Below are 72,089 nucleotides of genomic sequence, written 5' to 3' on the forward strand. Positions count from 1 at the left end.
ACAATCATTCTTACAATAAATACAGAACTGCCAAACAGACCATTATCACAGTGGCTGAGACATAGGGGCAGAGGGGAGCTGCAGGTGACAGCTTCCCAAGAACCTGTCAGAAGACCTTCAGAGAGTTTAGTGAAGGGGAGAAGTATTTGAGGTCTGAATTTGAATTGAGATTAAATCGTCAATGCAGCAAAATCCTAGACTGTCTACTAGGAAACAGGTATACAGGTGTAAGTTTTTACTATTTTTACCAGATGATGCTAAAGAAAAGGAGCAAAGACAGTGGAGTTTTCCTGTTAATGAGAGGCAAAGGAAAGACCAGAAGCCAGAACCTTCCCTGTATCCCTCCCACAGCCTAAGCCTTGCTCTTGTTATCTCTACCTGCTGTGTGCCCAGAACAGGATGGGGCCCTCAGAGGTTGAGGGGTGAGTGTGGGGCACCAGGAATCATGCTACTGGATTTATTTAGTGGCCACTAATGTCAGTGGGATTAAGTGAGGACCTGAAGAAAAATCTCCCAGTTTCAAAGCTGGATACTCAGGAGTCCCATAAGGACTAGCAAGGAAGTAGACAGTGTTGATTCTTGGATCATTCTGTTTACCTCCCTGACTTTGTTTGGTCTCAGCCCTGGGGGCTGAGAGCCTGGCTACATTGAGGGGGACAGGGGCAAAAGAAATATCACTGTTTTCACCATCTAGTAAGTCTCCTTTTTTGTCAGTAGCCGTTGTGCCAGTTACAATGACCTCTCTGTTTTCTCACAAAACCTCTATTATAAAGTTGTAAAAGCCTTTCAAAGGATAGCTCCACTGCTCTGGAGATATTTATGTTGGTTTCTGATAGGCAAGTTTGGGCCAGAATCAAGAAAGCCTCATCTAAGTCACACTGCTCATTCATGAGGGCTATCCCTGTGTCATTTGAGCAGCACCAGGCGAGCCAGTGGTGAGGATGGGATGCCAGCCTGGGTTTGGGTGGCCGAGGTCTCATTGCCCACACATTTGAGTCCCCCTGGGTCACGTGTTACCCTGCCTAGCTATAGTGGGCTACAGAGACACAGGGCTGGCATGACTACAAAAAGTTGTGATCATGGAGAAGGAAGAGTCAGAGGGACAGTAGAAGAGTCAGAGTCAGAGGGACAGGAGAAGGAAAAAGATAAAGAAACCTATGCTTCAAGAGGACATTCCTTGCTGTCAAAATGAGACTATGAATCAGAAATCTCTGCACTAAGGTACTAGCCATGAGAGCCTGCAAGTGGGGGGGGCTCCCAGGGAACTAACTGTTTTCCATGGGGCTTTCTCATCCATGGGAGGAGAATTAAAAAGAAATTGGGTCTACTCAGAAACTGTCCTTGTGACCTGAGGGGAGGGGAGAAAACCAGGGAGAATCTTTGTAACATTCTATTATATTGGTCCCTAAATACCATGATGCCAGTCCCTGCACAGATAACTTTTATGGCTTGAAAATATATTTTAATTAAACAATAACTTGACATCCTCAAAGTCAGAGAAGTTAAATCCCAATTCTAGGTTAGCAATCGGGACATGGCAAAGGTGGCAGAAATAAACAGAGAAAGCCCTCTGAACATTGTGCTTCTGCCTGTTTCCTTGAGATTCAAAAGCAGTGTGGGTCGTCTCAGAACTCATGTGTACACTACAAGATAGGAACAGTATATTTTCAAGGAATAGTTGAGTTATTTATAAAAACTGTAAAATATAAAATATAACTGCCCCACTGACAGGAGGTTGTATTTGAGCTTAATATTCTATCCTTCTCATACTTATGGCATAACAACTTATGCTTCCAAAGTGAGACTCTTTCAAGACCTATATGTCTTCTCATTCTCTAAGGTCCATTCAGTGCTCTGACCCAAAGCACATGACTTGAAATGACTCTATTTTATGTCAACGTATAGCTCTTATTTTTTGAATAGCTTGATCCTTTGTGTATCAGTTCTTCCCTGCCACTGAGTCCCCAAGTTGTTAGGTCCAAGATTTTGTCATAGTAGAAGGAAATAAGAGGACAACAACAATCTCTTCCCTGAGAAAAGAAACTGAGTCTCAAAAGCAAAACTCAAGCCAAGAGTGCACATTCTGTTCTGAAAGCTTGGACAAGAAGCAGGATTTCCAGGACACTTAGAGTCATACTCAAGTCAACCGCTGGATGAAAATGTTTTCCAACCAATTACAACCCCCAGTGGGCAGGTTTGTTTATGTCCCCAAGACCCAAACCACTTAATAGTCCCATACAGATGAAGCAGACAACTCAGATCCCCACCTCCTGGGTGGAATCTTCCCATTCATGGGTTCTGGGGGCATGGTCATAGCTTCAGGCGCCCAGCTAAAGGCCCCCTGAAAGTCTGGGGTGTTTACAGGTTAAGCGCCAGAGAACACCTTTGGGTGTTACAAGTGTCCAGGGAGGCACGGTGTGTATGGTCCAAAGCATAATCCTTCCTTGGACACACCTAGAAGTGTTGGGACTTCAGGCATTGGTTTCAGTCTCTTTCCTGATGGCTGGTTTGTAAATGACTCCTTTGTTTTCACCTTTTTTGCTACTGGAACAGCAAGAACACACATGTTAGTCAAAGAAGAGAGCCAGAGAATAGCCAACTCAGTTATGGAATGAGGCAAGTTTTAAATTCCTTTCTTAGGGAACTTTCCCCCATTGTCTTAGTTTTAGGAGGGATTGCCCCCAAAAAAGGCATTAACCCAAATGGAACCTGTTCATTTTCTAACTGTACTCTTTTAACAGCTTATGATACTAGACCTATTTTGGAGATCATCTCATTACCACCCCCAAGTGGATTCAAACCTTAGATTCTGCAACTTTTTTTTTAATACTGGGAAAAATAGGTTTTAGGAAAACCCAAACATGAAATAAAAACATGAACAAAAAGCATTAATAGCTAATATAAGTGAGAAATCAGGTTTTCCCTCATTTCTTTTTGGATTCATCAGCAAAATATACATGTAAGAAAGAAGATAGCCTTCTGCTTGTACTTAGGCAAATAGGGGACAATACCTCCTCCCCCAAACTCAAGATACTTACCCAAGATTATTCAACTAATTGGCAGTGGCAGCAAGGCTGGCACACCTCCAACTCAGAGCCCCATGACCCTTGTCTCCAGCATTACATGTGACCAGGGGCAGTAGTGCTTGGAAACAGCACTTCGAGGCCCAATGTGGTACAGGTGATAGAAGCTGTATTTGTAGGCTGCCTTCTCAGACAGGTGAATCCTCACAGACACATGAGCCACCCATTCCTATTTTAAATCCAAACCAGCTCACCTCTTCTTCCTTCTGAAAAGCCAAATGGACACTGCTAGGACCACACAGACGCCGAGAATGCCAGCCAGGGCCACAGAAAGGATGATGCCTGGTGAAGAGGCAGTGAACATGCATTACCCTCCTCTCTTCCCCTTTGTCTCTTCCCACAGCACTTGGGCATGAAGTCAAGCGACAGCTGTGTAATCACACGCAGAGAAATTTAATTTCCCCATCTCTGCTCTCAGATTCTGGTCTTTGGCTCAGTGGATCTGATGTACTTAAAGTGGGCCTTTTGCAAATTGTAGTGATTCTCCAGCAGGGGTTCTCAAGTTTGCACCAGGATCATCTGAAGAGCTGATTTAACATGTAAATTATTTTTAAAAATCCAACTCTCAGAGACTTTGATTTAATCTGTTTGGAGTGGTGCACAGAAATAGACATTTTTACCAAACTCCTCTAGCTGGCACTGGTGCACCTGGTCCATGAGCCATACTCTGAGAAACCCTGGGTACAGAATTAGCACTCATTCCATATTTGCTTGCTAGATTTAAGGCCCATTGGGATGCCTTCTTATCAGTTTTGCCCCCAAATTCCATTGCAATCCTAAGCAGTCCAAAACAACCAAGAGCCCATTGGCAAGGTCAGCCAGCCAGTCACCCAACCTGCACACTGGGCTCAGGCATGGTTTTAGACAGTGGCCTCCTATCGTGGCCAACAGAAGGTCTTGGATAGGTTCAATATATACATGCAGTAGCGTGATTAGCTCATTCCATAGGGGAATATTTGATTGGCAGTTCAGCTTGGAATCAGATAGTCACTTAAGGGTAACAGTGAGAAGGGGGCCAGGAGCCACAGCGGTGGTACGGAGGAACAAAGAAGACAGATTGGAAGTACCATAGGCCCGGATCACACCAAGAATCACAGTGATTGCCCAGTGCAGCATGCACGGCCCAGTGGCCACATACCCAGACTGAATCCTGCGTAGGTAAGGTCTTGCACTTTATAGGAGAGGGGAAAAGATTGGAAATTAACTGAGTCAATGATGGTGGATTTGACTAGTGTGATGAGTGAAGCGCTATCTTTGGTTGGAGGTATGGGACATATACAGACCTTCTGGGGGTTGTTCACCCTTGGCTCTGGCGACTACCTGATAGGGTTGAAGAAGTTGCCCACCTAGGAAATTCATTTGGTGATCTGCCTTTCCAATGCTCCTTTATCACAGTAGTCTCCTTGCTAGGGCAAGGCTTCAGTTTGTAATACAGCAGAAGGCAAGGAAGGGTGAGGATCAGAGTCTATTTGAGCAAGTTGTTACCTGCTTCCTAGCAAGGAACCTGCCAGGTCCTGGCTGGCTGGGACTGGCAGAGCTTAACTGGAACCTGTCACCAGACTTCTCTTGCATAGCCTCCTAGTATTCTTGTTAGGATCTGGTTTTATTTTTGCTTTGTCCCCAGTGGATAAACTGGAAGAATTCCTTTATGATACCAGCCTTCCTTCTCTGCTACATGAAACCCAAGGATTGTGGCTTCTCCAGCAAGTTATTGTTGGGGATAAACAGGGTGAGTTAGGACTTTTCTCCCCAGCTCAGTGGAGCTGAAATAGTACCCGGTTATCAAAGGTGAAATCCCATAGTTAGTCTGCTAAGGACCTCTCTGGAGGAGGGTCATGTGTGAGTCCTTCTTGAGTAAGACAGGGGAGCCAGTCATGAAATCCCTGTGGGTCATGCTCAGCCTGCTTCCAGAGTCCAAGAGCTACTCCCCATTCTACCAATTGGGTCTTCCATCTAAAGAAAGTCTCTGTGTACACATACTCTAGTCTGGTGTTTTTCAATAGAAACTTTTAATTTGTGTGTGTGTGCAGGGTGGGGTGGGGTATGCTTGTTCCAGCTCACTTTGGAAGCCAGGGATATGCTTATGGTGGCTGAACAGCCCACACAGGAGAGCCACTGTGGTGGCTGAGACTCCAGGAGAAACCTGACCAAATGTGAGATGCCAGCAGAAGGCCAGGGATTCACCACTGAGGCACTTGACATGCCAGGGAACAAGATCTAAGAAATGCAGGGAGAGGTTTTGCTAACCCCTTTCTCTTCTCATATGTCCCAAGTCTGGCTGGCTCCCCTAGAACCGTCAGCCCTGTGTCCTTTCCCTATTGTCCTCTTCTGCCATCTCACATTGGTCCAAAAGCTGGACCCTGGTGGTTCCTGGTCTGGCCCCAGGCTGCTGTGAGGATATGCAGAACAAGTATGGAGAGGAGCTGTCCGCAACAGACAGGGTGGCCTGTTTTCTCTGCTCTTGCCAGGCAATTCTCTGGCTCTTGCCAGGAGTTGGCTCTCCTGGCCAATTCCCTGCCCTAGGCTGATTCTGTAACCTGAACACAAGGACTAGTGTGCAGCTTGGGGAGATGCTCAGGACATGAGACTTTCCCCTAAAGAGAACACTAAGTGTTTGTACAGCACATGCTCTGTTCCCTGCACAGCCTGCGGCCTCTGCACACTCTGATTGGTTGGTTTTTGTTGTTGTTGTTTAAGACCAGAGGTCTTGGTCATCAGGGTCTTAAAACAACAACAGGAAAAAACAAAACAAAACTATTCGTGATTTCTTTTCTACCCTTTTGATGAAATACACTTCTTCATTGTTCCTAAATTTCCAGATGCTCATGGTGCCATTCCAGTTCTTACCACATGAGACCTTATATAACTAGCATACCTAACCACTTCACTAGATCACCCCAAAAGCATAATTTCTAAAGTTGTCACTTTCATAGTCACCTCAGACATCCTGAGGGCCCTGCTCTGTGTCTGGAGGAGGTGCCCATCACCCTGTGGTCTTAGGGAGCTAAGCAAAACCTGTGGAGAACAAGGCCCCCTAGGAATGGAACTTTCTTAAGAGCATATGATCCAGTGTGGTGGCTTATCTAGGGGAGAGTCAGCTTTCCAGCTTCTCTGAGCTGTGCGCTCAGCTCTCTTAGACCCTGAAAACAACAGCCTAACTTAATTCAGGGCTCTTCACCTGGCTCCTTGATCCTAGACAACCACTTTGTCATCACCTAAATTGCCTCTTGGCAGTATTAAAATGCAACCAAGCAACCAGGAACACAAGGAAAGCCCCAGAGACCAGGAGAGATGCTTTACATACAAGACTTAGATGCAGAAAAACAAAGCAGCTTGGCTGAGCAAGCAAGAAGACCATGCATAAGGAAGTGGAACGGTGGCCAGGATGTCACTTCCTAAGAATCCGACCCCGCAGGAAGCCCAAGGCGGGAAGATGCTGATGGATGCCAGTCAAGATAGCACCAACCGGCACTGAAGTGGGGTTTCCCTGCAGAGCAGGACCCAGCCCACAGGGCTTGGGACCCACTAAGGCAGATGCTCAAGCACCTGGAACTAAAAGGGAAAAAAAAGGCAGGGATATTTCAGAGCCCAGGGTGCTGGCAGGACAACTGAAGAACTAGAGTTTGGAGAGAGAAGCCAAGCCTGCATCACAGCAGAGCCTCTGAGACACTGTAGAGAACAGGCATCAAAGATGGTGCAGAGATGGGTAGAGACAGAGAAGTTCATCTGTAGATTGAACAAAGAAATAGCTTGTTTCTGAATGGCGAATAAGACAAGCAGTTCCTACTGAACAACAATCCAACAGTCAGGAGAAACAGACAGGCTGGTTGACAGAGATGGTCCACAGAGCTGTGGGTGAGAATGTTATGAAGGGGCTCCTGAGCTGGTGGAAAGAGATGCACCCTATGCAGAAGTAGAGGGAGCTATTTTCTCTCCATAAAGTGCTCAAGTATACATCAATACGAGCAGAGGTAGAATAGATACAGATATACAGAACTCAGATATCACACACCTCACCTTCCTGGGTGAGACCTGCAGAGGAGGGGGGTGAGCTGCTTGTCACAGGTTATCGCTACCTGTTCTTGCTGAATCAGAAGCTGCATCTTCCTTCCACTGGCATCTTGCTGGACCGAGGGATGCTGGTTAACTGCTTTTGAGGTCTTCTGAAGCCTCAAGTGTAAACACAGCTTGCAGTTCCTGGAACAAGTCTAGCATTTTCTAGGTCTGTATGCAATTATGTTTATTCCAACAGAGTTTTTAATAAAAAGGAATATAATGCTTTTCCTTTCAAAGTATTATTTTAAAGTAAGGATTATTTTTGTAAGTGACATGTTACATAGTAATAGCATGTTTTTAACAGATTGTGGTCTTGTAAAGAGGGACAGAGGTTTTTATTTAGCAGGGATTTAATAGTTCAAGTACATAAAATCCAGTTTGGGGTGGTAAAAACTCTTATTATGCTTAATTCAAGTTACAGACTCAAGTAACTGAAATGCCAGTCCTCTCTTTGGATGATACTTTGGTAAAGAAAGCAGGAAAAATGCTCTCCACAACCACAGACCCTAATTATCTTTGGAGGACAGTAGGTAGTTTTCTTGATTAATATTGTGCAACTCAATGAAGAAATCATTTCTATAGATATGCCACTAGATTACTTGAGAGAACTAGGTTTCTACCACCAGTTCTTTGCCCTTCAGACTACAGGGATACAGGTCCAGAAGTGAAGGTCACCCTGCTGTGAGGGGCTCCATCCTGGGGCAGTTGGCAGGGACCAGTGCCAGCACTGGTGCCCTACTCTCAGCTCCCTCTGGCCAGGCTGGATGCGCTGGAGGGATGGTGGGTGGTGGGCCTGCAGTCTTTGATCCCTCAGGCCAGCACAACACAAAGCTCAGCAGCATCTCTAGGTAACTCTCTCCAGACCTTAAAAAGTTTTGATCTTTAATTTCTCTTAAACAAATGGATTGATGTAACACTGTTGGCAAACAAAGCAAAATGAGGCTTAATAAAAGTAAAATCTGATAACTGGCCAGGCTCATATTCAAATTATTCTGCAGGAAAGACACAGGTGAGCAGAGAGGAAGGGGGACAGGTCAGTTACATTCTTTCCACAAACTTGTAATGAGCACCAGGTACCATGCCAGGCACAAAAAGTGAGTAAGAGGCCAGTCATTCCTGTCCTCAAGGGGCTTATAATATCTGGATAATAAAGATATATTTTTCCCTTTATTTTTTTCTGTCTGGTGACAAATCATTGCCTTGTGGTATGCTCAGATTCATAACAGAAATGAGCAAGTTGTTTTGCTGCATCGGAGGAGATTGTAAGTCACCTCATGGCAATAGGAAAGCCGCCCAACAGGATGTCATTAGAGTTGGGGTCTTGAAAGAATTTTACTGGTGGAAGAGGGAGAGGGGGACCCCCTTCCCCAACAAAGGGGACAGTGTGTGCAAAAGCCAGCAGTATGCACACTTGAAAGTACCTGCTGTGTAAGGAGTGCTGGGCAGGGCACAGGTGGGTGCCATGGAGAGACGATGCCACCTTTCCATTGAGTGGTCCCAGCTTTCTACCTGAGGCCTTTTCCTGAACATAGTCTGCTCTGTGCCAACGGCTTGTTGTTAGGAACAAGATAACATCCACAATGGGGTTTTCTGTTCTTCATAGAGCCTGACCCAGGGTGCACTCAGGAAATATGGACTGTTGAGTTGTGGTCGAGAAAGGAACTTCACTTCTTAGCACATCTCACAATTGCTCTTGACTATTCAATCCCATGTCCAGGAGGAAATTAGAAGGTGGGAACTCCTCTTTCACTTGGGTACTTGGAAGAACTGATGATACTTTCCCATATAATAGAATTTATTTATAAAAAGAAACTTTTAGAAGTACAAAGTCAAGTACTACAAAGGATGCATTCTATTCTCAAAAAATAAGATAATTAGCCATCTTAGCTGTTGTAGGATTATTCTCTCTCTCTTTTTAAAAGGTTTTATAAAATAACCTAAGGTCACTCAGGGTCTAGCATATTCTAATCATGCACACCTCTGCCATGAGCAAGAGCCTATCATTCTATGGTAGGTCTATGCCCAGTGCTCTCAACTGAGTTCTCTGCTACAGGCTCTGCAGCCGATCACCAGCAGTTGCTCAGCTCAAGCTTTTGACTTCCTCTTGTACCCCAAGTTTCCCTTGCCCTGGCATGCTGGAAATAGGGTTAAATAACAGTGTTTAGGTTTGATGGGCTCTTAATTTCTTGCCTTATCAGCTTTTGGACCAAGTGTTGGCATTATTGGCTAGAGATTAACTATGAATTAGGCCCCTGGACTATAAATCTACCCCTGATGTATTTTTCCCTCCTCATGTGGAGCATCTGATTTCCTGTGAGAACTGAACTGGTCCCAGGAGTGTTCCCTCTCTCTGAGGTTCCATCTTGAGTACAATGAGTCTTGTTTTCTCTCTTTAGTTCAAATCTACTATCTATGCCACTTGGAAGGGGTACTTTTTTCATCTCCCCCTAAAAAGTAGGCTTTTTAACCAAGGGCAACAAGAAATATGCAAGAGAGAAAAACTTGTACAAAGGAAGGGGACAGTATGATGAGGGGACTCTGAAAAAAGTTGCTGCCTCACAGTCATGTGGTCCCTGATAAAAGTATATACTTTGCTGATCCAGATAGGTCTCTTAAAGGCAGATAGTTCTTGCTCATCTCTCTTAGCCTTGGATGTACTCAGTTTTACAAAAAATATAAACTGAAATTCTAAAGAAAGATAGGGTTTGTTTGTTCTACTTTAGTCACTTACTGTTTCAGGGGTAACCATCCCCAGACTGAAAATTTCATGTTGTAATAGAATAAAGACCAGGACATGTGATTTAAAATTCTAGAACTCCTTGACATAAGTGGGCCAAAGAATATCAGTGTACCATCCCTGGGACAGTGGCTCTCAACCTGGGGCAATTTTGCCCCTCCTCCCCTGGAGACAATTAGGTAGTATCTGGAGATATTTTGGGCTGTCACAGTGCAGGGATGCTCCCTAGCATCCAGTGGGTCGAGGCCAGGGATGGCACTAAACATCCGAGGTGCACAGGATAATCCCCAGATATCAATAGTACCAAAACTGAGACACTGTGCCTTAGGGTAAAGTTTAGCTGGATTATATACCCTTCAAGAATAGAAGGGTAGGGCCTCCCTGGTGGCACAGGCGGTTGAGCGCAGCGCTGTGAAGCCGTCCGCAGCCTCTGCAGTGGGGCAATCCACATGGCGCAGCAGACCTCTCCTGTCTCTCCTGCTGCTCCCCTCAGCAGTGTATTTCAGTCAGTCTGCCTGTTCTGTTCCCCACTCTGTCTCTGGTAAATCCTCTCACCCTCCCGCACATCTGGCCTATACCCCGGTTCTTGTATAAATAAAATAAGTCTTAAAAAAACAAGTGGAAGAAAAAAGAATAGAAGGGTATTCTATTCTAAAGAATTAGGTCCTTTTCTAAGCTCCATTGAGGAAAAGTAGGTTCAAATGAAACAATCTGGTCCTAATTGTCTAGATTTGGTTAAACCTCAGATTTTCCTATCAAAGTTCATGCATTTTCTCTTCTTAACATTAGAGGATTTCCTCAACATTACTTTTCTCCTGGCAGAATTTTCTGACTCCATAGTTCCTGTTAAGTTTTAGAGAAAACCCTCGATAAGCCAGGCCATAATTCCAAACATGCCTCAGTAGAAGACTACAAATAATCTAGTTCAAACTGCTCCAGGTTCAGGCTGATGGCAGGCCTCCCCTATCAACATGAAACAGCATGTTACAGCCTCAGGCCGGCTCCAGGTCTGTGTGGAGGGCCCTGTGGATGCAGGGGTGATGAGTCCATCTTATTGCTCCCTGAGAAACCACCCCATTTGCTGTCTATGAGGCAGTGAGAGGGGGGTGATAATTCTGGCCAAGTTTCTAGAATCAGCCTCCAAGTGAACACACTTGCCTTGGACTGCCATGGCTTCTCACTGGCAGGAAAGAGCTAGGTCCAACCTGGGCTCTTGGTAGCAGCAGTTCTGGGCAAGCTTCATAGGAGGGGCAGCGGCAAAGCTACACTTGGGCTTTGATCTTGATGTTTTAAGCCAGGGTCAGTCTGGAGGCTTCTGCTTAGAGGCCCAGCCCCCACCCCTCCCAGGTTCCCTGCCAGACTGGGAGGGTCTAGGAAGCGCTCTGCTGCAAGCCTAACTGCACTGCCCACTCTGTAAGCACCAACTTAGACCTCAGCAGGTCTAAGAAGATGGCTAATTATTCCGAATGCCACAGTCCATCATTACACGTGGGGGTTACTTTTAGATGTCAGAATCAAGTTCCTGCATGGTTTCTTCTGATCCTCTGTAACTGCCCTCAAACACTGTCCCTGCAATGTAAAGTCAGGATGGGCAGTTGTTAGTGTCCACTTAGATTCACAACAGGTTAGCACTGCAAGGCCGTTAGCTCGCCTAGTCCAATTTGTCATTTTATAGCTGAGGAAATCAAGACCAAAGGGGAACATGATTTGCTTACATCAGCCAGCCAGGAGAAAACAAAGTAAGACCTTGAACTTAGGTCTCCTGACCCAGAGAGAAAATTTGTCACCCTATCCTCTGTGGCTTGTATAGACTGGCTCAGAAAACAGGGCTGTTTATTATCCTTGAATCACAGGCAGAATTCTAGCTGATCTATCTGGATAAAGTCCCTTCCCTTATCTCTGGCAGAGTTAATTGTATTTAAGAGTTGTAGTATTTCCATTTAACCCTTGATGACTACATACTCCATTTGGAAGAGTGGGAAAAAAGAAAGTTATATTTAGAATAGATCACAGAAGGATAATCATGTCCATTGAAAGCGTTTCTCAATTTTTAGGAAAGGCCATTTTTCACAGATTCCATTTTCAGACTGGGAAACTGAGGAAAAGTTTGGTGTGCCAAGTGCTTAGCCAGTTCTTGATTAAATAACTGACGGAGAAGGACATCATTCCGACCACATGTGCAGGCCAGTTCAGAAGGGCATGTTTCTAAAGGTTTCTGGCAAGAGCCTTGAAATACAACCTCTATACATTCCACTAAGCTTAGTAAGTGATAGTTATAATCTCACATAGTAAGAAAGGGAGAGAAAAGGTGTGCCGGGTGAGAGGAAGAGAGTAGATTCTCTGACACATGGGGCATTGGGATCACTTTAACATGAACACCTGGACCAGCTGAGTCCACTAATGATATGAGGGAACGAAGTGGAACTCCCACAGATGTACCCTCCTTCTGACCACTCAAAATTCCCAACTTGAGAACAGCTCAAGAATCTACAGTGAAAACCTTTTGTCTCTGAAGAGACAAAAGGAGGGTATGGACACTTAAGGGTACCCCCTTACCACTTCTCCACCCCCTGCTCCAGCAGTGTCAGTGTAGGTACTGAAAAAAGTACAGATGTTAAATGTCCTTCTGTGGAAATATGGCAACAGATTTAAGAGTAGGAACTGAGCCTTCATAACATTAGGAACAAAGTAAACTATTAAGACTCATTCAATATAGGTCCTGTGTGCCTGTGCTCCTGCAGGTTCCAAAGAGGTTAGACAAAACACAATGATAAAGATGCTTTCTTGCTTGATGGGCCTTGCTACCTCACACCATAAACTGCTGTGGCCACGGACATGAATTATGCCCATTTTCTAAAGTCTCACAAGGAGTATCCCTGGATGTCTGTGGTGCTATCAATCACCTGGCAAGGCCTTAAGGCCTTGAGAGCCTAGAGAGCCTATTGAGAGAAACCTAGAGAAAGAGAAGTGAGAAGTTGGGTCTCATGAAGAGGGTCCTACCTATAATATGTCTTAGGAGGAGGGGTAGTTCTCCAGAACAGAGAGGTTCCCAGAACATCCTCTCTTCCCCATCTCTGGGATACTCCCAGACTTAATGAGGGTGCTGCTAATCCATGGACCTGGAAGCCCTGGCTTGTGCTTACTGGCAAAGGCCCAGAAAATTCAAGAACAGTGAAGAAGAATCCAAATAAGCTCCAACACAATGGCTCTTTACCTACCCTGTTCCCCTTAGCAGTCAGAGAGCTCTTAATTAATCTCCTAAGGACATCAGTGACAAAGACCAAGAGCAAGGTATCTGACTTTATGTGAAACAGGTCTCTTGACACCACACTTCCCACAAACATTACATTCCCTCACCTTGTTGGAAGGAGACGTACACCAGCCTCTCATCAAACTTCTGGACCCGCCGGAAGTTGTTGACCATTTCTCTGGGGGATGGGTCATCCATGTGTGTGCAGTACAGAGCTGTTTCCAAAGCCAGCAGCTGGAGGGTAGCAGAGAGGGAGACAGAAAACATATCTGGCAGGCAGAGTGATAATGCTCCCTTCCCTGGCCTCAAAGGGGAAGAGAGCTGCCAGCTCTTACTTCTCAGATTTGGGGAAAGCATCTGGAACCATCCTTTATGGTAGTTGGTGGGAGACACACCAGAAAGGAGTGGGAAAGCTCCCCTCTGCTATTGTTATCTGGGTGATTGGACACCCAAGCTGGGGCTGTCTTCCTACCTCTGCAGGCTCCTAGGAAGTTCAGCTCCTGACTATTCCTGAAAGATTTCTGCCTTACAAGGAAGGAAACCCGAGGTAGGGAGGGATCCTGAAACTCACAGAAACTGTGTCCCCCTCATGAGTCTCAATTGGATCCTAAGTCTAAATCAGAGAGACATGAGGGCTTGTTCTGCTGGTCCCATCAAAAGGAATAAAAGGAGGGAGTCAAGAGTTTCACAGATCATCTGACTAGTTCCATGGAATTTTCATACTCCCACATAAATTATATAATCTGTTTCCAAGGCAGTTTGTGGCTTAGGATGTTATTGCTTCCCCTCACATTTCATCTCTTGATTCATAAGTCTTTATTCCTGTCCGCCTACTTGCTGCCATATACCTAGATTACTCAGATCAGAATCTCATAGTGAAAAAGAAGGAGCGATAGTGAGGGAGGGCTATACTGGACTCATGAAGAGAAGTTGTTGGGTGGAGTCAGGCCTGAGTCACTGGCCCTGTCTCCTAACAGTCATTTTTCTTCTTGATAAATTTAGGCTGGGGAGTAGAGGCTGTGCCCTGCAATTCAGAAGACCTCACTTTGGGTCTTAGTTTTGTCATTAACCAGAGGGTGATCCTCAATTCATTTATCCTCACTTTCAACATCGGTAAAATGAGAGAGCTAGAGAGGATCACTAAGGATTTGGTTTCCCCACTTGTACATTAGACTGTGAGCTTCTTGTGGGCAGAGGCCCTCAGTCATAGCTGCAACTGCACCTTCCTGGTTTGTGAAACACTTTAACATGACCCTGTCTTTATTCTGCCCCTGTAAAGGAACCATGCTTTTCTGCCTGGGAGGTGAACAACAAGAGGGATAAATTAGGAAATTCAGCTTATCAATTCTTTTAAAAGACCCGTGGAGACAGGTTCATTTTCTTAGCCTGACTTGATAGCTCCACTTTTGAAATTCAGCACTGTAGAGTGCTTCCAGGCACCTATGATATTTGGAGAGGTTTTGAATTCTATGTGGGGAAATCAAGTCGTTGATTAGGATATGGGTGATGGTAGGGACCAGGGTACCACAAGGTCTCTGACTTAGATTATAAGACAGTTACCTGCTCCTGGGAAATTTGCACAGGATTCCTGAAGACTGTCCAGAGCACAGTGGGGTGGCAAGGAGGTGTGGTTAGGGACCCTTTGTAGCGGTAGTACTCATTAGGCCTCTCAGGAAGCAATTCTTCAATGCTGAAACCTGGAATGAACACTTCTTGGCCTGGAAAGATATGTTGGGAGATGGAGTCATCTTCATTCCCTGTGTCTAAGGTGCAGCTTAGCATGGTGATTGAATCTGGAAACATGAACTCGCCCTTTTCTGACCCAAGGACCTGCATGCTAGATTCAATTTTCTTCCGGTTACGTGAGGGTGACTGGAAACAGGGTAAATAAGCATTCTCACCTTTGTACTTTACATCTTGAAGGTAACGGAAGATCTTGTCATATGATGGATTGAAGAGGCCCATCTGCAACAAAGATGGGGTGGGTTGAACTCAATTCTATAGGCTGAGCCTGGATTGACAATTACTAATGGCAGGACTCAGCTGGGGGTATGCCAAAGTCCTCCTGAAGGATGCACTTTGCTGGGGCAATTGCAATTGATCACTAGGCTGGTAGAGGATTGGAGAGTCAAATAATGCCCACTTGACTCTCAGGACATCCTGTTTCTAGTTCAAGGCATTGGGCCTTGAGTGTTCCAGTTCTGAAAAATTACCCTCCACCCGCCACATCTTATCCCCTGGGAAGTTCCATGCAACAAGGCTGGAAACGGGCTCATTTCTTCAATGTCACATTTCTGGAGCCCAGCCACAGGAAGTGCTGCCTCCAAGCCAAGAGAGGGATCCTTATGGTGGATGACTTCCAGCTCCGGGAAGAAGGCAGAGTCAGTACAGGAACAGCTTATTACCAGAGCCTTGCACACCCAATAGACTGGTGTGCATGGAGCCAAATGCCAAGTTTGACCTCATCCTGGCTTCAAACTTCGTGTAAAATTGCTTTAACATCACTTACCTCTATGAGAACACCTAGGACAGCAAGGCCTTCTGACTTGTCACTGGCAGTACTGGCATTGTGGTACAGCTCCGAGTTATAATAGACAATATGCAGCTGCAGCGGGAGAGAAGTCACCAATCAGGGGATGGGTAACTCATGGAACCTTTTTGGAGATTTGATTGCAATGAGCAGGACAGACCCACCTGCCCAACCTGCAATGCTTCTGGATCAAGTGCCGAGTGGCTCAGCTGAGTCTGGGCAAGTCACATGCGATCATTTTGCCCCAGGCTTCAGAATAAGTAGGAGAAATTAGAAGGGGAACGTGCTTAAAAGTTCCCAAACATTTTCATGGGTAGTATAAAACTCATTTAATATCTATTTTGCCTGATAACATTCAAGCACTATCTCACACTGGGATACAGTGAATAAGAGCCTTCAGCTATAATTTAATCATATTGGTATCCAGTGCAGGAAACATGTTTCTCCCTCAGGTAGAGAAATTCACAACAGGGTTTTTATAAAGGCCTTATCAACAACATTATCAGATAGCATGAAATAAGAATGTAATCCCATGAATGTAGACATTTACATTTGCAAAATAAATTCTAAACTCATTTCCTTTAAAACAGAAACAATTTGTCATTGTGAAAGTGAGAAAAAGGGAAGATTTTGAGAAATCTTAGGTTTAGAAACTCTAGGGAAACCGAATTTAACATACACTAAAAGAATCATGATCAAGTGGGATTTATTCCACAGATACAAGGATGGTTCAACAATATGCAAATCAATAAATATGATATATCACACCAACAAAAGGAAGAACAAAAATCAAGTGATCATATCAATAGACACAGGAAATGCATTTGATAAGTTTCAACATCCTTGTATGATAGAAATATTCAACAAAATGGATACAGAAGGAATGTATAAACTCTACATAATAAAAGCCATATTTGAAAAATACATAGTTTATGTTATACTTAATGGCAAAAAAGCAAAGATTTTCCTCTAAGATCAGTAATTGGACAAGATATCCACACTCACCACTACTATACAGTATAGTGATAGAAATTCTAGCAAGAGCAATTGACAAGAAAAGGTCGTAAAATATTTCCCAATTGGAAAGGAAGAAGTAAAATCACTTTGCAGATGACATGAAAATATACATAGAAAAATCACACAGATTCTAGTAAGAAGCTATTAGAAATAATACAGTAAAAAGGTAGACTACAAAATTAATATACCAAAATCCATTGCAGTTTTTATACTCAAATAGTGAACTAGCAGAAAAAGAAATCAGGAATACATGCCTTGGAATAAATTTAACCAAAGAGGTGAATGGCCTGCACACTGAAAACTGCAAGATTTTGTTGAAAGAAAGAGAAGACACGAAGAAATGGAAAGTTATTCTGTACTCATTGATTGGAAAAATTAACATCATGATATTACCTAAAGCAGTATGCAAATTCAGTGGAATCCTCATCAAAGTCCCAATGACATTTTTCAAAGAAGTAGAACAAAAAAATCATGAAATTTATTTGGAACCGTGAAAGACCCTGAATAGCAAAAACACTATTGAGAAAAAAAAAACAAAAATGGAGGCATCCTGCTCCCTGACTTCAAGCTATACTAGAAAGCAATAGTAATTAAAGCAGCTTAGTATTGGAATAGAAAGAGAGACACAGATAAGTAGAACAGGATTGAGAGCGCAGAAATAAAGCCACACACTCTAGGGTCACCGTAATGTATTATTTCTCTATTATTGACATTTATTGTTAATCTTCACCAGGTCTTTGGTCTGATGGTATGCTTAATAGCAGGAAATGCAATAACTAGAAGTATTTTAATAACCAAATCCTCCAAAGCGTACAAACCAACTCCTCCTTTATTCCTGCAGGAAGGTAGACTCTTCCACATTGCAATTAGCTTGAAGGAAATTGCAGTTCTAGAAGTTCAGAGAGGGGCCTGGTCTGAAATCTGTGCACCTCCAGTCACACCATCCTATTTGGCAAGAATTATAGCTCCTTCACACTTGTAACTTGACATATAATTAACCTGAGACATTAAGCAGTTCAGTAGTAAGAACAGAGGAGAGTGGTCATGTCATCATTTACCATGGACTTGCTCCACTGGCTGATTGGTAGCATTTGTCTCCTTTATTGTCCTAAAACATTCAGAACCACACCCCTAGGTTTAAACCCATGGAAGCTCTGAAATAGAGTAACTCACACCATCACCTCCCCTACCTCCCTCTTGTACACTTGTAGTGCAGAAGCAGTGCCCTGATCTTCCTCCTGTTTTCCTGTGCACTTGGGTGGGCCTGACATAACACAATGGGTGACATAACACAATGCTGTGCTTACATCCCAGCACATCCTCATTGAGTCTGATGGCCTGAGGTTCTGTACATTATGATGCCAGTCATCTCTTGAGATTTGTGGCCAAGTGGAGTGATCCTGGACCCAGGTCCTCCCAAGTTCTACGTGCAACCCATGCCATGGGAAAGGCAGAGATCTATGTAAATAGCACAGCCTGTGAAGAAGGACTGACAAGTTTGGGGCAGCAGTTAAGCCAGTATGATTCAGCAGGGGGATGTGTCAGCCAGACCAGCTGCTGGGATTTTAATCTCTGCAAACAGAAGGGCAATGCCTAGAAATAGGGTATGCACGTCCTGCTGTGCCACCTTGGGAACCCTGCCTCTGAGCAGCATTACTCAGTAAAAGACAGAGACACACTCAGCATGGCCAGGAGAGGAAGGAGTCCAGGACACCACAGAGAAGCTGTAGGGTATCCAAAATAGCAATACCTCCCCCTGCTGCTGACAGAGCCAGAGGTCAGTGCGTGGAGCATGAAGAGAGCCCCCTAGTGTGCTGTGCTCTGCTCTTACCTGCCTGTACACTAGCCAGGTGGAAGGGTTCCAGACCACCCGCTGCCAGGCAACCTCTGCCAGCCTGGTCACCCCACTCACCTCAGCGGCAAAGTGCTTCCCACCGACAGTGTGCTCAGAGCCATGGGGGTCGTTGCTGCTCCCCCAGTGCAGGTGTAGCTGCGTGGCGCTGTAGCGGAAGGGAAGGCCATGGATATGCAGGTCCGGAGGCAGGTTCAGCCTCACTGCAGGGAGTGGAGGGGCAGCCTTGAGGGCCCTGGCCAGTCAGGCAGGCAACACCCGCCAGAGCTGACACAGGGGGCAGATGGTTACAGCAAGGTGGAGACCAGAGAGATGCAGATTGCAGGTCAGAAACTGGGCTCTTTCCCTAAAGCAATTCCAGCAGCAGCACTACCCTTTTGATCTTCCTTGAGAAGTGATGGCAAGAGCACTAACACTAGACTAGAGGATGGACGCTTGTTTACGTGTACATATATTATACATCTAGCTGTGAAATGAGGCACCTGCCATGCTGTAGAATTATAAAACAGCAGCAATTATGATAACTGCTATTTATGGTGCATCTATTCTTTACCAGATCCCCAACATACATAATCTCCAGTCTTCACAGTGTCTCCCAGTTTTGCCTGTTTTTCACACAAAAGCTCAAAGTTAAACTTCCTATGCAGAATCTCACGACTTGAAACTGGTCAAGTGAGAACTCAAATCCAGGTTTGTCTGACTCCAAAGTCTGGGTGTCCCCTCCCCAGTGAATGTCATGACCCCTGGTCTAGTTCATGGCACACTAGAATTCACCCTCACACCACAGCCAATTGTCCAAGAGGCTCTGGCCTGTCCCCTTTCCCATCCCAAGAGATGTGCATCTTCTGAGAGGTGCTGCCCTGGCAGAACCACCAGTGCCCCTTAGGGTGAGTGGTTGGGGCATTCCTTAAGCTCTGCCTAAGCCCCTCCTCTTGATTTCTCAAGGGAGCCCCATCCCTGCCATATAGAAGGGGCTGGTCAAGGAGACAAGGGAAGTTCAGAGGGTCTCAACGTCTCTCCCTCACCTGAGTGGCCATCATTGGTCAGGATAAATTGCTCATTGGAAGATACATTATAGCCTTGGAACTGAAGGGGCACGAGGCTGGCATTATACAGGAGGATGTCACTGTGCAGGTCTATTGGGGACTGCAGCAGGCCCCCACATGATGGGTACTTCTTAGACCAGCTCTTCTCCCCATTGGGACCTGGAAGAGATTCAAGCCCAAGATTTAGTTAGTTTTCCACAAAAGCTTTTCCCTCGCCTTCTAATTCTGTGTTCAAGGCAACTATTCCTTGTTTTCTCTTAATCTTCAGAGTTCAGCCTTCAGAATTAGATCCAGAAAATGAAAGTCTACTTGCTCTAACAGTACTGCAGAGAAGGAAGAACTAGAGCAGCCCCATATCAAGGACTAGAGAGGACACTAAGCTCTTTTTTATTCTGTGTATTTTTCGTATTTTGACACAATATACATTCTCTCCACCTTAAAGACCTACTGACTCTCAGCATCTGTTTATTGAGCACCTATCATGAGGCAGGAATTACTCTGGGGTTCGGGGTTGCTGTAACACAATAGGGTCCCTAACCACTCAAGCTGGCACTCAAGCAAGGAAGAATTTAATGAATCTTCAGGGATGCCCCAGGTTGGAAGGTTAACGATCACAGCTCCAGGCTGGTCTTTGAGACTGGTGGATTTACAGATATGATCTTCCTGATATGAAACCCTTGAGGACACTAACTCTTGACACCCGTTGTTATAGTAAATATAGAATCCAATCTGATGTTGATGTTTGAAAAATATTAAGTAATTATAGGCCTGGAATCATAGAACTAGCTGTAAAGTTTACACTAGGAAAAAAATTGACAGTACTACAAACTAATTATAACAATATAATTGACAAACTATCCATGAGGAGAAGTAGACTTGAAAAATAAGTTTTCCAGGGCTCAGACTTCGGCTAACTGCAGGTAATAGAGCTTTCTTTGGAAATGAAAATAAACAATCCAATCCCATGTTCAGATAAACTTTCCTACTCCCGCAGGGAAAAAAAGCCTTTAAAGAATGTAAAGCTATGTTTAAAAGATTATCTTCCATGGTAATTAAACAGATTTTCAGACTGAGGTTTCTCCAGAAAAGCAAATAATTGACATGTCATGGCTCGTTCAGGTAGAACCATGGTGCCCTCTGGGCTCCCACAAATTTGGGGCTTGCCATCTGGGGTTCATTCACCAGTATTTTAGCACAGGGAAGGGTGTTAATGAGAGCAGGGAGGGAGGGAACATCACTTCTTCTGGGAGCTCTTCTGTAGACACAGCCCCATTTCATGAGAGGTAAATAGGAGTCCTGGCCCACGGAATCTCACTTCCCTACACCTTGCTCTCTAACTAGGGGCCACATCTGAGAGTAGGGAGAGTTGGAGGCAAAATTTTGTGCTCAGGATTATTTTAAAATGCTATGAGAAGTTGATCCTAAGTCTGGACACATATAGTTTGTACTAATTTCTCAGCTGTCAACCTTTAGCTATACCTTTACAGAAATGTTAGAGCTTGAAGGGACTTCAGAATCTCTGGTCCAGCTATTCACTGGATACCAGTTTTCTCATTTGTGCATGTCATCCAGTCTCCAGTGAGCATTACTGTTTTTATTTCCCAGGCCTCAGCGCTTTGGACTCAAGGCAACTCAACTACAGCAAGATGGTGACTGGGGGAGAGGGAGGCTGGAGGACACCAAGCAGTCACTCCAGGGGCAAACTGGAGAAGAGGGCAACACCGAGTTCCTCAGAGACTGTGGGGAGCAGAGATGAAGCGATCGTGGGATATGCCATGCGAACCCAAAGCGTCAGGAAGAGATGCAGCTAATGGCTGGCAAGCCTCCCAGAGTGAGACAGCCAGCCTCCTCTCTGCTCACTCAAGAAAAACTCAGGAAGTAAGAGGCAAAGCAATAAGATTTCTCCTTGCACACACCACTAAAGCGACCTGCGGTTAGAAGGAGGACTTTCTTTTCCCAGAGCAGAGGTTCTAAAAGATTTCAGGAAGAGAGCATTTTAATGACAACTAAACCCCCAAATGTTGGGGTCTGGGGCATCTCATTTTCACTTCTGTCAACCCAGGTTGTGATTAGGATGACAGGGTTTTTTTTTTTTTTTTGAGGATTTATTTATTTATTTATTTATTATTTTTATATTCCCCATACAATTGCAACCCCCTGATTTTGACCCCAATCCCTCCTTTCCCTGCACCCCACCCCCAGGATGACAGATTTAACTGGCATTCAGTAAATATTTTCCTAAAGAAGGAAGGACACCAAAGAACAGAGAACTTGGGAAAGATTATCAGGAAGAATTTTTCTTTTATTTTGCCCTAAATACTCTTTATTGTAGGTTAGACCAAATTGGATATTTGGGGATAGGAAAGGCAAGAGTCAGTGATGGTAATTAAAACCTTCCTAGAAAAAAGTAGTGCCTCTGTTGGATCAGGAGAGTCCAGAGAATAAGATTCTTGTGCCAACTGCCCCGTCACTTCAATGAGTAACCTTGAGTAAGTCATAGTCCTTGCCTGTTTCTCTTTTGCCCTTCTGCAAATGGGAGGGTTCTGTACTATGTTCTGGAGGGTCCCTTCTGGATCTCAAGCTCCAAGATTTATTAAGATTACTAGGACTCTGGGCCTCCCTGGTGGCACAAGGGGTTAAGACATAACCTATGAAGCTAACTGCAGCCTCAGGAGCATGAGTTTGATCCCCAGCCAGCCAGGGAGCAACCCACATGGCGCAGCAGACCTCTCCTGACTCGCCTGCTGCTCCCCTCAGCAGTGTATTTCAGTTGATCTGCCTGTTCTGTTCCTCCCTCTGTCTCTGGTGAATTCTCTCACCCTCCCTCCCTGACCCCGCATCTCTGGCCTGTACCGCAGCTCTTGTATGCATAAAACTAATAAATCTTTTTTTAAAAAAAGATTACTGGGACTCTGCATCAGGCGAGTTTAAGTGAGTTGGAGAGAGTTGCTCATGCCAAGTCAGCTCCTGGGCATGTGACAGGGTGCCAAGTGGAAACGAGCAGTGAGAACCTCTGCTCTGGGAAAAGAAAGTCCTCCTTCTAACCCAGATCCCTTTAGTCATGTGTGCAAGGGGAAATCTTACTGCTTTGCCTCTTACTTCCATGAGTTTTCCATGTGCTCCTGACTGGCAGCTTCTCCCACCTTGGCTGAGGGCTGGGCCATACTGTGAGCAGAGAGGAGGCTGGTGCTGGAACAACTTGCTGCCAGTCTTGGCTTTCGTCCACAGGGGGCGCTCATCCTTACGTGCCAGTCTTGGGCCCTTAGGGCAGCAGGGTCCAAAAAGCTTTTTCTCCTCCTGCTTCTTCTCGTTGCTGCTTCTTTTATTGTTGTTGTTGTTGTTATTATCATCATCATCATCATCATCATCATCATCATTGCTATCGTTACTAATTTAGTAAACTTGGTTCTTAAAACTCTATGATTCTATGGGATCAGCAAGGTAAATTATCCATTTTATAGATTAAAAAAGTGGAAATGTAGTGCTCAGAGTTAGAGTTTGGCTTAGTAACAGGGCTACCTTGCCTGAGTCACAGGACTTGCCAGAAAAAACTCTCTTGGGAATGACTTTTCCTCTAAAAAGCATTTATTTCTAGCTACCATAAAAAAGTCACTCTCCTAAACTTTGCCTGCTGTCTGAGTATTTATCTGGGAGATTTTGTGCCTGCCTGTGTCCTCTTTCTCCCACGCTCTCCTTAACAGGAGGGACCATGTCTCATTCACCCTGCCTTGTCGACAGGCCTAGAGCAGAACAGGCACTCACATGTTCACGAGCTAGATTCTCATGCCTGTTTCATGCTTGTTCCTTTGCAGGGAAGCATGTAACTATAATAACCGCCTAGACTCCCTTCCCTATGTAATTTCTCCCCTTAAAAAAAAAAAAGCAAAGAAAAGCAATGTCACTTGCTTGGGTTCCAAAATTTTTCTACCTAGAATTTGAGCTTACCTGCATGAGGATTTGTTCTGTTTGGATCACTCATTGAAAAAGGAATCTGATTGTTGTCCTGTGGCCTGGAAGATGCCTGCCATGAATGGGGCTTTATAGCAGTTCATAGCACCCTCCACCAACCTGTGACTACTGCTGGTGTCTCCTTCTTGCACAGTTGGGGACCACTGTCTTTGTGGCTTGTGAATGAAAGAGAGAAGTGGCTGTGGTGGGTATCTGACAGTTAAGATCAGGGGCATTGGCAGCCAACTCCTTTCTGCCCACAGCCTGGGCACTATGCAGCTTGCCCCTGCATCAACACTGGGCACTGTGCAACTTGCCCCTTTCCTTTCCATAGTGGCTACACCAGCAGCTGTAGCCCAGGCTATAATTTTTCAGCTCAATGTCAGCTTTCACACTTATGCCAAGGGCTCTATTGCCAGAAAAAAACTCTCTTGGGACTAGCTTTTCCCCTAAAAAGCATTTATTTCTAGCTACCATAAAAACGTCACTCTCCTGAACTTTGCCTCTTCAGTTGGTTGGATTTCTCTCATGATCGTGAAAAGGGGGGTCATGTGTATCCCCAGTTTGTTTCGCCAAATAAAAGCAAAGCATTATTTCTCCCAGGTCATGATTTTTTCTGTTTTAGGCAAAACAGAAGTGGACCAAATTTCTGTTTTGAAATGTCACAGGAGATTAATGTGACACAGTTCAAAATGCCTCTCATGATTTCTGTTTGGGAATTATGAGGCCCAGAGTACAAGACTTGCATTACTCAAGGACCAGAATGTTTTCATGGGAAATTTCAAATGCATATTAAAGTCAAGAGAAAAGCAAAATGGAATCCCCATGTCCCTTAGTTCTGACATCTAATATTTCATAGCCAATCCTACTTCATCTATACAGTGCCCACTCAACTCTATCCCTGCATAATTTTTAAACAAAGTTGAATGTATTTCATCAGCACATATTTCAGCATGTATCTCGAAAACATAAGGAACTCTTACACAAAACCCCAACACAGTTACCACACTTCAAATTTACCACCTAATTCCTTAACATCAAATCACAGAAGAATTCATATTTTTTCCTCATAAATTTTTATTGGTTTATTTGTAAAGTTCAGGATTGGATAAGGGCCACAGATTGCTCTTAGCCGATGTGTTTTGACCCAGATCTCAAGTTGGTAGGGTGATGCCTCATCACTGAACAACTAACTGACCCTGTGCCTCCAACACTCACAATCTCAGAGCTGAGCTGCCTTGGTCCATCCTTGGTACTCCATCCATCATGGAGTCCCAAGTTCCCTTTACCTCCACCACCTGGCTTAGGCCTTCATCCAGTCACACTCAGAGGCTCCTGGTCAGAGCTCCACTTTGGCCTTTCCTGTGAACAGCCAGGCTGCTTCCTTATAACCAGGTTTAAGAAGATTTTGCACAGCCTCTGTGGTGCTGCTGTCCCTCCACTTCTTTTTCCATGGCACACCTTGCCCACCCCAACAAAAGAAAGCCAAACTATAGCCATTTTTTTGTTGTTTTTTTTCATGTCCTGGAATGCCTCAGCCCATCAAGGTCTTCAAAGACCCTCACACCCTCCCATTAAGCCCTTGGTCAGGAGGCTCCCCCATCCTCAGAGCCAATTATACTCACCAACCTTCTCTAATGTTCTTCTATAAAAATTTGCATTAAAATGCCTTCTTTTTTTCTCTTCACCTCTCCAAATATCCTGTTCACTCTTCAAAGTCCAACTCACATCCTGCCAAAGTGACTCCAGTGCTTTCTCACTGCCCTGAACTCCTCAGTCAGCCCACTCAGTGTCACACCACGGTACAGTGATTTGAGTTGTCACTTAACCTTTCTCACCTGTGACTGCTATCTCTAGACTATCACATAAAATTGTTCTAGACTAAAACTCTGTCTGCAGGTATTGAAGATCTTTTGAAGACTATAACTTCTTGTCATATCCCTCCCCATGTCTGAACACATAGTGGTGCTTAGTGAACACTAGTGAGTTGATTTGGGGGGTTTTGTAAGTTTATTTCAGAAATGTAGCCATAAAGGGATGAAAGAAAAGTGTGTGTGTGTGTTTATAGGAAGACTAGGGAAATAAGGGCTTGGTTGTTTTTTGTTTGTTTGTTTTTAATGAACAGACTTGAGCATACTTGCCTGCAGAAACAAAGGGGGACCAGAGAAGGAAGGCTGGCGCCAGGAGAAAGAGGAGCTCCTTAATGGGAGTGTGACCCTGAGAGGATAGTGGGGAAAGATCCAGTCAGCAGAAGGCAAGTCAATTCTGGACTAACTAAATCAATAAATGTTTGCTGAATGGATCAAACCAGAACACTATAGCCTGCTTGGAAACAAACAAACAAACAAAAAAACCCAGAGTAAAAACTCCAATTAGAAATCCCAGTACTCAGCAGGCCTGAGGTAATGTGAAGACTCAGAAAGAGCCGAGTATTCACCTGGCTTCTCCTCATCCAGGGCTGAGTGGGAGTCTGTCAGCACCTGCTTTTGTGACTCCTGCATATGTTAGAGAGATCTTCCTTTTGAGGGGCTGGTACTCCTCTCTCCCCGGAGGTCATCCATTAGTTCTGGTTCTGTAGCTCAGCCACAGTCCCCCAAATAGAGGGGAAGGCAGTCTTCATGTCCCTTCTAAATCTATCTGGAAACCATACGTTCTCAGGATGTTGTTTTGATATGGAAGTCACATATTAAAAATACATTTAAAATGTATTAAATTCCTGCAGTTCACCTCCAAAGTTGATTTAAAAATCTATAGCATCTCATGACGTCCAGTGGGCTCAGCTTCTCTGTAGGAGGGAATTCCTATGGGGTCCACCCTGGCTGGATCCTGGCCCCCTAAACAGAAGGCTGAATTCTGCTGAGTCTGCCTGTTTTCCTGCCAGTCAGGTGGACATGCATGGCCATCCTGCCCACAGGGGAAGGAGGCTACCAGAGATGTGGTTAATAATTGATGGATGCAATCTCGTGGTTATATTATCAACAAATGGAGGCCAAGGAATCAAACTGGTATTGAAGCCTTTCCTTTGTTAATGCTACAGATGAATCAGAGATGGGCCCAAGGCAGTGAGCAAGGGCAAGAGGGCCAGGGTTACCTGTTACTTATAAACTTTAAAGCTGTACTACCATAGCAGGCCCGCTCTTCCCCTTTGGATTTTATGTTTTAAGTCAATCAAAACAGAGAAGTTTCTAAAGATGCTTTACTCCATATTTTATACCAAGTTTCTCTCTTTATTTCAATTTTTATTTGGGTCAGCTTGAGAGGGAGGGCCAGGAGGGGCTGGCGATTCTTTGCCATCATTTCAGGTTTAGCTATGGCAGGCGAGAAGCTGAGCTGTAAGACTGGGGCCACCAATTCAACTCAACCCAACACTGACTCCTACCATAAAGCTTGGTATGTTGATGAGTTTAACAAATGAACAGTGACAACAGCAAACCACTAAAATAAGTTAAACAAGTTGCTAAAGTGCTAACCACCTAACCCCAAAAATGAAACCTAGCCAGGCCTGTGTCACCTGTGACTGCTCAATACATGTTTTCTCTCTGATCTTCTTTGCATCATTCACAAAGGAACTATGGTAGATATGAAAATGCTGAGTACATAGTAGAGGCAGACATCCTGGTCCAGCCTCCTTAAAAAAGAATATTTAAGAGCAAAGTGAAGACGAGGGCCAATGGACTCTGGTGAAGGATTGTTGGTGTTCTGATGGGTGTGGTGGGGCAATACACATCTGAGGAGGTGTAAAACTGTACCCCTAAAACATGTATAGTGTTATTAACCAATGTTACCTCGATTAAAAAATAATAGAATTTTTTAAAAAAGAATATTTAAAATATTCTTTCTCCAGGCAAAGACCTGTTACCATTTCAGAATAGAAGAATGGCAAACGCCATCTTCTTAACGTACTGTGATATATATAATTATGGAAAGACAATTATGGCATTTGAGGTGATTTTTTATTCATTGTGACCATTAGGAAGATAACTTCCTTTTCTAAATCTGTTTTCATGGCTCATCTCATTTCTTTAATCTCCTTTTTTTGTGGTAAAATATATATAAGATTTACCATCTGAATCACTTTAAAGTGAATTCAGTGGCATTAAGTACATTCATACTATTGTGCAACTATCCTCACTTTCCATTTCCAGAATTTTTTCCATCATCCCAGCTATATATTTGCTGATGGGAATGTTTCCACAGTTGCTGCTATGGCAAACAGTTGGAAAGCAAATTGTAAACAATGACTCAGAAAGATACTTGTACACCAATTTCATAACATTATCCATAATTGCAAAGCTTGCTATCTCCATCAGCAGGTGAATGGATAAACAAAATGTGATATAGACATACAATGGAATATTATTCAGTCACAAAAAGGGTTCATCTCATTTTAATGAGCAACAACTTCTTTTCACAGAATCTAACCCATTCACTAGATGTTTGAGAAGAGCTAAGGTAGCTCTCTATTTTTTCAAAGTACCTATTAGAGCACCAGGTTTATGGTCGATCCTCAGTAAACACTCATTGGTTAGGGAAGCTCTCTAACTGACTTGATCTAAACCGAAAACAGGGGTTTTCAAAACTTAGTGTACATCTAAATCCCCAGGAGGCTTGTCAAACACAGATTGCTGAGCCCTACCCTCCAAGTTTCTGATTCCATTTTGAGTGGAGCCCCAATTCTGCATTTCCAACAAGATCCCAGGTGATGCTAGTGCAGTTGGTCTAGAAACCACATTTTGGGAACTACAGCTTTAGAGCACTGTCTCTCAGCCCCAGCTGCACACTTGGATCTCCTGGAGCTTCTAGATCTGCACACTGAGATCTCTTGTATCTCCTTAAGCTTCTCAAGGCCTTAACCGTTTAGATCTGGTTTAATTGCTGTTAGTTGAGGTCCAGCTATAAGAGGCTTTAAAAAGCTGCCCAATAGATTCTAATGTACAGCCAGAGTTAAGAGGAAATGGTGGAAGCCCTTCTCAGACAGAAGGCTTGTGGTTAAGCCAGGACCTTTTACTCTCCAGTACCAGGGTAAGGTTTTGTTGTTTTTTTTTTTTTTAATAAAATTAATTTTTTATTGTGGTAAAATAAAGATAACAAATTTACACTTGGTGACATTTGGTATAATTATAATGTGTGCAACCATCACCGCTGTTTAACTCCAAGACGAAATAGTTTTATTCACCAGCATAGGAAACCTCACCCCCATTTCCCTAATACCCCAGCCCTTGGCAACCACTAGTCAGTTTTCTGTCTCTCTGGATTTTTCTGTTTTGAAATTTCATATAAATGGAACCATACAATTTGTGTCTAGCTTCTTTCATTTAGCAAATGTTTTCAAGGCTCATCCATGTTGTAACACACATCAGTACTTTCTTTTTCTTTTTTTTGCACGTAGAAGAACTGGGGTGTAGGCCAGAGGTGCAGGGGGCGGGCGATGAGAGGATTCACCGGAGACAGAGTAGGGAGCAGAACAGGTGGATCTACTGAAATACCCTGCTGAGAGGAGTAGCAGGCAAGACAAGAAAGGTCTGCTGCGCCATGTGGGTTAGCTTCCTGGCTGGAAATCAAACTCAGGCCATAGTGGTGATAAGCCTGAGACTTAACCCTGAGGCCACCAGGGAGGCCCCCCAGTACTTTATTTCTTATGGCTGATAATATCCCATTCTATCTATGGATATACCACAGTTTGCTTATCCATTCACAGTGCTGCTTTTTCATTGTAGTTTAAATATTTGACTGGTTAAATTGCTATACTCTTCTGTAAAATAGTTGTTGGTTTAGAAAATAAGCTGTGGATAGAGCTGGTGTGAAGGGAAGATGGAAAAGATACAGTTTGATTTCCTGGGGATGAGGATCTCAAGGTCACTGAGGCTATTCTGTCTAACAAACTCCTGAATGAAAAGGAAAAATTTCAAATAAGTATGATGATAAGGACATACTCCACATAAGATAATGCTGCAATGTTCTCTGGCACTAAGCGGAAATTTGTGGGAGAGCAAATAATGTGGGCAAAGGCTGCCTTGGTGACAGGCTTGTTCCCTGGCAAAGATCTGAAAATGTCACAGGCACTTTAATCATTGGTATAGTTGTCTTCTGACTGACAGAAAGTGGCTCCTCTCTCCCTCCCCCTACCATCTGCCTTCTCAGCACTCATCTCTGATAAAAGTGGGAAGCTGGGGAGGAGAAGTCATAACTTGATTCAGCAGGTAGACAGTAGATTAGGGGAAACCTGGATATCTAAATTGAATGTGACTCTGAACAAATCAATTGTGGACTTTTAATATCTGTTTAGTGAGATAAGCACCTCCCCTTATGCTCCTACTCTAACTTCTTGCCTCCTCTTCACAACCAAGCACCTAATGAGAATTGTCTACACTACTCACTGCTCTGTCTATACTTCGTGTTCAGATCTCACTGCTCTGGGCCTTTGGCTTCCAGGCCCATGTCTCACTGAATTAAAATGGACTATTCTGCTTCCATTTTCCTGCAGCCCTTAGCTGCAGTGTCCTTGTCTCTCCTATTCTGAAACCTCTCCTCCCCAGGTTTCTGGGGTCATTGCTTTGTCTGAGTTGTCTCCTTTCATGTCTCTTGTTCCCTTTATAGCTCTCTGTAGCTATCTGCCCCTTAATGGCAGCTATCCCTGCGGTTTTGTTCTCAGCCCTTTCAGTCATACACTGCCCCCCACCCATGACTTCACCCCCACCTCTACCTTGGTCAGGGTTTATTCCTGAGCTCTAGACCAGTTACTTCCTATACCCCCGGTGGCTGCTCTGTGGGTTCCTCAAGTCAAATGTGGCTGGGCCGCAAGGCAGGCAAGGAAACAATTCTAAAATCAAACTCACCATCTTCTGCTTTCTCATCCTCCTCCCTCCAAACCTCCTCTGCCTTCTATGTTCTCCACCTCGGCTGACGGTACCAACCACCACACCAAAAGCCTGGAACCACAATTGACTCCTTCCTCTCTTCTTTTTCAGCCCCCACCACCAGGCATGGAGATGTAATAATTTTATTATATCTTTTTTAGATGTCTGTTTTAAAAAGTTTAGTTTAAAACATCTACACAGAAAAATGTATAAGAATAGCACAAGAATTCCATACACTCTTCATCTAGGCTTACCACTTGTTAACATTCACCATACTTGCTTTATTACTATCTCCAGATATATATACATGCTTATTCTTATTGTTAGTATTTCTGAACCATTGAGGAAAGTCACAGATACCAGGCCTTATTGGACTTAAATACTTCAATATCTATCTCTTGAGAACAAGGACATTTTCCTACATCATCACAGAACAATGATCAAAATCAGGAGATTTAATAATTAATACACTAATATCTAATATAAAATATAACAATCAATATTCACATTTTCCCCAGTCTCACAGGACCTCCCCACAAATGACCTAGTATTTACAAAGGAGAAAATGGTAATACAGAAATGGTGAAAGCTTTCAGGCATCAAATTTATCACCAACAATGGGACAACTGACATCATGTGTCTCTTGATGGTAAAGGATACGTTATCCCTGTGGTACTCATGCCAAAATGTACAATGTGAATCTCATGAGAAACCCACAAACAAGCCCAAATGAGGGACACCCCTAAAGATATCTAATCTATATGCTTCAGAAATGTCAAGGGCATGAGAGACCTGAAGAGACACCACAAATAAATATAATGGCTTACTGCAATGACTCCTGAATCAGAAAGAGAAACACTGTCCAGGATCATGTTAGCATCATTTAAATTTGGCCTTCACCTGCCCCTCTGGCATGGCCCAAGTTCAGACCCACAGTTCCACAGCTCCGCCCCTCGTTGATCTGGTTTTCCAGGCTGCCCCACATCCCCACTCTCCACATGAACATGCACCAGGCCCAGGTGGTTTTTGCAACAACAAAGTTTTTCAGCAACTTGGACTTTAGGACTAATCCCACAGTTTGAAGAGTAACCTTCAAGATCATTATGATCTCACTCTACTCTTCCCCCTTCCACCTATCACAAACTGGGTGGGAGCCTGGAAACACTACAACAATTTGAAACACACACACACACACACAAAAAAAAAAAAACTTGGGGGAGTGGTCCTACGATTTCACTGAGGCTAACAAGTGAGCCACAAGTTTTGTGGATACTCCTGATACACCAGACTCCTGAGTCAGAGACAAAGGACAGTTTAATACACAATCGCAGAGCCACATTTGCACCTACTTCCCCAGCCCCATTTCAAAGGGTGATATGATGAGGACTGGCTGAACCTGCACTTTCAAACTGCTCCACATTATGTCTGAACAGCTGCAATTTTAGGAAACCCAGATCCTTTAAAGGGGCAGTTAGCAAGCAATCTTTGCCCCAAGGGAAACATTATTATACTGGACAGCAAGCAAATTTCTGACTTTGAGGAAGTCACTGTATTTTATAAGACTGTTTGCTACATAAACATCCTTGAAAAGACAATGGAATAAAGCTGTCAGTGGCTGTGCTCAGAGGTGTGCTGAAACACAGGAAACCCGCGGAGAACTGTCTCCCAGCACCATTTCTCAAACACCAGGCTGCTACCATCTGGATTCTCTATCTGTGCCACAGGGCCCCACCTGCATTCAAGACCTCTGTTGCCTGCACTGGAGTGCCATCTGCACCTAAAATGCACACCACCCACACACATGCACACTCATACACTTTCCTGCTTCTGCTAGGCCCTTTGTCTTTCAAGAGTCACCTCCTTGGGCTAGCCTTGCCAACAGCTACCCTGGCCCCCAAAGTGAGTATGTTCATCCCCACTCTGCTCACAGCACTATGCACATTGTTAGTACTTCCTGTACCTGCTGCAGTTACCCAGCAGCCCACAGAAGGTGAAGACAAGTGCTGTGCTTGTGTAGGCTCCCCTGTGTGCACCACAGAGGGAACCATTAATGACCGGCCAAAAGGATAACAGAATCTGTGAATGAACTGTTACTTTCAAGCTGCCACCAGTTTCTTCTGGTCACTGAAGATGGAGTTGGATGTAAAACTAATGAAGCTGGGAAACTGGCCTGAGGCCATGAGCTGGTGGGAGGGGAGCAGTCATAAGCATTTTCCAGAAATTTGACCTTAGGGAGGCCCTTCCTGCATTGTGAGATAGAATACTTTGATAAGCCTTCCTAGTGGCACACTCGTGAGGCAGGTTACCACCTACGTTTCTGCTAAAGTGTCATCCCAGCTATAGAATCCACATGCTGGCTCTTCAGGCTGAGCTGCTAACCAAGTGTTTCACTTAGTGAGCCAATGATACAAATCAGATGTATCTAGAATAGGTCTGTGCTCTTCAAAGGACAATTTCCCTAAATAAGAATTTAGCTGTTCTGGATGGAACGGTTGTTGCTCCACCTGTGATGCTAATTATACAAACCAAGCTAGTGGTTCTCAACAGGATTGATGCTGCCTCCCAGGGGACATCTTAGAATGTCTGGAGACAGCTCTGATGGTCACAACTGGGGGAATTCTATGGCATCTGGTGGGTAGAGGCCAGGGTTGGTGCTCAGACTCCCACAATACTCAGGACAGTCCCCATAACATAGAATGATCTTCCCAGAATGCCAATGGTGCCAGCCTGGGAACTCCTGGGCTAACCCACTGAATGCCTGTCAAGGCCTCCTGGGAGGAGGGACCAGAGCACACATTGCGAGGAGGTTTTTCTTGAAGGAGCTGGGTGATCTCATTGCCAATCATCTGGGACAAGAAAAAGGAAGAGGGGCTTGGCTTCCAGGAAGAGGGAATTCAGTTATGCCAATTCCAGGCCAGGAGAGAAGGCTGGTGCCTACTTGATGGTGGTGACCCCTGAGCTAAGGGAGGAGCATTGACCTGGGGGAGAAGTGATAACAGAGACAGGGGTTTTGGCTTTTCCTTTCAGACTTGTGTCATTCCAAGACCTCAATTTAGATTTTGTTAAACTTCAAGGCCTCATGAGTTTTGTCTTAATTTTAACTACCATTTATCAAGCACTTATTATGTGATAGGGAAGTTGACTAATTTTTTCTATAAAAGGCCAAATAGTATATATTTTAGGTTTTGCAGGTTGTCAAGTCTGTCACTACTACCCAGTGGTGCTGTTGTAGTGCAAAAGCAGTCCTAGAGACTATGCAAATGCGTGCAGAGCTGTGTTCCCTAAAAATTTTACTATAAAAACAGCTAGTGGGCTGGATTTGGCCCATGGACTTTAGCTTGCCAACCCCCACTCTATATGCCTAATTAATGCAGCATATTAACTAATCATCATAACAATCCATCGACATAGATACTGTGCTTTTATTTAATAGATGAGGTGATTGAGGCACAGGGACTGAGTAGCATGCCCAAAGTCACACTACCTGTAAGTACCAGGCTGGGCTTCATCTTGTAGCTCCCATTCTCCCAACACACTTTGGAGGGTCAAGAGCCAGGGCACTGGATATGGGCATGAGATAAACCCTAGACATGGCCCAGAGCAATGGAGAGATTTTTGATCTTGTAAACATTCTCTGGGAAGTCTAGAAATAACAAAAAGCAGGGGGAGGAGAGGGGCTTGACTTTCTGTAGTTACCCAAGGTGGAAAGTGAACTAAAGGAGAGGCTGACTGACCCCTAAACATTGACCTGTTGTTGACCCAGTTCTTCACTTATCACCTTTCATAATGAGGAAATCCTTTCTGATCTCTAACCTATAGCATTCTTATTGTTATTAGAACTGCCCTCCTCAGTTTTCCTTTCCTTTCTTTCTTTTTGATGGCTCTTCTCACACATGAAGATCTCCATCCAGGCTACTTTTGTCTCCTTTTCACCAAAAAGGCATGAAGTACAAGAGCTTTGGAGCCATCCAACTCAAGCTACCAATCACAGCTCTGCCACATACTATCCACATGACCATGGCCAGAGTCCTTAGATCACCTAAGCTTCACTTACAAAATGGAAGTGGCAATACATGGCTCACAGGGCTGTTGTGATAAATGAACGTGGTGGTGTGAGATCAGTGTCTGCAGGAGGGCTACCAAGACAGGCCTATGCCCTGGTGTTCCTGAGCTGAATAATCTCATTTCTCCCTTTTTATTACTTAGGGGCTCATTTTCAACCTTTTAGAGCAAGTTCTCCTTTTCACCTCACCAGAAAACAAATCTAAGGCTCCCTGTGTGTCTCCTTTTACTTCTAATGTGATATGCATGATGATGTGGCATTTCGTTTCAGACTGGTTTCACCTCTGAAATCCTACCACCCAGGATCAAGTGCCTGCTTCTCCTCGGTGCCTTTCCTGACTCATCAACAAATAAACCAAGCTTTCCTCTTTCACTCAACAATCTAGGCCAGATTCTGTGCATCTGCCAAGCAGCCCCTGTGGGGAGGGAGTCACTTCATTTCTTCTGGATAACTCTCCTTGAGGCTAGATTGGCTCTTTGTACATTTCTGAATGGGCCCTACAACACTGCCCTGCTTGCAGTGCTCAACAACCATCATAGAGGAAAAAAATCCCCAGTGATAACTTCACGGGAGAGCAAGCACTTGGTTATTAACCCAAGAGCGACCCACGCTCATGGGACAGTGCTATGAAAGGAGAACATCAACTTCCTGTAGTTCTCAATGTTTTCCCTCATGGTATAGAACAGATTTTCTGACCAGATATCTTTGCACACTCAGTCTTACTTGTACACTTTGTACACAGTCTGATGAAGTAGGACCTTCCCTACTTTATCCTTGCTTCCATTTAAGTGTTACTCCAAAAGGTTTAGGAAGAGCTGGGGAGATTCTAGGAAACTGTCAAAAGGAAGCAAAGTAGTTTCTTTTAGATTTCACGTAATTAAGACTAGAACTGCCATGTGATCCAGTTATTCCACTTCTGAGTATTTATCCTAAGTATATGAAAACACTAATTCAAAAGATATATGCACCTCTGTGGCCATTCAGCGCTATTTATAATAAGCAGGAAATGGAAACAACCTAAGTGATGGAAGAGTGGATAAAGAAGATGTGGCACATACAACAGAATACTACTCAGTCATAAAAAATGAAATATTGCCATTTGCAACAACATAGATAGACCTAGAGGGTATCATGCTAAATGAAATAAGTCAGAGAGAAACACTGTATGATTTCACTCAAGTGTGAAAAATAGGCAAAACCATCCAACCAAAAAAAAAAAAAAACAGTTCATTCAAACAAAATGGTGGACACCAGAGAGACAGGGAAGAGGGGCAGGTAAAGGGCGTCAATTTTATGATGGTGGATGGAAACTAGACTTTTGGTGCTGATCATAATGTAGTATATACAGATGTCAAAATATAATGTGGTATACCTGGAGCCTATATAATGTTACAAACCAATGTTATATGAAATAAAAATTGGGATGGGAAAAATAAAGATTTCCTGGTCCCAAGCAGTGAGGTGTAAAAAATATACATGCCATAACTCAGAAAACAGCTGAGAGGTTTACTCCAAGCTCACTGAGTAGGAGAGCAAGATGTGAGTGTTGGGAGGGGGATAGGCACATCAAAGACTGTAGTATGGGTGTGGGTATGCGGATGTGTGTGCACACACACACAAGCCCATGCAACTTCCTGAATAACCAGAAGGACTGACCACAGAGGCCAGGTGCTTCTCTGCCTTCAGTCTGTGCGGCCTGGGCTCTTGTCTTACAGGCTGCTGCGCTCACATGATAGTTGCTCACTGGAATGCTACTTCCGGGCCCTACAGTCCAGTCTACTAGCTTTGGTCTGCTTTTCTGGCATGCTTGCTCACTTACGTCTTCTGCCTCCCCGTTCTCCTTGCAGTGCTAATATCTGTGATTCAAATCACCCCACTTCTTCAGCTGTCCATCCTCTTCCTCAGAATCCCAAGTCACTCAGGAGTATCTTGATAGAAACCCTGATGTTTCTCCCAGCCATGTGCTGCCAACAGTAACAATGACTACTTTCGTTTTTTGTTTTTTTTTTTCTAGTAACCACACTGGCCTTTGAGCCACATTTCCCATGAATGTGTCACAAGGAACCTATCAAATGTTTATTTATGTCAACAGGTATTAAGTCTATTGTGTTTTCTGTAACCACTAAGCCTTTTATCCTGATGTGGGAAGAAAAGCAAGTTAATTTGGCATAATTTATTTCTGGCAAATCTATATTACTTTTGTTTAAAAATCACTGCATATCATCACGGTTTTTACGCACAGTTGTGACGTGTCGTGCGGGGCACACGGTACCTGGCACACAATAAGCAGCCTCCAAGTGACCGGAAAGGGCATGAGATGGGATCGAGAGACACAGTCCTGGTCCTAGCTGGACTCCTCAAGTTCTGAGCTGCTTGACCACTTGGAGTTTCCCCTGCCTCACTGGTAATTGGGGGTAGGGCTTGGCTGCATCAGCGCTCTCCCTCTAGAGTCCCACCTAAGCCTATCTGAATGTCTTTGAAGCTCAACAGTGAGAGGCACTCATCCACAACCGGGCAGCCCTGACCAATCACAATCTCGGGTGTCTCCATTTCCAACTGAACAATATCAACAGGGCAGGACCTCCAGCCCCTCTCCCATCTCCCTCTGGGCTCCTTTGTCCAACACTTCATGCTCAATTCACTCTCCACCCTGCCACCAGGGTGCTAATCTGATCACCTCAGTTTTCTGCTTAGAATGCTCCAGGAGTCACCTGCCACCTCCAAATTGAGGTCCCAGCTCCTCAGTTGGCTTATAAGTGCCCATACTCTGACCCTGTCCTGTCTAGCCAGCCCCTTCTCTCCTCATTAAAGGCCTTGGTAGTCACCAGAATACACCTGCTTTGATACATTCTGCACTCTTTGTCCCTTTGCCCCAAACTCCTCTCAATCCCCTGCCCTTTGGCTAGCTCTTATGTGTCCTCTGGGCTCAGCTTGGACATCACCGCCTCAAGGAAGTGTTCTCTAGTCCCAACACTAGGTGGGGTCTTTCTCTTCCATGCTTCCTCTCTCTGTATTATAAGGCCCTGTCCTACTTACCACCACTGCCAGATTCTCAGTCACATAATGTTGGGGATCATGCCTTGCTCATCATTTTCTTACCTAGAGTGGTCCTTGGCATTTAGTATTCACTCACCAAATATTTGTGAATAAATGTGAATCAATGATCTCTGTTTACTGAAAACTGTGATTATTTTTTTCTTCTCTGCCTGATGAATAACAAATGGGGAAAATTAACTATTTTATTAATATATTAATTTGTCTTTAAAATATTTTAAACAAATGGTATCTGTGGTCATGGCAGTATGGGAGGAAGAATAAAAGAGTGATGAAAATGTATGGTACCATAATTCTAAGGTCCTTTCTAGATGATATATTCCAGAAACCTATTTGCTATAACATTTTGGATTAAGATTGGAAAAATATCTATAAACTAGAAGAGCAATATCAAGGGAAAAAGTTTAGCTTTGCAGATCCTAGGAGAACAAACATTTACCCAGTTTGCCTCTGAGCTTCCTGGTGGCCAAAGCCAGAAGGGGAAGAAATCACATATGCATGACTGCCTCACACTTGCTATAAAACATCTTTGTTTACAGCCTTCAGAGTCACCTTTCTTTTCTCCATTTCTCATGCACTCCACAAGAGAGAGCACTAGGAGAGACCACCCTACGCAAGCACCAGACACCATTTGCCAATGTCACCAGTCCCTGGTAGAATTAAACCTCACTATCTTCATAACCAAGAAGCCCTTCCTGAGCCTCCTTCTACAGAAGGATGGGCTTCATTCTGTTTACTCAGAAGTCAAACTACAGTTCTAGTCACAAAATAATGACTACAAAAGCATATACGAAGATGAGCTACACCATCCTACAGTCATGCCATTCCTGAGTCAACCTTTATAGATATAAGGAGGTGACAGTTAGTATTTATTTGTTCCTTCCTGGCTGGCATAAATCAAATGCTTATGAGATACTCAGAAAGCTAGTTCTTTCAAGGAATACTTACATAAACTTAAAAAAAAAAGCTCCTAAATTACTTTGTTTATAAATCTTTGAAATAGTGATTCAGTTAAAAGTATATGTAAACTGTGAATTGAAAAGTAGAAAAGTTATGCTTCAAATCTAATATGATTCCCCGTCATTCCTTTAGGCCACGTCAGACAGCACAATAACCATTAGTTTTACATGTATTTGTTCCCACTGTTTTCACTATTTAATTGTTGAAGTTAATCCTTTCAGCTCCTTTCTTTGCATTTGTAGCAGAGAACGGGGTGCTTCTCAGTGAATATATGTGGAGCAACTATCATATCTTACTGTTTCTATATGCAGTTGATGATAGAATATGTCCCAATGTCAGAGAATGTAGAAAGTATATGCCTCAATGAGATGTGGTCATTGTCCATACCAGGTGCTGTCTCTCTTTCTTGGCCAAGTGATGTGGCCTCTGGGCTCCATAGTGGTTTCTGCACTGGTCACACCCACCACTGCCACTGAGAGGAAGTCAGCAACAGATCTGGAAAGAGGAGGCTGAGGAGACTGTGGATCTTGCTGAAGCTACCTCTGACCCATTCTTTTCCTCATGGAAAACCAGACTTCTTAGTCCCTGCCTGGAATCACCTTACGCATACCTGCTTGGACTTCAGTCTTTTTGCTTTAAATCTTTGGAGCTGGTGTACCACAAAGACTCCTCTCTGATGTTGCTGGGGATGGACCTCAAGGGCTATCCCTGCCTTTGCCTGAATGTATGGGGCTGGAGACCAGCACGAAGCAGAAAGGGCAAGTTTGAACATAGCCAGAGGTCGATATAGCACCTGGCAGGACAGACTGCGCCTTGGCTTTCTCCAGTCAACTCAAGGCTAGACGCTGCCTCAGGTGAGTGAGAGTCCCTCGGTGGGCCAGGCTTATGGGGCTCAGGGCTCTGAAAGCCCAGCCCAGGTTTCTTCCCAGGTTCAGGCCTCCAAGCCTGAGTCCTAATCCAAGGTTCAGCTCAGAGACTGAGTCTTGAGTGGGGCACAGCCCTTGTGGAACTGGTGGGGAGGCAGAGGATGCTATCTGCTCACTGTGAGTTCAGCTGAATGGCTGAGGTGGCTTTGGTTGTGGAACCAAATATCAGGGTCTGATGCCAGGGCAGGCACCAGGAAGATAAGGTCTGCCTTCACCCTGGGCCTGAGGACAAGGCTGTGAGGTCCTTGGGACAAGAGCTGGGGGATCTTGTGGGTTTTGTTCAACCCTTTTTCTCTCACAAAGGAAGTGCCCTTTATTTAGAATATAAAAATCACACCTTCTCTCTCTGCCTGAAAAGCAAATCCTTTCGTAACAAAATTCAGATTTGTTTGATTCTGTAGTTTTCAAAGCATTTCCCTACCTATTAGCTAATGTAATTTCATCATAACTCTGTGAGAAAGAGAACGATGATTGGCTTTATTGAGTGTACATGAGCCTCTTTCCAGCTCTTGCCATCCTAACCACAACTCTTGCTGCAGAGCCGTGGTTCTCAGACCTGAGTATGCATCAGAATCATCTGGTGGGCTTGTTTAAACAGATTGTGGGACCTAGCCTCAGAGTTTCTGATTCATATGGATTTCTGGGATGAGCTGGAAAATTTGCATTTCTTTTTTTTTTTTAAGATTTATTTATTTATGCATATAAGAGCTAGGGTGTAGGCCAGAGATGCAGGGGGGTGGGGGTGAGTGAGAGAATTCAGCAGAGACAGAGTGGGGAACATTTCTAACAAAGTCACACAGGGTGTTTTTATTGCTGCTGAAGAACTGGTGAAGGGCTTGGGTTTTCTTCCCAGTCTTCGAGATGTTTCACTTCCAGGCCTTAGTGCTTGGGAAGGATATCTAGAGACCCAGGTGATGCTGGTGCTGCTGGTCAGAGGACATACTTTGAGAATGACTGAGAGAGATGCTATGCCTCCCAATTTGTAGGGGAGAAAATTGAAGCCCAGAGAAGTTGTTACTTTCCTAAGATCATGCAGACAGGAAAGCAGCCTAGCAGTTATTCCTACACAGGTCTGCCTAGTGTGGGGTCTACATGTTTTCCACATCCACTTCATGGTTTTCTGCCTCACTCTGCTTCCCATGCGACATGACATTGTGCCTGCTTTTAGGAACTAGGCTAGCTTCCCTATCTTTTGCCAGCTGCTAATGCCACTTGTGAACACTAGCATGCAGGCATTTTGGTAGCTACAAGCCAAGAACCACCATGACACACACAACCCCCATTTGTGCAACTCTGGAAAGAAAAGAAAAAATTATGAGTGGGTGGACGATACCATATCCAAACAGACCCTGGATGTCACAACTTCATCTAGAAGTAACTGGAACTATAGCATGGGTTTAATAAATGGCGGTGGTTTAGAAGGCTAGCCTCAAGGGAATTGCCCAAGACGCAAGAATAAGGTGATATAGTTCCTTGGTGTGAAAAACGTGCTCTGGCAGTTCCTTGCTCTTTTTCCTTCTTGGGCTCTGTGCTGATTCTCTTTCATCCTAAAGGTGGCAATGGGAGTAGGGGAGAAGTTGCTGGGGTGTTTGAATTGGATAAGCCTCTACCTCTGGTAAAGACAAGAGGATTCGTTAATTAAGTCAATCTTTCAATTGCTGGTCTGGTGATGCCCCTGGGCCCTCACAGACTCAGGGAGAGGTGGGACTCACCCCCCAGGAGGAGGGCTCTGCTTTCCATTCCCCTTCCATTCCCTCCTTTGAAGGTTTGTTTTAGTTCCCCCAAATCTCTGGGATTTGGGGATCTGTACTTCTCTATTTCTAAACTAGGTCACATCCAAGGAGCACCCAAGCAATAGTAGTCTCCTTAGGGATGGAGCTCAGTGCCCATTTTCTGCCCACATGACATGTTTTAGGGTTATTAATTCCAATATAGGAATTCCTTTTGGTTGTGCTGTTATTTGGAACATACTGATGTTGGCCAGGGTGGGTGGGGGTTCTTGAGAGAGGACTAAAAACTGTCAGGGTAAGGATGACTCTCCCAGCCAGTTGGAACGTTTTAACTCTTTTATTGAACATCATATACATATAGAAAAGTGCATGTATCAGAAAAGGACAGCTTGAGGAATTTTCATAAACAACACAGCACCCTCACCAAGGGATTGAACACATCCAGCACCCCCACCTCGTGCATCTTTCCAGTCATCTCTGCCCCCCACTATCCTGACCTCCAACCACACAGATTTGCTTTAGCAGGCTGGAGTTTGTCCTCAGCTCACATGACAACCTGACATGCATTTGTCCTCCAGTTCAGAGGTGGTTCAGAGCTGGGGCACAGCGGGACTGATTTCCAGTGGGGTGGGCTCACTCAGCAATTCTGAACCTAGCCCATATCCAGCTACTGCTTCAGTCACGCCAAGAGTGCAAGGCTGTGTCTTAGCCATCATCAGATGGTCTTCCAGTCTCCGGGGGGCTGTGCTGGAAGTCACTCTGTGACTCAGTGTGGAGTCGGGGGCATTCTCTCTACATGTGCTTCTAGAAGTCCTACCATGTGCTCCTGACAGCCAAGACCTCTGGAGCAGGATGACTCAGCAGCACATACTTGCAAAGCAGCTGAGGTCTGCGCCTGGGAAAGTTAGCAAGTGGTATTTGGTTGGACTTGCCTGATTCATGTAGTCTCTCCCCACCCCATCCCATGCCAGGCCCTCTGTGTACATGTGTGACTCTGACACAGGTTCCAGCCTGAACCTGTTTGCCTCCTTAACTGTTCTCCATCACTCCTCCTTCACAAAGAGCTGACTCCACATCACATGTTCATTCTGCTAATAAAAAGCCAAATTTACCTTGGTGCTCACCCCATGCATGTCATGCATCACTAGACTCTGTCCTCTGCTTCCTCAGCAAAGAACTGCTCTAATTGGGTAGGAAGGACAGAGGGCTGGCCAGAGCTCGTGACCAGAAAGAAATGCTTCTGGACTGGTGGGTATGGTTGGATAGAGAAACATTTACTTGGAAAGACCATGTCATGACTAAATGGCACACCTCCCCACACCTTCTGGACAGTGTCTCTCTGCTTCTGTAACCATCTCACTCTGGCCAGGGGTGCTGTCACAGAGAGGCAGGGAGCCCTGGACAAACTCCATCTGTATTTCCACTATACTGGGAGGTCAGTAGAAGAGGAGGAGTAAATTACCTCTGACTCAGACTGAAGAGGTCTGATCAGTGGGACTTTTAACAGAGCATGTGTAGAACTTGCTTGCATGTGTGAAACAGACAAATCTTTCAGGTTTCCCCCTCACCACAGGTCCAGGCTAAGGTCCAGAAATCTGCATATTTGGAAACTTTTCCAGATTATTCTGATGTAGTGACCCCGAACCATAGTTTGAAGAACACATAATCTAGACAAGTCTTCCTCAGATTACAGACAAAGAAAGATCCAGAGGGTCCAAACAGCCTACTTGAGATCATATGGAAGAAGGCTCAGAACTCAAGTCCTTTCTGTGCCTGCACTGCTTCGGTCACTCTCACACACTGAACCTGCCCAAGGGGCCCAGAGGCCCAGAATCTATGAAGTCTTCCTTTGTCTGGTCTCTTCCTCTGTCCTTTCCTTCCCTCTTACTGCCATTCCCATAAAATAGATGTTAAGACACAGAATGGGATTCTACAATGGCCAAATACCTTTCTGCATACTCTATCCTTTCCCCTCCACCTCTACCACTAAGTCCCCCCCCCCAAAAAAAAAAAACAAACACATTTTACTCCAGACCTGTCCCTTCATCTACAGGACAAAGTGGAAAGGGCCTGACCTGTCCCTGTTTGTCCAGTCTATCTTTCTGACCTTACCTTACTTCCCTATAGGTCCTTCTCCAGTTTTCCCTCAAATATTATCTTGTTCTTTCTTGCCTCTCTCAAGTGATGCCATGTGATGTCATCATCACCTTAGACCACATCACTTCCTCCTCACCACCATACTGAATCCTCCCAACTTCCAAGGCCCAGGTGAAAGCCTTCCTCCTCCAGGAAGCCTTCTGTGACCATCTAGCTGGTCCGCCTCTAAGCCATCACAGCATCAACCATTCATTTATTATCCTTTATTATTACCTATACTACTTTGAATTGTGAAATGTAAGTAATTCCTAGCTAAAAATCACATGTTGCTCACTTAGCAACATGCCTTCTAGAAGAACAGAACAAGAAAGAGTTAGTAATAAGGGAGGCACACAGTGCTAGAGCAAAGTCCTGTAGGTAACTGGTTGATTAGTTAAGTGATTTTTCTATGCCTCCTGGGCTAACAAATATCCAAAGGCTAACTTTTGCTAATCCAAGTTAGATTTTTCTCTGGATTCTGCTTCTGTGGTAGTAATCAGTGTCCCTGCTTGTCATCACCCCTTCTGTGCCAATAAGACCAGTTCCACCTTGCTGTTTGCCATAATAATCTATCTTGCATATTCCTTGTGACTCTGCCCCTAACAAGACATTATTAACATTCTAGCACTCATCAGTGGAGCCAGGTACTTGCAAGACCTCCCATTCCCATTCCAGCTGATGGCCAAACTTCCATTTCATTGCAATACACCAGCAGAGCCATTTTGAAGTTGCTTATCTCACAGGCCTGCCACAGATGGCTGATGCCATTCTTGATCCAATCCCACAGACACTGTTACACATTTAATGCCACCCTCTTTATTTAATACACATCACCTCTTTCACTAAGGACTAGCCGTTACCACTGTGTCCATTGCTTGGTCATAGACATGGCAACAAGAAGTTAATTCCAGATACACTGACAGCTTAAGTTCTAGGGCCTGAGCCAAACTTTCATAAAGGAGACCTTTTCCTTGTTTATTGTGGGATTAATGTTCTATAGAAGAGAAAGTCTCTCTCCTTCAAGTATCCTTGCATCTGGGGGTTACCTGGGCATCGTCACGTGGGAGGTTTGGTAGAAATCCTTGCAGGAATCTAGAAGCCTTAACATAAGTGCTGTATGTAACATAGAGAGAGCTCGTTTTTAGAGAAAGCTTTGTACTCTAACAATACCAGAATTGCTTTCTTGACTCTCCAAAATAATCTCTACAGACCCTGATATTCCTAACTTTCTCATTAAATACATTCATCTCATCAAAAAAGTATTTAAGATCTCTACTTACCAAAATAGGTCCACTTGGATCCTGCAAAGAACAAAACAAAGTAAGTACTACTGAGCTTGAACAAGTTGGAGGGAAAAAAAATAGATTTTATTTCAAAACGGGTAAGACCAAAAGGGAGGTGGATGCCTAGAAATTAAAACTTTTTCAGAGTCTGTATCTGAACAGGGCCACTATGCTCCAGAGGAAGGTTTATACAGTGAGTTCCTCCAGGGGCTCACAGAACAGAGAGGGGCTTCTTGATTAGAAATTTCCCTGACATCTTAGAGAAGCCAAATTTTATTATCTGCATGGGTAATGAATTCGCAAGACTCAAAAACCATCAAAGGCTGAAAGTGCTTTCTCCATCCTTTTACATGCTTCCACCGGAGACAGCCTATCAGTTGATTGTGAACCATTTCACAGTCTGATTACATGCACATATGTATTTATATTCTTTCCCACCTTTTCCACACAAATATTGGCATACTTAGAAATGCTGATTTGCATCTTGCTTTTTCCCACTTAACAAAACAGACTGCAAACAGTTCACCTCAGTACATAAGCAGGAGAAGACTAATCTCAAAAGGGAACTTTTGCCTTGAGGGAGATGTCACCCTCCTCTGAGCTAGAATCCCAGTGATGGTAGGACTGTGTAGGAGAAGCTCTGTCAGGAATATAATGAAAGTCACCTACCATCTCCAACTCCACCCCCATCACACACAACCATCCTTCCTTCCTAACAGCAAAACATTTTTTAAAAACCACAGCAGAGCTATGCACTCCTCACCCTTCTCACCCTGCCTGGCCTCCCTCTTCACACCCAGAAGGAGACAAGAGCCTAAATTGAGGTTCAGGGGGCCACAGAAAACATCCAGTCCAGGGACTCCTAAATCCCTCTCTCCGGGCTTCTCCAAGTGCCTCTATGATTCCTGGCCCACAGGCATAGCACTGGAAAAGGAAGCCAGCCACTTCCCTGGTGGGAGCTGGGCATCCTTGTGCCTGCCAGGCAGTCTGGTCACGTGTCCCAGCTGCATCTTTCCTTCCTGAGCCAATGGTGGGTTTTAAAAGTTAACAGAGGACTTTAAAAAAAATTTTTGATTTAATCTTTTATTTTCTTGTACTGTTTCATGTCTTTCCCCTGGTATTTTAAAATTAATTGTTTTCAATGTTCAAATTTAATTTGTAATTTTATCCAGTTAGACATGACTTAGAGAAACAGATCTACAAGGCTTATCATTAAAAAATATCCATCCCTCCATACCTCCCCAGGGCAACCACCTTGAGTCCTTTCTAAATGGGTCTTTTTCTCTTCTCCCCACATCTCTGTTAAACATGCTGATATTGCTCCTTCATGATCAGCTCAAGTTTAGACATTATTTACTGACACCCCAACCTGGAAGAGAACGATGGAGGGCTTTTTCACATACGTTTTATGGATGAGAAAATGAAAGTCCATTGAGGTGAAGTACAAGATCATGCGCCTGCTAAGGAGTATCTCTTCATATTTACTATCACTTCCCAGTAAATTAGAAGCTTTGACTCTCTGCCTCAATCTCTGGGGTGTAGGAGGTGGGGTGGGTCCAGACCCCTTAGAGTATCTGATGAATAATATGTAGCTTTTGACCTTAAAAATGCCCAGAAATTTAAAAGCACAAAGTTTCACATCTAATTAGTTTCAGGAGGTCCACAGAACCCCTGAAACCTACCATGAACCTCACAAGAGCTGACAGTCCCAGGATGAACCCCTTGGTTCGCCTATGGGAAAATCAAACCTGTATGCGACCCCCAAGTTTACTACTTGCTCTTTTATTGAAACAGTAGTGCAAAGGAACAAAGAAGGCATTGCTTTGGAACCAAGCTGTAGAACATTCAAGCTCTTTTCTGACCATTTTCCTTCAGTATTTTGTTTGAGAGAGTCATTATTAAAATACAATCATGGATTTCAAAGACTGAGGAAGCCAAAGGATTGCCACCTAGCTGGGGAGAGCACTCGAGATCCCAGATATAAAATTCTACAAGTATCAGGAGAGTTCCCCCCTCATTGTTTCCCAGCAGAGACAATTTGCTCAGTGATCCAGGAGTCCCCAGGAAAACATCTGCCTCTGAGTAGTCCTGCTTTGGCCAGAAATTTTAATCACACCTGCCCCCAAGTCAAGTCAGAGCCTTAGTACCCTATATCTCCTACCATCCTCTCTAAACCTTGTTAAACTAAGGTTTCCCTTATCATTGGATCTCTCATCCTTAGATGAGGTTCAGCACAATATTTTGGAAAGCTCAGGGACCAGCATTATTGAGTACGTGAGACTGCAAGGGCGCAGGTGGTGACACCGGACAGGGACCTGCTCATGAAAAGCAGCGGTGCCCAGAGCAAGCTTTCCAATGCTCTTCTTTTTGAGAAAGCCTGCTTGGTGCTCAAAATTTGGGGCTTTGGGCATAATAGCAGTGTCTGGAGGTGCTGGATTTGAATGCTGGAGAGAAAGGCATCGTAAAATGAAAGGGAGTATGGCCTGAGTTGGGGGTTGGGGGTCATTTGGATGATCAGGCTCCTGCTCTTCATCAGCTCAGAACTAACTTTAGCTTCCTTTCTAGAAGAAAAGCATGTGTGCATGCATACACTTTATTTGGAAGTGGCACCTCCCAGTTGCCTGCCTCTAGCTTTAGGGACAGAAGTGATAACAGAACTAAACTGACCTCTCAAGTCAGGCCAGGTGAATGAAGGTCACTGTAGCAGCACCTTGGTGACTGTGAGGTGTAGGTCCTTCCCGGAGGGAAACTCTTCCCTTCCCAAGAAGGCTATCTGTCTTATCTAAGACACTTGGGAGTTCAGCTCAGTACCTGTTAGAACCTGTAAGCCCAGTTTATACTGGGTAGGGAGAATGCTCTGGGTGCTCCCTGAGAAAATGGTATTGACAAAGATCCAGGTCAAGGGTTCAGGGCCTTGCCTGCTTCCTGTGCTGAGTGCTGGAAACTTCCCTGAGACAGTTTAAGGGCCCAGCTCTACACACCAGATTCAGGCAGAGCAGGCTCTGCAGAATCCATTGCAATGTTCCCCCTAACAGTCATAGCAGCTAAGAATTCCAAGGTTTTCTCTAGAAGACATTTGACTTCACCTTATTAGGTTTCCTCCCTCTCTAATCCCCCAAACATGTTTTCTTGGACATTCTTCAGTGCCAACTGTGAGAAATTTAAATGCTCTAGGCAAAGAGCAAACCAACTTTGGCCCCATTACTCAGCTTACCTCCAACCTTGGCTTAATACTGACACTCAACACCTCAGTGGTTTTTACTTTGACCTTGTCCCTTGAGGCAGTTAAAAAACCAAGAAAGCTGCAAGAGGACTAACAGAATAAAAACTCTGTTCTTAGAATCTAGGGGTAGGCAGCCTGGTTGAGGTAAAAGTGGATTTTTTTTACTGCAAGCTTATACCCTAACTTGGAGAATCGGGTGGTGGGGAGATAGGAGGTAAAGGCAAGGAGGAGAGGGCAGGAAGAGAGGATGGCATGGAGGGTAGGGATTCTAGGGATGAGTTGCCCTAGAATCAGGGAGTAACAGACTTCAGGGAAGAGACAATGAATCACTTTCTCTTGTGCAGCAGCTTGGACATAAGAGGGAGATTTTTAGTAAAACTTTGGGTCTCAGTTTAGCTGACTTGAGAGGGAAACACATGTCAAAATTTGAAAAAATAATTTCCATTTTTCTCTACTTTCTCTACCTACCTTGTTTCTCCTGGACCAAATAAGGGTGATCATCTCAACCCTATCATAGCAGCCAGTGAATTCAAATTAAATTAGGAGTAAAGCCAAAGCTTTCCCTGACCTGCACCATGGGCACAATGACCTCTAAAAGAGTAAGTGGTTTTGAGCTTTTAAGCTTCCGGGCAGGACCAATTTCCCTCTACCACTGCCCAATCAGGGATCAGTTTTCAGCCATCATAGGTACTTTGACCCTTTTATAAATGTTTCACCCTAACCTGCATCCTGGAATTGCAGCACCTACAAATATCTTTACAACTTGGGGCAAACTCTGTCAACGACTGAAGCACCATTGGTTACCACAAAGTGACCACCTACTCTCCCCCCATACCCCCAGAAAAGTGACCACCTACTCTCCCCCCATACCCCCATACTCCCAGCTTTTGGAGAGGCAGGCAAGAGCTTGGCATCCTCCTCTTGTTCAAAGAATTAACTATTCTGACACTGACTGCTCACAGCAATTCACTGCCCAGACTGAACCTACAGCTCAGGTGCCCCCACCTCCTCCTGCCACACTATTCACCTCCCCCAGCCTCCAGCCCTTCAGGATTAAGGGCCTTAATTACCCTCAGAACTAAGGTGTGTGAGCACACGCACCCACACGTAGTATGTTCAAGGTAGTGGAGCCTTCTGGGGGAAAACAATGATTAAGGATGGGATACATCATCCCTTTGACTTGGACATAAAACTTAATGGTAAAGAGTTTTCTAAAGAGCGGCACCCGCCACCGTCTGCACTAGGGCAACTGCGAATGGTCCTGGCTGGTCACGGGCTGGGAATGACACAGTCCTCTCTGCACGTGGATCAGGGCACCATATTTTAAATCCTGGTTCCCACTTCTTCCAGCTTAGCAAGTTTCCAAAGCACCCCTCTAGAACTGTGGGTGCTCAGAGAACACACAAACATTTTTAAAAGACACGGACTTCCCCCAACCACACACAGCAGGTCCCGCTTTCAAGGAAAAACGAAGCATCTTTTCTAAAACTGTACTGTTTGAAACTATGCATGTCTGCTCCCACCAAGTGATTTTTGTCATTAAAGAGCCCTGCTGGAAATCCTCTACAGGTGTGGCTAAGCCCTCAGGGTTATTAAGAAAGAAGAGGCAGAAACTTTACCGTTCAGCGGGGCCGGGCAGGAAGGCTGTTCCTTTAAGATCACGAGCAGCAGGACGGCCGCTGCGTGCAGGCTGCGGTGGGGCATCTTAGGCTGCGGCTGCAGGCGCGGTGCGCGGGCGGTGCGCGGTTCCCGCGGCTTGTAGATCCGGGGTTCGTCGGAGGATGGCTGGCTGGGCGCGCACCGGGACCACGTGCGCGCAGCCCGGACGCCTCTGCAAGCACGTCTGTTCTTTGGGCTCCTGGCTCCTCGCCGGCTGCTTTTATGGAGCGACTCAGCCCCAAACACATGATGTCATCGTGCGCGCGTGGGGGGGGGGGGGGACTAGAAGGCCCTGCCTACAGGAGGTCTGGCGCCCCAGTTCCAAGGTGAGATGTAGCCCTGACTCCAGGGGAGCTTCGCAGGACAGCAACTCGGGCTGGCAGCGGGGACCCACCTGGGAACCCAGTTCTCTAGGAGAGCAGCGGGCAGGAGTGGGTGAGATCCGCCTGCCTTGGTACCATCAGGAAGGGGGCATCTAAGGATGCGCTTCGGTGGCCACGGCTTTGGGCTGTCACAGCCCCTATGAAGTAGCCCCTAAGTACAGTGCCGCTTGCACAGAAGCTTCCTTCAGGACGCCAGTCGTGGCCCTGCCTGCACTGGGTACATGTTAGGAACTGGATGAGAGCTGATGGGCTGCATTCAAATTCAGAATTTCTGCTAATTATACAGTCCATCCTGATAAGATTTTACCTTTGAAACTTAGACACAGAGAAATTAATTACAATTAGATGACAGTATGGTGGGTTACCCAAGTGAACAGTTACTAAAAATTCGCCTTTCCCTTAGTAACAGGTAAGCAGAAAAATCTTGTGTTAGTTTATAAAGCAAATCCATTCTCTAGAAGGGGAGGGCAAAGGGGTAGCAGCAGAAGAAAGGGAATACATTATTGAGCACCAACTGTGTGTCCGGTACTATAATGAAAATTTTGTATTAGATCACTGTCTAATTCACCACCTGTTGCTCATTTCTGCCCACTTTTGTCACAGATTGGTATTCTTTTCAATATGTGTGCCTGTGCTTATAGTAATGTACACATGTCGTGCCAATCCTCTTGATGTTTGATCTATGATCAGTTACTCAGTTAAAGGTCTTGTTGACCTGCTCCCCTAATGCTCACTAAATTTTCCAGCTGCTGTTGCTGCCACTTGCCGTTCCCACCACGCTGTCACTTGTGCTGCTGGCTCCCCTGGGTCCTCTGAGTGTCTCTGCACTACGCCTGGTACTTGTTCCGTTTATTTGCTCCTTTGTGACCTGTCTTGTTCTGTTGGCTCCCTGCTGCCTCTAGACATTGTACAGACCACATGGTCAGCGGAAGGGTGTTCACCCCAGCCCTGGTTTTGTGACCTAGCCATGTTAACCTTTTCTCTCACCTCACTCAGGTCTGTGCCGACCCTCGGCCTAAGTGGACTCTCAACTTGGCCCCCATGACTGGTGAAACCACTTGTATGCTGTGGTTTGGGAGGTTAGAGTAGCCTCTCTGTGAGAGCCACTCACAGTTCAAGGAATGATACTATTCCCGTAAGCTAAGCTATTGTTGGGGTTAATAAAGGCCTGTGAAGTCTTTTTAAGGAAGAAGTTACAAAGACAATCTTGTTACAAGCACAAGACCACAGTAAGCTGAAAAATTACCCTTTTCTGCTTGTAACTCCTGATAAAGAGCCTTGAGTAAACTCTGGAGTGGTGAGCTTGTGGTTCTTATGACATTGGTGTCTCTGACCTGTCATCATGAGCTTTAGAAGACAAAGTGTACTAGAGCAATACAAGAGGTTGAGAAGGAGCCATTCAGGTTCAGAGATGCACATACTGAACCCATGGGGTGAAATCGTTCATCGCACATCTCACTAGTTAATGGTAAACTGGGACATGCACTTGTACGTGTCACTCCCATTTCAGGCGTTTTCCCATTATGTGTGGTTAAACATTAAGTTCAGTTTCTCCTTGAACATTTATTCCTGAGGATCCAAGGATGCTCAGAGAATGAGAGGTTAACAGGAAAAAAAAAAGGGGGGGGGGGAGTGAATGATTTAATGGAACTATTAGGCAAGATTATGAATTGGTTTTGATGGAGAGAAAGAGGAGGGCTGTGATGTTTAATGCATGTCTAGATCAGAGACCTGGTTAATTACTAAAGACTGGATAGCAATTAAAAGGGAATTGAGAATATAAACTGATACCCCCTCGCCCTAAGTGTTTTGAATGAATTTTTTCCTTAATCTTAGGAGATCAGAGGGAAATAAGGCAAACAGAAATGAATGAAATGACCAAACTTTCTAAAGAATGACAACTAAATGTCAAGTGTCTTACCCCCACCCCCACCCTCCAACCCTGCCCCACCCAAATAGCATAACGCTAACCAGCACAAGTAAATTCCAACTCTGAGAACCTTCCTGCCTGAGCTTCCTGACGCATATATGACTGAACAGGTGTGGACCTGCTTTGCCATCATCAGAAGGGGCTGTTGTCAATCAATAGACAACGTACTTCTCTGTCGGCTAGAGTAGAAAGTGGTCTTTCAGCACTCAAAATATGGCAGCCAGCCACCAAATAACACACCCAGACAGAAGACTCCAGGAAGCAGTTATTTTTAAATGTCACCATCTGAACATGAGGGTGAGGCTGATGAATCAAAGGGCAGGGGAGAATGGAAGAAAGAAATGTGGAATTTGTTGTCAGAAGGTTTGGGCTAAAGTACTTGGCCCAACACTAATTCCCTGGATGTCCTCGATGGGGGTTCAACCTCTCTCAGCTTCACTTTCCTGATTTGTAAGGTAAAGGTTGTAATCCTGATTACCGGGTCACTATCAGAATTTATATATGGTTGGAATGAAATAAGAGAAATGGAAGCTCTTCTGTTGCTTCATTCATTCACCCCTGTATGCCAGGCACTGTATTTAGTCCTGGGAGAGTATGTAAACATAAAATAAACAATCTCATAAATAACTGTATAATTACAATTGTAGTAAGTGTGATAGAAGGTTGATGCATAACCAGGAGGGACCTACTCTGGCCTGGGTGGCTGCAGAAAGACATCATCAATGTGAGAATTAGGAGTCTGTGTCTTCATAAAACCTTTGAAATGCACAGTTAATGTCGGGCTCCTCCTCAGAGCTGGCACCATCTGGTGGTAAATACCACCTTATGCTTTACATAAGATATATTGGCCTTTCAGGCATAAGCCTTAGAATACAAAGAATTTTATTTCTTAAGGTAAGAAAGTGTTAACTGTTCAACTAGTGACACTTAGTTGGGAATGCATATTTGTATGAGGCCAAAGATAGGACTGGTGGGAGGAGAACTAATATTAATGGAGTACCTACTATTTATCTGGCACTGTGCTGGGCACTTTATTCTTTTATAAATATATAAAAGGATTATATATATATATTTACATCATTGGTTTTGTATAATGTATGCTTTCTCCTCTCAGGTGTAGTCCCTGTAAAATTCCCACCACTAAGTCACCCTTGCACCATTGGCATAGTCCCTTGTGGGCACTTTATTCTTAAAGCAGCCTGTGGGGAGGTTTGGCATTTTACAGACGAGGAAGCGGAGGCTTGGAAAAGTTCAATGCTTTCCTTGCACAAGTTTATGATACTTTTGAGTACAGAGACTGAATTCTCTACCCAGCTGATCCTCTGCCTCCAAGGCCCAGACATTCTCCTTTCACAGCTGTCCTAACAAATTCCTCACTTGAAGACAGTTTTCTTCTAGATCCCTCTGAGATGTGAATTCTCCAGTTTGCGAGATGACGTGACCATTTGTTGATGAGACACAGTGTGCCAATTCTGGCAAATAATGCTTAGCATGGGACACATAGCTGTGTCCTCCCCAAAACCCACAGGGTTACTGAAGGACACTACAGTCTGGGCCTGAGACTGTGGCACTTTGATTCAATATAATTCTACAGCAAAGGCGAATATGAGGCTAACCACATTATTCCTTGTTACATTAATGAACTCTGCTTTGCCCAAGGAAAGGGTATGTGGAGGGAAACAAGGAGAGAGAAGGAGGAAGGAAGAAGGAAGGAAAGGGCACATGGGTTTCCTTGGGGAGAAACTCAGGAAGCAGTCAGTCAAGACCTGCTTAAACCCACTGATGCCAGTGCGAATGTCCAGGTCTTTGAAAAGCAGTCCATTTTGTAGTTTGATCCACATCTGCATCTTCATTTTTACAATTGTGACTGAGAGGTATAACCTTCGTGTGAACCCTGGTTCCCCTGCTCAGTTTCAGACAGGATCAGTTGAAGGGCAACGTGCTCAAAGGAAGAATGCCGGACTTTGGCTTTGCCAGGAATGGGCTCTGGGCCCTTAGCAAGTCTTTTGCCGGGTAGATGCCTTAGTTTTTTGATCTGTAAGTCAAAATAAGAATGTCTAACCTATGCAAGGAGGTGTGGGGGGAGGGGAGCGAGGGGGAAATGTGTTTGATAAGGTCAAAATGTGAAAATACTTTAGAGCCCAAACAAGCACTTGACATACATAAGGTAGCATTCTAAGAGTAGACTTGAAACAAAAGAAAGGAAGTCATTTTGATCTCAGCCTTGGTTTACTAATCTAAGACAGTGAAAACTCAACTCCAACAAGGATCCATAAATTCTCACTCAGCCCTGTCATCAGTTACCACAGTAACGACTCTGATCTGTTTGCTTGTCCACTGACTCTTTCAGCTGCTTCTGTTGAGAATAATGGCTTTTTGGAAGGACTGTTACAAAGTACTCTGCATGATTCATTAACAGTGACAATAATTTTAGATTTTATGCATAGGGAAAGTTAGCATTTTAAGTGAAAATAAACTTTGATGCAATATGTTTTACCTCTTTCCAGGTAAATTATTCTGAAAACCATGGTTAGCTGACACAGGGCTACTAAAGAGATGTAATTAGATACTCGACAATAACTCACAGTTTCTCACATCCACCTCTGCTTTCAGCAGCTGCTGCTTGGATCCCCTCTTCTCCAACTTCAGGGGTTTAGTCCAGATTCAGTTCTAATCTGAGGGACACTACAGTCTGGACTTGAGAAGCACTGTCCTCTCTCATTCTTGTCTTTTAATTACCAAAGTATAATCATGGGGCACATTCCAGCCAGCTCACAAGTGCCAAACTGAAATGAATAATACTAATATTAATTCTGACAACTTTTGGCCTGGGTTAGGGAGGCCACATGGTCTAGGGAAAGACTCTGGAGTCACATGAATCTGGGATTTGAAATTCACTTCCATCACTCACTACCTGTATGACTTCAGTTGAGTTATTTAACCTGTCTTAGTCTGTTTCCTCCTTTTTAAGGAGATAAGGGCCATAGAATAAGTATACCCCGAAGGGCAATCAGAAGGAATATAAAGACTTAGCACAGTGGCACATAATAAACACTATGTAAATGGTAGTTTTCTGCTGTGGAAGGTCTTGACTGGCTGAAGGAAGGCTATTTTACCCCTTAGTTCCTCGTTTGGGCAACCCCACCAATTCCTTCGGTTTGAGCAATCCTATCAACTTCCCCCACCAAATTCCATGAACCTAGGAGAAGAAAGAGTGGAAAATTCCAGATAGCACTTTCCACTATAATTCTACCATTTAGACTGACAAAGAACAAACCAATCTTTCTATGGAAGCAATGATCCCTTCTGAAGAAGTAGATTCAGAACCACTTTATCATAGGAAATGCCTGATTAGCAGAATCTTGGAGCTAGAAGATACTCCTGGTGCTCAGAGATGCTATATACTTTTGGAATAGGCTGGTAATATCCTCTTGCTTGGATACTCTAATCCTCTACAATTACAAGAATTTATGATTTAATCCTTTATTTCAGGCCCTTTCAAAGAAACTGGCAAGCAATCCCTGGTTGCTTGCATTTCATTTGCATTTGGTCCACTGAGTACTAGAAACATAGGTATAGCCAGTGGCAGATGTGATTCTTCTGCTTCTGGGCCAGCTGAAGTTTGTTGAGCCACCTTGTTTTGACACTGAGCTGGCCACCTTCTTTTTACTCCCATGCCTGACAGCTCAACATGCTGGAAGCCTGGTGCAGTTAGCATGGCTGGTTTTGTGACATGGAAGGTGAGCTTCCAATAGACCATTCAAGTTGGGTTGCTTCTCTGGCCAGAAGCCAGCCCTGGCAGGGATCCATCTTCTTCTCAAATCATGAGAAAAGGCTCAGGTTTATCCGGTGGCAGATGGAGCAGATAGGCAGCCAAGGCTTCATTGTTCTCTCATCCAAGGCAAAACAGGCAGCAAATGAGAGATACTTCCCTGAGGAGAAGCTGCATGGTACAATGAATGAAGAGCTCTTACCTATGGAGCTAACTTCTTTATGCATACCCCACTCCCTACTCTTGAAGTAAGATGTTGGGGCTCACTTTGTAGTGGAATAATTATCACTAGATTACAATGTCTGCATTTCTGTTTTTTCACACTGATATGCAAAATTTGTTTTTGATATTGCATATCTGTTTGTTCTATAGGATTCTGTGGATTGTAGAAAGGGTGACAAAATACAGCTAGAGTCTTTCAAAGACGTTCACAGTATCAGAAAATTAGAACTTAGAAATATGGACTGTCTCTTCAAATTTTATATCCCTGGGGGGAATGAGGAAGGGAAATACTTCCAATATTTTAGTCATTCCATTTTTATACTAGAGGCCATGCAAATTAGTTCAGGTAAGAATTTGTAAAATTCTTCTAAGAAGGACCGTACTCCAGAATTACAAAGTGTATTGGTGTTTTAACTATAGAGTTTTTTATTTTAGTAGAGGTATCAGATCTGTCTGTGACAATAGGGATCCCTGAACTCATTTCACCTCTGAGAAAGACAAGTCAACATAGGGCCAGTTCATAGGAAAGAAATCAATTCAGAGACACTAAAGGAGAAATCGCATCACAATAGGTTTCATATAACTAGCAGTCAACATAAGGGAAATGGTAAGAAATGGGGAGAAGGGAAGAGAAAAGTGATAGAAGCAGCATCCTAACTTGTAGCCATTGTCCAGACGAAAGGGGAGATTCAAGGAAGTAAAAGATAATTCCATTGTTTTCCACCTGGAGGATGGGCAACATGGTGACTCTTGCAAAGAGTCATCACAGAGAGTCTGATGCTGGATAAAGCATGTCAAGACTGGCAACAACTAAAAAAAACTGAACTGGAACAGGGAAACATCTCAGCCAAGTGATTTTTATATACAAAGTTATTTAGAGGGAGTTCTTAAACAAACCAAAAAAAAAAAAGTTACCCACTACTCCATCTAACCTGACAATTACTCTTCATTCTTGCACATTCCATTCTTGTTCTTGTCCATGTCAACAAAAAAAAAAAATTCACCCAGTTATTATCAAGTACATAAAGCACATTTGTCTACTACCATTTAAAAAAAATTAACATTGGATCACCAGACTTTCCTATATCCCTATGTAGTCTTAACAATTTTAACAACAATAAAATCCTAAATTTCAAGAAGTTATGAACCTGGAAAGACAAATGATTTAAAGCAGGGAGTCAAGTTTCTTGGGTGATTTCTTAAAGAAGGTCAAGAAACTCCTAGAAGAGCAATGAAGATATGATTTGATGGATCCAGATAAATGTGACAATGGCTGGGACTGTAAGTCACTCGCTTGGTGACTTTGGAGGCAACACGAAAAGTAAGTGCACACATCGTGCTGGCCACATGCAGGCAATGAAACAGGGCAGAAGTGGCCAGGCAGAGGTGAGTCCTTGTTCTAGGTTCACATGCTGAAAACTGTCTCATCCATAAGTTTGTGAAAGAAGCTTCTGGTCCTCAGAGCTCCTAAAGGCACCTCAGAGCTTTAGCCAAGAACCAAGGAAACTCAATGAAGGGAGAGGCTGTGGCAGTCGTCAGAGCAGAACACCCAGGAAGGACATCTCATTCCTTGCCTCACCTCCCAATGGCAGCCAGCCAGCTTCCTCCCACCTACTCTGGCTTTGATTTGCTCTTCTCTATTTCATTCACTCCTTTTCCTTGAATATCCTCTATTCTTTGTGTGTATAAAACTGGGGTGTAGGCCACAGGTGTATGGGGGTGGGGGGTGAGAGGATTCACCAGAGACAGAGTAGGAGGTGGATTTACTAAAACACACTCTTGAGGGGAGCAGCAGGCAAGACAGGAGAGGTCTGCACCATGTGGGTTAGCCCCCTGGCCAGGAGTTGAACTCAGGCCACAGAGGTGAGAGCGCTGAGACTTAACTCCTAGACCATCAAGGGAGGCCCTGAATATCCTCTTTTCTTGAGCCTGAGGAATCAATGGACAGTAGAGATCCAGTTCCTTGCAGTAAGTGTTATCCTAGAGGACAGAGGCAGAATTCCTGGAGAATGAACTCACCTCTCTTAGAGGGAGTAACCGGGGCAATAGGAACTAAACTAGGAAGGTAGTGCCCCAATAAATAAGGTGAAGTTTTACTTGTTACACTTTTGTATTGTTGTTTTTTTTTTTTTTAAAGCCAGCAAATGTTACAAATTAAAAGTCACATGAGTTAAAATTTTTTTTCAAGGGCTCCCGGGTGGTGCAGTGGTTGAGTGCTGGGTTGCAAAGCTGCCCACAGCCTCTGCAGCTCTGGTTCTATCCCCCGCCGCTGGGCGAGGGTCCCACATGGCGCGCAGACCTCTCCTGCAGCCCACTGCTCCCCTCAGCAGTGCACTTCGTCACTCTGCCTGTTCTGCGCTCTGCTCTGGCTCTGGTGAATTCTCTCACCCTCCCGTGCTTCTGACTGTACCCAGTGCTTGTATAAATAAATAAATAAATCGTTTAAAAAAATTCTTTTTTCAAATAGAAAGAGGCAAATGTTTTCTTATTTAAGAGAAGGAAAAGCAGCAGTGAGAGAAGGGCATCAATAATTCCTACAAGAGGGCCTCCCCGGTGGCGCAGCGGTTGAGCGCTGGGTTGCGAAGCTGCCTGCAGCCTCTGCACCGCTGGTTCCATCCCCGACCACCGGGTGAGGGTCCCGCATGGTGCGCAGTCCTCTCCTGCCGCCTGCTGCTCCCCTCAGCAGTGTACCTCATCACTCTGCCTGTTCTACTCTCCGCTCCGGCTCTGGTGAATTCTCTCACCCTCCCGCGCCTCTGACTGTACCCAGTGCTTGTATAAACAAATAAATCTTTAAAAAATAATTCCTACAAGAGCTTCAGGAAGGTGATAAATGACAAGAGCATTTATCAAGTGACAAGATCTAAGACAACAGATGGTACTCTGTGCCTCCAAGAAATCTAGCTCAGTGCTCTGGGAACTAGAGCACTGAGAGGAGAGAAGCAATTTTTAAGGGATGAGTCAATTGGAATCTCTAATAGAGAGGGCAAGATGAGAGCAGGAGAAGTCCTGAAGTTTTGGAAAAATTAAACAAGGAGCTGAAAGTTCCTGTGTCTGAAGCCAGGAGGGAATGTTCTATATGGAGGAGAGCTGGAAGAGAAAGGACCAAGAGGAGGGAGGAGAGAGAAGTGAAGGGGCACAGTAAAGAAGATGTGGATTTTTAAAATCCACATATTATACAGAACACATACATTTATTATACAAACACATACAGGAGTATAACTATCATAAACTCCCATGTTTCGATGACCCAGCTTCAGTAATCATCAATTCATGACCCACCTTATTTCATTTATACCTGCACCAATGTGTCACCCTCTTCCCAGTTTATTTTGAAGCAAATTCAAGGATTCACATTATTTCAGTGGTTCTCAGACTTAACTGTGCATCAGATCATCGTGGAGGATTGGTTAGAACACAGTATTTCAGATTCAGGAGGTGTGGGGTGGGGCTGAGGATCTGTATTTCTAACTAGTTTCCAGATGCTACTGATGCTATAGGTCCGGGAGCCACATTTTGAGAACCACTGTATTCTCTTGTCTGAACATATCTTTCTTTTAAAAAGGACTCCCTTGTTTAAATATAATCCTCACAAAACTCAAAAATAATTCTTTAATAACTGGTTTTCCCAATTGTCCTCTTGGTGCTTTTACTAACCATTTATTTGAATTGGGCTCCAAATAAGGTCCATACACTGCAAGTGGTTTATCTCTCTCTTTAGACTCTTTTAAATATGGGTAGATTTTGAATTAGTAGCATAGACATATGTGCACTGGTGGACAAATGGACTATGGTGGAGGACTTTTGGTGCCTTGGTGGATGGTATGGTGTGATAACATATACTTGAATAGTATGATCCTATACATCTAAATCAGGTACAGCATTGTTATAAACCAATATTAGTAATTGAAAGATTTTTTGAAAATAAAGACTCCATTCATACCCCTGAACTAACAGACTTGATCAAACTCTAGTATGGCTTCTAGAAGCTTGCAGACATGTACCTTAGGATGCTTCAGTCTCCTTAAGAGACCTGTCTGGCAACTTAATGATTACAGGAGAATTGTCTGTTTGTTCTAGCCCAAATCATGAAAGGCAGATAGGTCCCTGAATCCTCTCTTTGAGCAGTTACTTTAGAAAGCTTGCAATTATAAATCATTTATCTGCCCTTTGAAATAAATATCTACCACCCAAAACTGTCCTCAAGGACTTGAGAGAAATCTCTTTGAAATATAAACATTCAGGGAAATAACTTTCCTCTCTTCCACTTCCCCAAGGGGCGGGGGGGGGGGAGGGCAGAACAGATAAGGGCTTAACTTCCCTGGGCACCTTGCTTCTACTTACACCATTGCCTCCTGTCATAAAGATAAGAGAAGTTTGTTGCTCCTCTGGATAATCAGCACCAATAAAGAAATCCAAGTGACCTAGTCATGTAGACTAACCCTTCTTAGCATTTTCCAGTAACTTTCCCTGAGCACATCTTTTAAAAGCCTCTAGCTTTTTGTTTCAAGTGAATTGAGTCCAGTTCATTCTGAATTAATTTCCCTATTGCAATAGTTACTGAATAAGACCTGTGCTCGCCGCTTTCCAGCTTTGTCCATCTTTGTTGTGCTCTAGAATAGCTCTACTAGTTTACTTGTCCACCAAACTGTTCCTCTCCCCTGCAATCTTGCTAGAATTAGGTATTTTCCAATTTCCTAATTTTTGCCAACCTCATGAATTAAAAAAATCATGCTATTGTTTTAATTTTCACTTATTGAATATCTAGTGAAGTTGAGCACTCATCAATAACTAGTGGCTTGAGCAAAACATAGATTTTCTTGTGTGTCAAATATTCATATCCTTTGTTCATTTTTATATTGGGTTCTCTTTTTTGATTGATTTTTAGGACTTAGATATTCTATACAAAAATCCCTTGCTATTTTTTTCTCAGTCTATAAACTTTGGTTAATTTTGATAATTATGTTCATCATCATTAGAGTTATTAAATATTTTAAAAGATTTATTTATTTATACAAGAACTGGGGTTCAGGCCAGATGTGCGGGAAGGTGAGAGGACTCACCAGAGACAGAGTGGAGAACAGAACAGGCAGGATGATGAAATACACTGCTGAGGGGAGCAGCTGGCGAGACAGGAGAGGTCTGGTATATCCGCGGCCGGTGGGGATCGAACTGGCGCTGCGGAGGCTGTGGACAGCTTCACAGCACTGTGCTCAACCTCCTGCGCCACCATGGAGGCCCTCAAGTTATTAATTGTACATAGTCAAACCACTCAAATTTTTTGTCTGCAGTTGCAAATTTTAGGTCTTTTAATTCTTCTCTACTTTTAAGATCATAAATATGTTCTCCTATGTATATTCATTGTTCATTGTTCATACCTTAAATGCATCTGAAGTTCACTTTTGTTTATAGTGTTAGGGATCCAACTTAATTTTTCTCCATGAGTCAGTTTTCCCTGCACTGTCTACTGAGCAATCCATCCTGTCCCCATTGATTTATGATTCCTTGTTCTCCACACATTAGGTACACTCACACATCCAAATAGATAAATACAAAACATGTATTGTATATGAGTGCTTTGTGACTCTTGATTTATTTGCATATTTCTGCATCAATAGCTCTTATTATGTAGCATTGTCACACTGTGCGGCAAGTGCTTCCTCTTCATTCTTTTTTCAAAATTAACTAACTGTAAACCTTGTTTTTTCTCTCTCCATATGAATTGTTTAATACACTTTTTCACTCTCTCAAAAAAAATTTGGGGAGTATATTGGATTGCCTTGGATTTTTAGATTAACTCTGGAAGAACTGCTATCTTTACATGTTAAGCAGTCTTGTGTACCAACATGACATATCTCTTTATTTATTTAATTCTTACATTAATTGTTTCACATTTTTTTTCTCCAAAAATTTACTTTTAATTTTTATTAAATTAACTTGTAGGTCCATTATAATTTTGTTGTCTTCTGAGAGGTATCTTTTTCTTTTATTCTCCTTGAATATCCTCTTTTTTTTTATTTTTGTGTAGAAGAACTGGGGTGTAGGTTTAGGGGCTGAGAAGATTCATCAGAGACAGAGTGGGGGGCAGAGCAGGTGCATCCACTGAAATACACTGCTAAGGGGAGCAGCAGGCATGACAGGCAAGGTCTGCTGTACCACGTGGATTAGCTCCCTGGCAGGGATCAAACTCAGGCCTTAGGGGTGATAACGTTGGCTTAACCCCTAGGCTACCAGGGAGGCCCATTATCTTATTTTCTATTACATTTTCTGGTTGAATATTGCTGATGTAAAAGAATGCTACTGAATTTTGTAAGCTAATCTTGTTCCTGACATCCTTGCTGAAAGGTTTTCTATTCTGTGAGATTTTCTGTGTAAATAATCAGATCACATATAAATAATATTTTTGTCACTTCCTTTCAAGTTCTTATACCTATTACTTCTCTTTCTTGTCTTGTCACTTTGGCCAATCTCACCAGTACTAAGTTGCATGGTAGCATTTCCTGTTCTTAGAGGAAATATGGATCTGTCTTTTTCCTATCCCCATGGATTAAGTCTCCCTAATGCAGGCACAATTTCCATCTCCTGCTGGTGCAGAACTGACAGTTCTGTTTTGTCTTATAGTGGAATTACAAGGCATGGAAATGTGAGGGAGAAAAAGAGCCCAAGATAATCTTCCCTCTTCCCCTATCAACTACAAACACATACACATACATATTCCCTGGGATTCAAGTATTTGTATCCTTCTAGAAGTTTCTCACAGTTGTTACACTAAATACTCAAATCCACCAACTGCTCCATCTCTGAGCCACTGCCAGCCCTGGGTTGAGGGGAACAACCAGTAGCCTAAAATTAGTTGCTATTTTGTCAGGATCTAGAAGTCAGAATGACATTTCCAAAGTAATTATGATCATAAAAATACTTTAATCATAGATTGTTGAAGTCCCTCATTGTAAATTCGTTAATAATAGTATTTAGAGGTCTTGATAAGTGGACCTCACTACCTTTTACATTTACTATAACATACCCCACACTCAAACCACCCTGAGGGATCTCCTTTTCCTGGACATATATAATTAAGGCTTATCTGATCACCATATAGTTCCCTCTCCATGGAGTTCTCTTACCCTTTCTTCATATTGAGAAATTGTACTCATTCATGAAGGCTCAGAAAAAAAGTCATCATCCTTATGAAGTCTTCTCGAGTTCATCCCATTGGTGTAAATCATTCCTCCCTCATGTTCTCCTTATCACTTATCTGTCAGATTTGCCTTATAGGGTATTAGTTATCTGACTGTCCCATTAGATATAACCTCCAGAAGGCAAGTACTATGTTTTATTCATGTATCTGCCGCAGTTCTTCACACTTAGTAGATGTTCAGTAAATGTTTATTCACCAAATTAAATTATAGGGATCTCCAACTATAGGAAAAAGAAGTTGCTAGTAGGGATGAAGTAATGCTTTTGCCAAATCTTGGCTCCAGTAGGAACAGAAGTAGTGTTATTTTTAGTAATACTCAGTAACACACAAATAGGAAAGAGAACAGACACAGTAAACTCCTAATCATTCTCTTTATTATCTGTCAACTCCTTCAAGCGCTAAAAACAGCTATTCAACCTGTGCAGTGCTGAGTAACTATTCTGAACAAAATGTACCTGCAAAGTCTACACCCAATTGTGGGAGTTAGCATGTGACCAGATATTCCTGGGTCTCTGCTCCTGAAGGTTATCCCTACTTATATCATATAATAAGTGTCCTTATACATAGCCCTTCACATGTGCCTAAATGTTATGAGACAAATGGAAATTTATTTTGAAAAAAAATTGCCTTTTTATTTTTTTTTTTAACACAAGTAGTTTTATTTATTTATTTATTTATTTTAGAGGCATGTTTTTCTTTATTTGTTTGCTTGTTTGTTTTTGTTTTTGTTTATACATGCACTGGGTACAGTCAGAAGCGCGGGAGGGTGAGAGAATTCACCAGAGCGGGGAGCAGAGCAGGCAGAAGGACCGAAGTACACTGCTGAGGGGAGCCGCGGGCGGCAGGAGAGGTCTGCGCACCATGTGGGACCCTCCTCCGGTGGCCGGGGAGCAGCCGGGGATTGAACCGGCGCCGCAGAGGCTGCGGGCAGCTTCGCAACCCAGCGCTCTACCGCTGCGCCACCGGGGAGGCCCAAAAATTGCCTTTTTAGATAGGTGTTTCCCCAAAATGGAATAGATTAGTCATGCTGCTGAAGATACATGAAAATGTAATTGAAAAACTGAAGTAAAATTAATGTTTATATTGTCCCTTTTTCTTAAATGATAGACAGCAGTTTCTTTCGTGTGTTTATTCTTTTTGCATCCCTTGGTCAACTTGGTAAAGAAGTTATTGTTAACAATTTGTAAAAGCTGAGATAAGCAGAAATTAATTTTCTTCAGGAGATTGCTGCAGCTATGGTCCTTAATTTGTTCAGACCTCCCTGTATCCATATTCTGGGGTAAGACCTCTCACACTGACTCTAGGCTTGGCCATGTCATTTGTTGTGGTCAATGAGACAAGAGCAAATGTCACACAAGCAGAAATGTGGAAGTACTTACATTTTAGAGCTTATCCTCTCTTATTGTTCTTTGGCACTTTGAGACCACCATGGTGAGACCACCATGTGAAGTCTGGGTTAGCCTGCTGGAGGACGAGAGATCACATGTAATAGAGACATGTCACCCCATCTGAGTCCCTGTCAATCTGCGGTGTGTGAGGAGGCCAGCCAACCCCATCTGAACACTTACACACCTCAGAGCTTGCCATCACCAACCTAGGTCAGAAGAACAAGCCAAATGACTCAGTGAATCTTGAAAAATAATGAATATGTAAGCTACTAAACTTCAGGGTGATTTGTTATATAGCAAAACCCAACTGACATTCTTCAGGAAAGCCCACTCAGGCTAGAATCTAGATGTCCTGGCCCCAGGTTCATGTTCACTTGGTGCTACTCCTCTGCCTCAAAGGTATGCAAAACATAAGGATATCATTTTGGATCTTTAGTGTGATCCAGGCCTCTTCTTGAATTTAAGGACAAAGGCCATGCCTTGATTTATCCAGCTGGCCTAATATATTGCTTTATTCATAAAATACATTCAGTGAAGATTTTAATTTTCTTTCAATGGTATAAAAATTTTGTTATTTTTATGAGGTTGAAATGGAAATCTTCATATGGTATGTATAACTCTCAAAATTAATAGAGGGTGCAGAAATTTCTAGTTACGAAGAAAATCTTAGACTTTTTAATAATCTTTCTTAAGAGAGAAAAGAGAGGGAAAAAATAGCAGAGACCATGTCTCACTCATAGTTTTGTCCCCAAGTCCCAGACCAGAGTCTAGCAGAGTCACTAGCTGAACAACTTCAGGGATCACCATTCGCCTTGAAGTTTCAGTGGGTAGGACCCCCCAGAGTTGTGCAGTTCATAACTTATGCTGCTGTACATGAGGCCCCTGGCTGACACATGGTAAATATTAAATGAATGAATGAATGAATGAGCAAATCAGTGAGCTACATGTGTGCATCCACATCATGTGTGTGGCATTTATCAGATTTAACTAGAAAGAAAAACAAACTTGAATGAGTATCCCTGTTGAGTGGGCTCCCAGAGCAAAAACCACTTGCTTTTGGTGTCACACAGTGCGAAAATATAGCCAAATAAATTTTTTAGATCAAAAGTAAACTCAAAGAGGGCCTCCCCGGTGGTGCAGCGGTTGAGCGCTGGGTTGCGAAGCTGCCCGCGGCCTCTGTGGCGTCGGTTTGATCCCTGGCTGCTCCCCGGCCACTGGAGGAGGGTCCCACATGGTGCGCAGACCTCTCCTGCCGCCTGCTGCTCCCCTCAGCAGTGTATTTCGTCAGTCTGCCTGTTCTGCTCCCCGCTCTGGCTCTGGTGAATTCTCTCACCCTCCCGCGCTTCTGACTGTACCCAGTGCATGTATAAACAAACAAACAAAAAAAAAAAACCTAAATAAATAAATAAATAAATAAATAAAAACATGCCTCTATTTAAAAAAAAAAAGTAAACTCAAAGAAAAAACGTCTACCAAAATTTTTAGGTTAATGTATATATAAATGCATTTTGGCTAATGGTGACACCTAGTGGTGCATCAAGTGTGGGTTTTCCTTGGAGTCAACTATTTTGTTTTGCTCCTCACAGTGGAGGAGTCCTTGGTTTCATGGACCCCCTGCTCCCTTCACAGAGTATGTAGTTAAGGCTCGAGGGTTTCCCAAGGTCAGCGGGTGAGGTATTGCTCTGAAAGTTAACTGTCAGGGCTGGTCCAGGACTGCTGTCGCTGACATCTCAGAATAAATACCACAAGTGGCGGGGAGGTCCCTGGCAGTGGTCAGGGTCACTCATTGTCCCTTAAGACAATTGTCCTCAGCTGTCTGTGCCCTTCCACTTGTGTCTTACTCTTTTCCCACCTCCTCCCATCACTGCTTCTATTTATCCATTTTTTTTTCTTTTCTTCCCTTTTCCTTCTACTTTGGCACAACCCAACAGCTTTTCTTTCAGCTCACTCTTCCTTTCTCCTGCCCTTCCTTTTTTCCTCTTCTGCTTTTACCTATCCCTCATATGTCCTCTCCCCTTTTCATCCTCTTCTTTCTACACCCATTGATGCCTCCCAACCACACTGCAAAACCCAGAGCTTCACTGTCCAGGTGAAGCTTTACTGTCCAGGAGAAGCTTCACTGTCCAGCTCCACTCGATGACTATGACCAAGTGAAACTTAGAAAGTAACCCCACAGTTGCATTTCACATTTAGATGAATCCACAGTAACCCCACAGTCACATTTCACATTTCAAGTGCCCAATAGTGCAGGTGACTACTGTACTGGAGGGTGCAGAACACGATCATTTCCATCATTGCAGAAGATTCTGTAGGAAAGGACAGGTTGTAGCTCAGTTTACCTACTCTCCTCTCTCTCCTCTCTTTTCCTTCTCAACACCACTAAGTGGTAGTTCTTGAGACAGTCTCCTTTCTGCTGTCTGCCCTCTCTTCATGTTCACTCCAGTTTATTTGGTGGCTTTCTGTTTTCTATATATTATTATATAAACTCGTTAAGATGACCTTGCCAAGTGAACACCAAAATATATAATCATATTGGACAGTTTATTTGGGACAGTCAGTGATTCACAGCATTTTGTTTGCCATGCATTGGAACACATCAAAATATTTTTAAACTCAACACATCAACACATCATTTAAAACAATTATATCCCAGGCCTTTTCTGTTCCTTTTTAATCCACAGGTCTCTACCTTTCTACCTTGTCCTCAGTGAAAGTAGCTTTAAAATTGAATGGTACATGTGTTTTCTTTAGTGCTTAAAAAATAATTTTATGCATAGAGTAGCTTTGAAATAATGCACAGGAAACTATTTATAGATTGGTTTGAGGTTGGGATGGAATGGACATTTATTTTTCATTGAATACCTTAGTATTTGAATTTTTACTAGATTTTAATGTGTGTAGAAATGTTTTAATTAAACTGAATTCTAAATTACTTTTAAGTTTAACATATCTAGAAATAAATGTCACAACCCTGAGAAGATCAACCCAAAGACATTTCCAGAAAATGAGCTCTCAGAGAGGTTATATCTAAGTGATTCTGCAAAGTTTGAGTGGCAGTGTGCCTCTTTAAAGAGAGGGGGATTGAGCACTGCAATAATCTTAAATTTATGTGCAGAGACAATTATCCAAGAAACAGAATGGCCTGACAAGCCATCCTCCTGGCTGTTAATAGAGACTTGCTTTTTAACAAGAGCCCTCTTTTTCCTTTCAACCTAAGTTAAAGAACATTGACTGAGAGTCTGGCCCTTTGGTGCCCACCTCAAAGGGGTGGAAAATGCCAAATCCAGTTGGAACCTCCCTTCTACGGAAACACTCACCCACTTCTCTGCAAACAGGCTTGATGAGCAAAATGAAAGTTACCATTTCTCTTCCTTTTCACAGTTCTCCTCGGCTAGTTATGGCTGCTTGTCCTTCTTGGTGCCACTGGAGCTTCAGGGAAGAAGAGGATGGAACTTGAGACCTTACCTAACTTCAAAGCTGGTTTCAACTCAAGGTACTTTGAACCTTAGATTTATGTAACATTTACAAAAGAGTCTCATATTTCTTTAAAATAAAGATTTGGGGACCAGGATAGAACTATCAAGCCTGCAATATTTATGACGGCTATACTGCCAATTTGAGAGAAGGGGAAACTGAGGCAGGGTACAATTAATTTGGTATGAACTGGGAGCCATACTTACCACCCTTTACTTCCAATAAGGCCACATGGCACCAAAACCATATAATCATATGCCTGGACCAAACTGTGGCATCTCTGTGTGGATTCATCTAAATAAAGCACTGCCTGGACCATGCCACCCAGGGGAGTTGCTTTGGTTTGTGGTTCTTGCTGACTGTGGACTTCTATGGTGCCAGCCTGGCCTTGGGCGGGATCACGGTTCTCCTCAAAGAACAAAGGTTGACGTTTACGCTCTGTTGGGATATGCAGGAGTCAGTTTTGAATGCAAGGCTCTCTGGTACTCTGTGTTGAACAAGCAGCAGCCCATTCCTTCGGCAGAGGGCCAGTCACTGTTCCTACTCCACAGTAGACTGGCCATGAGAGAGGGAAAGCTCAGGAACATCAGTGCTACAAGGGCCCTTGAAATGCTTCTAGTTTACCTCCCAATGTAAAGAGAGGGAAACTGAGACCCAAAAGTTCAGAGGTCAAAGGAGAAGATTATACAAGGGGATTATGGTGCTGGAGCCGCCTATCAGGTTTCCAAAGCCACTTGCTGCTGCTTTCCCTCCTCTGTCCCAGCAGGCTGCAGGCTCCTGTACAAAGTTTTCCCCTAGCCTTATGGACAGATACAAGTACCTTCTTTTTTTTTTTTTAAAGATTCATCTATTTATGCATAAAAGAACTGGGGCACAGGCCAGAGGTGTGGGCAGGGAAAAGGATTCACCAGAGACACATTGGGGAACAGAACAGGCAGACTGACTGAAATACTCTGGTGACTCCTCTCAGGGGAGCAGCAGGCAAGTCAGGGGAGGTCTGCTACACCATGTGGGCAGCCCCCTGGCCAAGGATCCAACCCGTGCTGCAGCGGCTGTGGACAGCCTCGTAGGTTCTGTCCTAACACCTTGCACCACCAGGGAGGCCCGATACGAGTACCTTCTTGATGTTCATTCCTTAATGTAAAGGCTGGCACACACCAGAGATTTCCTCAGTTTGTGTTTTCAGGTCAGACTTTAAAGGTATGTCTGTGCTGTCTAATACATTATCACTAGCTACACATGGCTACTGAGCTCTTGAATCGTAGATAGTACAACTGAACATGTGCTCTAACTATAAAATACACCTCAAATTTTGAGGATTTGATATGAAAAATACAGTTTTATTACTAGTTTTATATTGATTACATGTTGAAATGATTTTTTAGATGCATTGAGCTTATAAGATGTAGCATTAAATTTAATTTACCTGTTTCCTTTTCCTTTTTAAAAGGTGACTACTATAACATTTTAAATGACATGCATGGTTCATATTACATTACTATTAGATAACGTTGAGCTATACGTATAGATCCTGCCTTCCATGTTACAATTAAGACACTCATATTAAGTGGAATCACCTCATATACATACATTTAACATAATTGCACTGGATGGAAGCGGGGAGGTGGGGAGACAAGCAGGGCAAGTGACTTTATTTGTACCCCGAGTGAACATGAAACAGGATACAACTATTCCATTGTCCCCTTGGGTGATCCCAGTTCCTGTGTTTGACTCTCATAGAATAAGCATCTTACTTTTCTAGAGAAAAACATCCAGTGTTTTTTCCACCAGCACCAACATGGATAAAACTTAAAAACCTAACACTGAACAAAGAAGAAAAGTTGTAGATATATACAGATGATTCACGTTACACAAAATTGTGAAAGTGTGACACTACATATTAAATATAGACATTCATGGGAATAACAAACAGCAGTTAGGGACAGTGATACCCTCTGGGGAATGAGGCAAATGTGACTGGGCATGGGCTTTCATTGTATCTATAATATTCTCTCTTTAATAGGTGGTGGCATGCAGTTGTTTGATATCTATCATTTGTATAGACTGGAAATATTTAGTAATAAAAATGCTTTAAGATGCATATTTTTCACAGATTGGCTGCGTACTAGAAGAGGCAGTGTATACTTTTGTGTGTGTACATTTATTTTCCTAATATTGCTGCTGCAAATTCCTAGACTTTCCACTATTAATCACCTTAAAAATCCCATTTCTAATATAGGGAACATCCAAAGTAATTGCCTTTAAAATTTAAGCAACTACTTTTACATTAAAACACACATATAAAGGGCCTCCCTAGTGGTGCAAGGATTTAAGACACAACCTACAAAGCTATCCGCAGCCACTGCAGCACTAGTTCAAGCCCTGGCCAGGGAGCTACCCACATGGCACAGCAGACCTCTCCTGAATCACTGCTGCTCCCTTCAGCAGTGTATTTCAGTCAATCTGCCCGTTCTGTCCCTCATTCTGTCTCTGGTAAATCCTCTCACCCCCACACCTCTGGCCTGTACCCCAGTTCTTGTATTCATAAATAAATAACTCTTTAAAAATAGATTAATTAAATTAAAACACACATATATGGGGTACACACATTGCTTCACTTATCTATTGTTACATATTAGTGGCCTAAAAGAAATTTGTTTATTGTTTCTCACAATATTGTGGCTGAGCTGGGCAGTGGTTCTTCTGGCCTCACATGGGCTCATGTTGCAGCTTTTCTCAGCTGGAACTCAGCAGAGCTGAATGGTCCAAAATGGCCTCACTCATGTTTGGTAGTTGTTTCTGGGCTATCTGGTCTCTCCTGCAGGCAGCCTCTCATCTCCAGTGGGGTAGACTGGCTTCCTTATAATGATAGTCTTGGGACAGTGTTCTAAGAGACAAACGCAGAAACTGCAAGTCCCCTTGAGGTCTAGGCCCCTGAAGTCACAGGATGCCAGTTCAGCCACCTGTTTTTGGTCAAAGCAAGTCATAAGGCCAGCCCAGATTCAAAGGTTAGGAGGTAGCTGCAACAAATCTGTGTCTGGAATTTATCCACCACAGACATATTAAAATATGCATTTAATATTTTGAAATAGACCAACTTTCTGCCTGCTTGCATCTATGTAAATGTCTTCTCCCTTTCTTCTAATTAACTTAGATCTTTGGATATAAAAAATATATACATTTAATATATATATATTGAATATATATTATATTATGCATATTATATAATATATATGTGAGACACAGAAAACTGTCCCCATTTCTAAACTTCCCTTAGTTGTTTATAAGGAAAACATGTATTCTTCTAAGTGCAAAAAGTTTCCATTCTACTTAAATCTAGAGAATCTTTTTTAAATGAAAACATAAGAGAGAAAAAAATCAACTCTCTTTTAGAGGGAGTGATGAGTCCCCAGTAGGGCGCATCTGCTACCACTTAATGTTTAACTGTGTGAGCCCCAGACCATGCGAATGGGTAGGAATTTGTAGTTTGGGACTTAATAAGCATGATCTATGTTCTCAACTAATTTATGGTTGATGAGGAATGTTGTATTTCTGGAAGACAATGCGAAGAGCATAGGATAAAGCTGAGGTTATCTAAGTGAGGGAAAGGGCGGCAGGTGGAGGGGCTCTGCCCGTGCCTCTGTGTGGCTGGGTATTCATGACATGTTATTGTTACTCCCATGAAGAGAGCCTAAAAGAAAAGTGTCCATTTTGCGTCACCAACAGAAGGTGTGGAAGGGAAAAGGGAGGGGAGCACAGCTAGAGTAGGAGAAGATTAAATGTAATAAAAAGTACAATTTGTGAAAAGTAATTACTTCCAAAAAAAAAAAATTAGTGTAATTTCGGAAGAAACTGTTCTAGAGCAACTGCCGTTTTAATCCCCAAAACTTAACCTCAATATCTGAGGGAAAAAAGCATGCCTTAGAGATTATTTCTACATTCAGGCATCAGGAAGTCACTGATAAAAGAGAGTATACAATTTTCTTAAGGAAAAAATTTATGACACAGGTGATTCAAAGAGCCTGGTATAAAATCATGGGCCAGGGAACTGGGCTGAAAACAATAGAAAAAGCATAAGCCAGGTAAAACTAGGCTGGGTGGAAGCCAGCATGAAAGAGCTTTCTGTACTTGTAAGATCATGGGAAATGCTAAATGGCCTTCAGAAAATGAGAAAAAGGAAAAGGAAGCTTCACCATCCTGGACCAATAGCCCAAAGGGGACTGTTTATAGTGAATGGCAAGGCATGCTGGGTAGGGATGGTTAAGAGACTGTCACGGCTTTGGGATCCCAACCATGACTCACTAATCATTGA

At 43.6% G+C, this 72,089-nt stretch overlaps 1 protein-coding gene across 2 annotated transcripts; it reads right to left on the reverse strand.

Annotated features, from left to right (window-relative positions):
• Positions 1 to 2,471: 2,471 nt before the first annotated feature.
• CA12 (carbonic anhydrase 12) lies at positions 2,472 to 49,658 on the reverse strand (the record flags this gene model as incomplete). Of its 2 annotated transcripts, XM_084241279.1 has the most annotated exons (11): positions 49,371 to 49,658; positions 44,526 to 44,546; positions 19,551 to 19,730; positions 18,586 to 18,728; positions 15,636 to 15,731; positions 15,028 to 15,091; positions 14,687 to 14,844; positions 13,234 to 13,360; positions 4,222 to 4,254; positions 3,278 to 3,365; positions 2,472 to 2,541 (listed from the first exon to the last, which is right to left on the reverse strand). In XM_084241279.1, the coding sequence occupies exons 1-11, from the start codon at positions 49,453 to 49,455 to the stop codon at positions 2,472 to 2,474; spliced, it is 1,065 nt and encodes a 354-aa protein (XP_084097405.1). In that variant the 5' UTR covers positions 49,456 to 49,658. The 2 variants fall into 2 exon arrangements, with proteins under 2 accessions (XP_084097405.1, XP_084097406.1); XM_084241280.1 differs by lacking the exon at positions 4,222 to 4,254.
• Positions 49,659 to 72,089: the final 22,431 nt, after the last annotated feature.

The sequence above is a fragment of the Talpa europaea genome (genome assembly GCF_964194135.1).
Source record: "Talpa europaea genome assembly, chromosome: 8".
NCBI classification, from domain to species: domain Eukaryota; kingdom Metazoa; phylum Chordata; class Mammalia; order Eulipotyphla; family Talpidae; genus Talpa; species Talpa europaea.